General features: G+C 39.0%; 1 protein-coding gene across 1 annotated transcript; it reads right to left on the minus strand.

Annotated features, from left to right (window-relative positions):
* Nucleotides 1-16,955: 16,955 nt before the first annotated feature.
* On the minus strand, nt 16,956-53,548 carry LOC109916065 (ubiquitin-conjugating enzyme E2 variant 1). Its single transcript, XM_048608575.1, has 4 exons — nt 53,471-53,548; nt 26,999-27,172; nt 20,464-20,589; nt 16,956-18,744 (listed from the first exon to the last, which is right to left on the minus strand). The coding sequence occupies exons 1-4, from the start codon at nt 53,546-53,548 to the stop codon at nt 18,598-18,600; spliced, it is 525 nt and encodes a 174-aa protein (XP_048464532.1). The 3' UTR covers nt 16,956-18,597.
* Between the last annotated feature and the right edge of the window lie 5,235 nt (nt 53,549-58,783).

The following is a 58,783-nucleotide window of genomic DNA, read 5'->3' on the forward strand; positions in this document are numbered from 1 at the left end:
GGCCTGCTGTGTTCATCCAGCTCTGCACCTTGTTGTCATGTATTTTTTAGTATTGTGCAGTACCTACTATCTCTCACTAAAAAATACATGCCTGTATAGAATCAGTTTAGTGTATAGAGATTGTTATGCAGTTATATTATGAACTGTCAATGACATTTAAGTACAGAGGAGTTATCTCTGCAGATTTTCTTTCATATTTAACACCAGTCCAATTGAATCATTATTAATATAACACATCATAAATAATTTCAATGAATTCCTTCAAATTTTGTAAAATGTTATATTCCTGTTAAATTTTAAGCATAAATTATATGCTTAACATTACGCAGTGTTTTCAGACCATCATCGTTTTGCTTGGGTTCAAGATAAATCTTCCAGTATTCTATTTTTGTGTCCTAATTATTGTAATAAGCTTCAAAAGCTCATGCTATTCAACAAAAGTATGTGATTTATTAAATTGTTAAGAATGGTCTGCATTCCTCTCCTTGATTCAATTACTGCACCTGCTTTTACCTTTTATGCTCCTCACACTGAAACACTGGCTGCACTGTAAATGACAGCATTTATGACATAATCCCCTTTCCAGTCATCAGGATGTTCCTGAGTAAATAATGCTCACAGTTTATTCCAGACTGTACAAAGGCAGCAGCGACCCCTGCTGTCCAGAACCAACAATACTGAAAACAGTCAACTTGCATTGAATTCAGCTTCAGTGTGAAACACCCAAACACTCCATTCAAGGAGATGAAACGAGTTGCAGGGTGATTAACAGGCGTCACCTATTTTAGCCATACGTCCTGTTGTAGCTGGTTGGTTTAATAAATTGTATGATTTTTCAAAACTTCAACCTCTGAGATATTATCAAGAAATTTATTGGTTTATTTTGGAGAGTTAGCTCTTAAATCCTAATTTCAGCCCAAGGACTGTAACCAAAGTGTAGTGAGAGATACATGTCCTGCAAAAAATTTTAAAACTGAAATGTAGACAAGTGGCAATAAAAAAAAAGCATAGAAGTTTCTAAAACATACATAGGTTAATCAAAGTAGTTAAAAGCAAGCAAAATGCAACACACAAAAAAAAACTCCATTCATCTCTTTGTCCCTTGCTTCTTTCTGTTGGTCAAATAGTTCTTACTATTCTCCGCTACATTGGTTAAATATTCGGGAGTTTTCTACCTTTTAACTTTTAGGTTTGGCTTCTTAGAACTTTTGGGCTGAATTTCACACGAAATTGGCTAAGTGTCAATGGTGGCAAATTTCACAGAGAGTGGATTCTCCTTGAAACCTAGTGAGATCTCTAATGCTATTTCTCCAACTCGTCCCTCTTGCCGCAGGCAGAAATATTCATTACTGCCAGGGATCCCTCCTGGGATTCCTGGTGCCGCCACCACATTTAAAGCGCAGAGATAGCAAGAACTGCAGATGCTGGAGCCAGAGGAACACAGCAGGCCATGCAGCAGCAGAGGAGCAGGAAAGTTGACATTTCGGGTCAGGATCCTTCTTCAGACCCAAAACATCAGCTTTCCTGCTCCTCTGATGCTGCCTGGCCTGTAGTGTTCCTCCAGCTCCACACTGTGTTACATTTAAAGCGTAATTACACACCTGGTCAAATGCTGTTGGTCCAGAGCTTCACTGCACAGGTTTTGTGAATTATCCTAGACATGGCAGACAGGGGGAAATAAGCCTCCAAATGTGTCAAAATGGACCTGAAGGTCCCAAAAGATGTGTTGGTTCCAAAGAGGGATGTACTCCTACCCAGGACTGGCAGGGGAGACCATGGCACCAAACACTACCAGCTTGGTCCGAGAATGCCACCCAGGCCAAACTGTTTCCACAGTCCACAGGAGCACCTAGCAATGCAGGAAGAAGCTCAATGACCATCTCCACATCACAAGGGTAAATACTGCCATCTTCTTTCTGCTACTTCACATTCACTGGGTAGAATCTCAACAACGTGGGCTATGGTGAAATGCTTGACAGAATTGGGTGGGAGGTTCAATGAGGGCAATCTCAGCATTGAGATCACCCCATCTTTTATGCTTTTCTCGAGTGACAAGACGAATTTCTCTCTAAGCAGTGGCAAGTTCCCACCTGACACTTATTATTGCTTGTTAAACGCCTTATAATGAGATACCTAATTTTTCTGAAGAAGGGTCTAGGCCCGAAACGTCAGCCTTCCTGCTCGGCCTGCTGTGTTCATCCAGCTCTACACTTTGTTATCTCAGATTCTCCAGCATCTGCAGTTCCTACTATCTTTCTACCTAATTTGCCACATGACTATTCCAATTGTGATCTTACCAAACTCACCAAACACAGTAGCCATCAAGAAAACTCAACATGAAAACCAGAGTGGGTTCTTGGTGAGTTCAACTCGCCACTTGTTTCAAAGGACTTTCATTGAGCTGTGGGCACCAATATCTCTAGGTAGAGTCCGACCACATGCACCCCATGTTCACAGTCATTGGCATCTGTTATGTGCCAGCCTCTGAGAACCCTCATGGCACATCTCCAATCCTCTTGTAGGACACTTCTGCACTTTAGTGCTGCACCTCGTTGTGCACCAGTAGCTATTATTGTAAAGCTGCAGCAGAAATACTCAGGGGAATATATCCCACTCATGGACTGGACCAGGTTGTAACTCTGGACTCTTCACTCGCTGACACAGCGTTCATTCACTCTGAGCCTGCCTGGATTTTCACAGCATCCCTGCCCTGCATTGTCTTGCCCTTTCTCACTATGTCCTCTTAACTAACGATGTTAGGCTCATATGACATGTCTTGTCATGCTGTTTAGCGAAAGCACAAAACCAGGATGTTTATCAGGAGGTGTCAGTCAACTCAAAGTTGCTCAGGCGATCCTGGCACAGTAAGTCAAAAGTAGCCTCCTATACTGTCCCAGCCCAGCCCAGCCCAGCTTGGGGTGGTCAAGGACACGGTCCTCTCATCATAAAGGGTGAGAAGCTGAAGGATGGGCAGCCCACTACTCGCCTTGACTCTTTCTGCCCTATTGTGGCTGGTTTTCCTCCTGGAATGAGAAACAGGCAGTTATTATGGAATATGAAAGTTGGTGGCACGTCTATTAATGTAGATGCACAAGGGGAGGAGTTCTAAGCAGGTGATTAGGCAGTATAAAGGGCATGCGGGATTAATGGTGTAGGAGGAATTGAGTGGGTGAGAGCGAGTGAGGGATTTAGCAAGAAATTCACTTGGGTATCATGGCGAGAATCATTCCACTAAAATTGACGTGTTTTGCACTTAACCATAAAAGTGTAAGATTCACCACTGGGCCTATTCCCAACGAGGCTCATGCTCTACCCCTACTAATGCCAGCAACATCTTCCCTCACTCACACTGACACCCACCTTAACCCCTCAGACTATCAACCTTGAAATGCCCTTGGCATTGTCTACTCTCTGGCTCTGGCCATCTCACTACCTTTCTCCCAACAGTGCTGTCACTATCAGCTGTGCCAGTAACTTCCATCTCCCTCAATCTTTCCCTGTCATAGAGTCATAGTTATAGAGGCATACAGCACGGAAACAGGCGCTTCAGTCCAACCAGTCCATGCCGAACATGATTGCAAACTGAACTAGTCCCACCTGCCTTCTCCTGGCCCATATCCCTCCAATCCTTTCCTATTCATGTACCTATGTCTTTTGTGTCCAAATGTCTTTTAAACGTTATAATTGTACCCACCACTTACTGAGGAGATTCATTCCACACTTCCGTGCAAAAAATATCCCTCTCATGTCTTTTTTAAATATCTCTCCTCTCACCTTAAAATTGTGTCCCCTCGTCTTGAAATGCCCCATCCTAGGGAAAAGACAACTACCATTGATTCTATCTCTATCTCTCAGTATTTTATAAACTTCTACCAGGTCACCCCTCAACCTCCTATGCTCCAGTGAAAAACAGTCCCAGCCTAAGCAGCCTTTCTTTGTAACTTAAACCTTCCATACCTGTTAACATCCTGGTAAATCACTTCTGAACCCTCTCCAGCTTAATAATATCTTTTCTACTACTGGGTGACCAGAACTGGACAAAGTACTCCAGAAAAGGCCTCACCAATGTCCTGTACAACCTGAACATGACCTTCCAACTCCTATACTCAAAGGAATGAGCAATGAAGGTAAGCGTGCCAAACGCTTTCTTTTCCACCCTGTCTATATGTGACACAAACTTCAAACAATTATGTACCTCCACCCCTAGGTCCCTCTGTTCTACAACACTACCCAAGGTCCTACCATTAATTGCATAAACCCTACTCTTTGTTTGTTGTACCAAAATGCAATACCTCGCGCTTATCCAGATTGAACTCCATCTGCCATTTTTCAGGCAATTGACCCATTGGATCAAGATCCCTCTGTAATCTTAGAAAACCTTCTTCACAGATTAGTTATGATCTTGTTGAGTGGTACAGGAGGCATTAAGTGCCACATGGTCTTCTTCTGCTTCTACTTCAAAAATGCATGTGTCAGCAAGTCTAGGTTAGAGGAAGACTCTCCAAGAAAAGCATATCTCACTGTGCAAGTCAATCAAAAGATTGCAAATAATCAGGCTGAGGAAAGAAAAGGAATAAACTAAAATTCACCTTGGATTGATTCTGGAAAAATTGCATATTTATATAAAGGATCATGTTAAACCTGTTGCAAATATTTAATTTCCTAATTCAAGTGTTTTAGACCTCTTAGTTTTAGGAAGTAGATGCAAGATAAATGGAAACATATGAGTGATGAAATGGCAGACAATTCTGAAGTAAGTATGATTCAGAGCATCACCAGTCATCGCTCTCAACTTTACCTTTTTATTCTTCCCATAACTTGCCTTTCCACCTATTTTTGTGCTGTCTGTAAATTTGGCTACAGTACATTTGCTTCCATCACTCAAACCTTAATATATATTGTAAACAGTTGTTGTCCCAGCACTGATCCCTGTGGAACCTCACTGGATACAGGCTGTCAACCTGGAAGAAAACCCTTTATCTCCACTCGCTGTTTCCAGCCCATTAGTCAATCCTCTATGAATGCCAACATGCTAACTCCAACATAGTGGGCTCCTTTCTTATGCCTTATGCTTTTGTAATGTACCTTGTCAAATGCCTTCTGGAAGTCCAAATGCAACACATCTAGATTCTTTCTAACCACTCTGGTTGAGACTTGCTCGAAAAACTCTTACAAATTAGTCAGACACAATTTCCTTTTAATGCAGCCCAGCTGACCCTGCTTGATTAATTATGATTTTCCATATGTGCTGCTATTGCTTCCTTAATAATTGATTCCAACATTTTCTAACAATAGATGTTAGGCTAATCGGACTATAATTGCTCAATTTTGCTTTCCTCCCTTTTTGAACAGGAGAGTCACATTGGCAGTTCTTCAATTCTCTGGTACTTCTCCAGAATCCAAGGATTTTTGGAAATTTACAATCAATGCATCCACAATCTCTGTAGTTGCTTCTTTTAGGATCCAAGGGCGCAAGCCATCAGGGCCAAGGAACTTAACTGCCTTTAGCCCCATTGGTTTGGTACTTATTCCTCCACTGTATTCTTTATTACTAATGGGATGTTCAAAGATCACCATAAAGACTGACACAAAATATTTGTTTAATTCCTCTGCCATTTCCTTAATCCCCATAAGCGTCTCCCCAGATAATAAAGCTTTAATAAGTAACATTGCTGAAAATGAGGCGAGCAGGAATTGAGGAGTTTAAAAATAATACTGCCTGTGGTCCAGATAAATTATGTATGAGAAATCTCAAACATTTATTTAATTCAAATACTACTGTTCTTGCTAATTTTTTTTTAAAAGGTCTATGGATTAAAACATCCATCATGTTCAATGCATGTAGGATGGTTTTAATTCAAAATCAGAAGATTCAGTCTTTCTCAGAAGTATTGATAATTGAAGACCTATTATAATTGGCTCTGCTTTATTGCATCTGTTTATTAAAATGATGGTTATAATATTGGTAAAAGCAATTAGAATTAACCCAATACAGAAAGACATTGTGGAAGAAACATCTGCATGTAACAAAAATGTTACAATCCTGCAAAATTGTTTAAGGGATGCACAACAAAATAAGACAACACTTGTATAGGCAGTCCCCAAGTTGCGAATGGGGTCTGTTCTTGAGCCTATTTGCAAGTTTGAACACGGCGTAAGACAATATAAAATAACTATTTGTAAGTACAAGGCAACATCTGTATGTTGGATCTTTAAAATTAGTAATAATACAGGATAGCATTACTAAGTCGAATGCTCATAAATCAGGGATCCCTGTATTTGTTGATCTATAAAAAGCCTTTGACTCTGTCGGTCACAAATTGATTTTTAAGCATTGACAAAAATTAGGTGTTTGTTACAAATTTATTGGAAATTCATGGAGTGATGTCATAATAGTTACTGAATGTGGCAACAATTAAGCAAGGCCAATTTTAATTTGTAATGGAATTAAGTAGGGTTATCCTCTATCTCCACTATTATTCCATGTTGTTATTGAAAAGTTATTAAGCCCTCTGGAGGAAAAGGACGCTAATTAAAATCTATTTTCGCAGATTAAGAAACTGTACAGCCCTTGTTTTTGCTGATGATATTGCTGTAGTATATGATTCATATATTTGTACGAGTAAAATTCCTGTCAAAAATAGGCCTGCAAATTAATATTAAAAAGACTGCTGTGTTTTACACGATTACCAAAAACACATCCTTTCATTACAGCTATGAGGAAAAGTGGCATTTTAACGAGTCAGAATTGGACTATGGGCCCAGGTAAATTTGAAAAATATCTTGGGAGCTGTATGGATGCCTGGGTAAGAGTTTAAGAACCTAACTGGAAAAGTAAATTGCAAAATTTGATTGATAATTTGATACTGGAAACAACCAGTTGTTAGAAATTTTGAAATCATATATGATTGTAAAATTCTATTACCATTAAATACTTATCCCAGAACACTCTTACTAAATTGGATAGCATTAAAAAAAATGAGTAATGAATATGCTCCATTGTCATGCTGAACTTACTGATGGCCTCCTCCATACAAGAAATAGGAAAGGTGGTTGGGGACTTGTAAAGCTCAAATCCTGCTGCAATAATTAAGAAATTGGAGATCAGAATAATCAGATGGCATCATTAAAGGTTAATTAATTTACAGTGATGTGAACCTGGTCGATAAGATTTGGCAGTTTAAGAACTTGAAAATCCTATAGAAAGTCTGAAAAGTTACAAAGGAGTTGTAACAACTATCCAAGTGATGAGTACGCTCAGAGCACAATCAAAGATTTGGTCAAGAGATGTTCATAATTCCATTAATTTTAAAATAGTTATGGAAAAGGATACACCTGATCTGAAGGTTAAAATTCTGAATTACAATAAGGCAAATTTTGACGGCATTAGGCAAGAACTTTCAAAAGTTGATTGGGAGAGGCTATTTGCAGGTAAAGGGGTGATTGGAAAGTGGAAGGCCTTCAAAAATGAGATGAGAGTCCAGAGTCCGAATGTTCGTGTTAGTGTGAAGGGCAAAGCTGGCAGGTGTAGGGAATGCTGGATGACAAGAGAAATTGAGGTTCTGCTCAAGAAAAAGAAAGAGACATTTGTCAGGTATAGACAGCTAGGATCGAGTGAATCCCTTGAGGAGTATAAGGGCAGCAGGAGTACATTCAAGAAGGAAATCAGGACAGCTAAAAGGGGACATGAGATAACTTTGGCAAATAGGGTTAAGGAGAATCCAAAGAGATTCTATAAATATATTAAGAGTAACTTGCCAGAGAATAGGGCCCCTTAAATATCAATAACATCATCTATGTGTGGAACCGCAGGAGAGATACTAAACAACTATTTGACCTCAGTATTTGCTGTCGAGAAGGATACGGGAGCTAGAGAAATTGGAGGAATAAACAGTAATATCTTGAAAAGTCTCCATATTACGGAGGAGGAGCTTGATGTTTTAAACCACATAAAAGGTGGATAAATACCTGGAACCTAATCAGGTATACCCCAGAACTTTGTGGGGAAGCTAGGGAAGTAATTGCTGGGTGCCTTACTGAGATATTTTTATCAATAGCCACAGGTGAGGTGCCAGAAGACTGGAGGGTGGTTCGTGTGGTGCCATTATATATGAAGGGTGGTAAGGAAAAGTCAGGAAACTATGGACTGGTGAGCCTGACATCTGTGGTGGGTAAGTTGTTGGAGAGGATTCTGAGGGACATGATCTACATGTATTTGGAAAGGCAAGGACTAAGTAGAGATATGCAACATGGCTTTGTGCGTGGGAAATCGTGTCTCACTAACTTCATTGAGTTGTTTTAAAGTGACAAAGAAGATTGATAAAGGCAGACTGGTGGAAATTGTCTATATGGACTTCAGCAACGCATTTGATGCGGTTCTGCATGGCAGACTGGTTCACATGGAATTCAGGCAGACCTAGCCATTTAGATACAAAATTGGCTTAAGGTAAGAGACAGAGGGTGGTGGAGAACTGTGACCAGCTGTGTGCCAAAAGGATCGGTGCTGTGTCCACTGCTTTCTGTCATTGATATAAATGATTTGGATGTGAATATAGGAGGTATGGTTAGTAACTTTGCAAATAGCACCAAAATTGGCGGTGTAGTGGACAGTGAAGAAAGTTATCTGAGTACAACAGGACTTTGATCAGATGGGTCGAGGAGTTTAATTATGATAAATGTGAGGTGTTGCTTTTTGGTAAAGCAAACTAGGGCAGGACTTATACACTTAATGGTGGGACCCTGAGGAGTGTTGCTGACCAAAGATACGTTGGGGCGATGTTCATAGCTTGAAGGTGAAGTCACAGATAGACAGGGTATTGAAGAAGGCATTTGGTACAGTTGCCTTTATTGGTCATTGCATTGAATAGAGGAGTTGAGATGTGCTGTTATGGCCGTACAGTACATTGGTTAGGCCATTTTTGGAATATTGCATTCAGTTCTGGGCTCCCTACCATAGCAAAGCTGTTGTTAAACTTGAAAGGGTGTAGAAAAGACTTACAAAAATGTTGCTGGGTTTAAGCTATAGGGAAGAGGCTGAAGGGTGACCTGATAAAGGTTTATAAAATCATGAGGGTCATGGATAGAGTGAATAGTCAAGGACATTTTCCCAAAGTAGGGAAGTCCAAAACCAGAGGTCATAGGTTTAAGGTAAGAGGGGAAAGATATAAAAGGGACCGGAGGGATATTTTCATACAGAGGATGATGCGTGAATGCAATGAGCTGCCGCAGGAAGTGGTGGAGGCAGGTACAATTACAACATTTAAAGCACACCTGGATGGGTATATGAATAAGAAAGGTTTAGAGGGACCTGGGCTAAATACTGGCAAATCGGACTAGATTAATTTAGGATATCTGGTCAGCACAGATGAGTTGGACTGAAGGGTCTGTTTCTGTGCTGTACAACTCTATTACTGTATCAGATCAATGAGATTTTAATAAAAGCTGAAGAGAAACATTCCAAGGTCTATTACGTTTACTTTTGTTGATGACCGGTTATCAATAAATGGCTTTAATTCAATTTTCTGAAACATTCATAATTCATTAAAGCATTGCAACTTTGAACGAACACAAACTTAACAAAATATTTATCATCTATTATGAGGAAAGAACAAAATAAAAGCTGCAGGAGTGGATTTGAAAATGAAATACTTCCTTATATATTAGGTAGTTGTTTATGTCAAGAACCCGAGATTTATTATAATAAGATGATAGATGCAGTGAAAGATAAAGTTCTGAAACATGAATGGAAAGCACTGATGAACTGCACTTTAGGACTATGGATTGTAATCTCTGGAAATCTGACCTGATATTTGTGAACAATAAAATATGGTGTGGCTGATGGTATCGTCAGGTTCTAAGATAATGATGTATTATTGGAGAAGGCATGGATGATAAAATGTCAACATCTTGTACCCTTGCTTACTGATTGGCAAAATTAAGGTCAGTAACATTAATTTAATTGAATTTGTGGCAAGTGCATGGGGTAAATAGCTCCATCTAATTATAGCTTGTTGACTTTCTTACGGATCATAAACTATAAAATTACAGGTAACAAGATTATCAGTGCTTCTATCTTGGGACAAGAACTACTTTTATGGATACTAAACTATTGATTTTATGTCTTACTTAGTATAGCATGCTGTTTACTATGGTTTCATTTTAGAATTTAGGTGTTAAGATTATTTAGTATAAAATTTGTTAATAAAGTTGTTTTATTTGTTATAGATTGTTCAGTAAGGAAAAATAATCCATCTGGTTTTAGTTTTTTTTTTATTCGTTGACAGGATGAGGGCGTCGCTGACTAGGCAGCATTTATTGCCCATCCCTAATTGCCCAGAGGACAGTTAAGAGTCAACTACATTGCTGTGGGTCTGGAGTCACATGTAGGCCAGACCAGGTAAGGATGGCAGTTGCCTTCCTTAAAGGGCATTAGTGAATCAAATGGGTTTTTCCTGACAATCGACAATGAATTCAGTCATCATTAGATTCTTAATTCCAGATATTTATTGAATTCAAATTCCACCATCTGCCATGGCAGGATTCGAACCCAGGTCTCCAGAACATTATCTGGGTCTCTGGATTAACAGTCCAGTGATAACACCACTAGGCCAATGCCTCCCACCTATTTTGTATTAAGCAATTTTAATATAAGTCCCAGCTCTTTACAGTAATTTTTTTTTTAAATTTTGGTATCTTCCAACTTTTATTATACCAATGTGATGTCAAGGCCGAATTGGAATTTCATGGATGAACCACATGAATATTCAAAACATATTATTTAGAAAGACTTTGTTTTGCTGCCTCATAATCGGTGACACTCACCATTATTGGATAGGCCATTTTTTATTGGTGTGTCAACTGCATGAGATGAAAAAAACTGCCACGACTTCTTCATCTAACCTAGGGATTAAATTGGTGATTTTAAATATTTTAGCCCTTAAGATTGAGTTAGGTGAGGGCCCCTCATCACAGCTGCCTTCAATGAAATTATCCTTTTCCACTAATGTGGTCTCAATTGGAACTCACTTTCTCATTCCAGTTTCTTTCTCCTTTGCCCTTTTCTAGAATTTTCTCTCCTGTCCTCTTTTTGTCCCTCTCGTTCTTCAATTCCTGGAATTTTACTTCCATTTTTTTTCTTTTGGAATTCTAATTCTAATCTCTGTTGTTCCCGTTTCTCAGTTTCTACCTAGAATCACAGAGATGTACAGCATGGGAACAGACCCTTCGGTCCAACTTGTCCATGCCGACCAGATATCCTAAATTAATCTAGTCCCATTTGTCAGCATTTGGCCCATATCCCTCTAAACCCTTCCTATTCACATACCCATCCAGAAGCCTTTTAAATGCTGTTATTGTACCAGCCTCTACCACCTCTGCTGACAGCTTATTCCATAGACGCACCACCCTCTGTGTGAAAAAGTTGCCCCTCAGGTCTCTTTTATATCGTTCCCCTCTCACCTAAAACCTATGCCCTCAAGTTTTGTACTCACCCTAGAAAGAAGACCTTGGCTATTCACCCTATCCATGCCCCTCATGATTTTATAAACCTCTAATAAGGTCACCTTTCAGCCTCCGACTGAATAGGGCAGTCTATTCAGTCTCTCGCTATATCTCAAACCCTCCAACCCTGGCAACATCCTAGCAAATCTTATCTGAATCTTTTCAAGTTCAGAACATTGTTCCTATAGCACCTCTAAATACTCACCACCAATTTTGCAATTTTTGTTTTCTTGGCATTACCGTTAACTACTTATTTTCCACCTTTGTCACGACAACACCTTCAGTCTTTCCTAAGTTAGCTATGAAACCATTAACTTCAAACAAACATTTTAGCTCTTACATTTTAGTAACCCATTGAAATCTATTTTGCATTTTTCTTTCTCAAGTTATCAAAACTTTGTTTCCTCATTCCAATTTTTTCAATAGTCTTTTAGAATATGTCAGTCTAGTATGCAATGAAAAGAGATGAAAGTTTACCTCTTTTTTTAACATCCAGCCGACCACCCCCAGGTTGGTCACAGCATAGATTTATAATTCTTTTTAAATACACAGCTATATTCCACTTCAACTAAAACATAATTCACCAGGTCAAATGAGGGAGTCACTTGCAAGATTTGCCTCAGTGAAAGATAAAAGGAATTTTATTACTTACTAACCTGCCAAAAAAGTGACATCAAACACACACAAAAACAGGTATTAAATTTAAAAAAGTGTCCAGTACAAAAGTGAAGATCAAGAACAGGCAGCTTTTTTTTATAAAAAATTCCTTGAGTCCTTAACATTTTATGTTTAACCTACAACCACGATCGTTTATCTGATATACTTATCCTCAGCAGTGGCGAAATTTGTAGATATCCTTCAGTTCTTGGTAAATGTGCTTTATCACCTAACATCGTCTTCCAAGAAGCCGAGAAGGACAGGGAGACAGAACAATCTTTTTAGTTCTGCTAATCAAAATCTATATTGATCTCCCTCTGCCCTGAAAGTTGGGACCTGAAGTATATATACTGTGTATGCCTATGTCTAGCTTCGTTGAATGTTTCCAAGCTACGTAATTCACTGGTAACTTTCATCCCAACACGTGAAACCTCCAAACAGGTGTGAATTAAACAGGAGATGCAGCTCTGAATTACAATGACTTTTTATCACAATATTAATTCCAGTTCAAATTAATTATTTATTCTTGCTTTCATCACCTTGGTTCAACCTGGTCAAATGGACACTACTTCCTGAAAATCGTTTTGGTCCATGAAACATTATATTTTAAAACCAGATGATGGAGGTCAAAAATCAAGTAATTTCATAACACCATCATAACATACCCTCCTCTTAATCCAATCTGTGCGTCCCAATCTTAATTTCATTTCCTACACGATAGTTTGAATCTAATTTACTTAACACCCTTTTCTGTTTGTAGATTGTACCTCGGAGTCTAATTGGTCAAGAAGCTTCCCTACTATTTGGCCTGGACACCAAATTCAAATGTCTCCATTAACAAGCCTGGCACAAGTCTGTGCAACTTTGTGGGAGGTGAAGAGCAAAACCCATTAATTCACCACTCTCAGGAAAATCCAATCCATCATCGTCTATTTAGTTCTAAAATTGTTGCCTTACATTTCCAGAATTAAAAATGGTTATCAACCAGATTATATCTCCAATTAGGAATTTAATGCTTCACATCTTTGTTTTCTGCAGAAAAAGATCCAAAATGCGTAGATAAACATAGTATGCTGCACAAGAATATCTAATAATGATCTTCAAACATGGTGGCTTTGTAGAGCTGTCATATTTTGCTGGTACAACAGCCATTACATTTCATGTCAATGATAGAATTTTTTTTTTGAATGGGTATGCCCCTTTGTGATTTGAAAAGGTAGTTGTTCTGTGACCAAAATTACAATGGACCTCACCTCACCCTGTTAATAGGAAGTGTGTAAAATAACTGGTGACCATTCTCCTCTTTCCTAAGTGATCTACTTTCACTATTTGAATCTCACAACATGCAGCAAATATTTGGACATCTTCTAGGGATTACAGGACCTCTCTGACATACCCAAACATCAATTTACCTGTTTAAACCGCCAACTATATAATCCAACAAAATTTAGGTGTGAGTACGATCTTTATTTGTGCACCATCTGTTTGGACGTTTCATATTAGGCCCAGTTATAACCAAGGATGCAGTAAATATCCTCAATCCCACTGCAACCAGCCAGATATGATATTTATATTCATTCCTATAGTATGACAATGGTGGCCTGATATAAATTATGCTAGCTTTAAGGCTATTTTAACACAATTTTCTGTTCCAACACAGAAACACCACAACAAACATTTTTTTTCCCTATTTGCGTGTGCTATGAACTTGTTGCCGAAAGGCCCTGACAGCCATTTGTGAACCAATGAAATTTTGCAGGTTTAGAAAATCTTCCACCTAGTAAAAGCTGTCTACCTTCTTGTGTCACAGCCTCCTTTGCATAAAGGAATTGATGATTTGTTCTTAGAAAACAAGTTGTACAGTTGCCTTATGGTTTAATGGGCTAAAAAGTGGACGACTCCATCAAAGTTTGCTTTCACTGGTTTGTAAGAATCTGCGTGTTAGCGAGTTCACATGATAACCTCTATAAGATGGGAATAGAATTATTATGCTCCCTGTTAGATTCTATCTGGAAATCAGGCAGGAGATGAAATAATACAATAATACAGACTCCACAGTGTAGCATGAAATGCAACAAGTCTCCTCATCATCCCAAGTATCCTTACATATATCTGACATCTCAGCTTCTGAAAAGTGGGCGTTATGCACTAGAGTTCCAATGTCATGCACTCTCTCATCCACTTACTCCTTCCCACTGATGCCACCACTACTATTCTAATATCCAATTCACATGCTGAACAACATGGTCACTGCTGTCAGCATGCTGAAGGAAACATTATCTCAAAAGGACATCTAACAGCACTCAATAGCAAATAGCATACCAAAGATGATGCATAAACTTTGTGTTAAGTGTAACAAAAAGAAATACAAAGCTATACTGACATGCTAAGCACACAGCTTGCTCGTAAATAGCTACATTAATAATCAATAGCTAGACTATTAATTATTAATTTGTTGAGCTTGAGCAAATCAGGAGTATGATAACCATCATACATATTGACAGCTTGAAGTGTAATACATATGTACGACATGCGAGGCATTCAACTAAATAGTATACAGTATGCAAAGGGACATTGCTGTTTTGAAATAATAGAAAAGCTGAATTTTAATAGTTACCTAACATCTGAGGAAAAGAAAGAATTTCTATGTTTCTTGACCATCTTTAAAGCAATACACAGTATTTTTAAAAATTGTGTTAAAACAACTATGCGCTAACGTTAAGATAGAATAAAAGGGAAGTGCAGGCATAAGAGGAGAATCTTTATGGCTGTAATTCTAATTTTACTCTTTTCAGTGAAGCTATTAGACAGAATTCCTGTGCTCTCAATGCTTCTTGTCTCAAAAAAATGGAATCACAAACACAATCACAAAAGATCAGTCAAAACTCCAGAATATGTAATAAAAATAAAATTGGACTTCTTCCGTCACTTTAACAATTGTCCCAATAAAAATACAGCTTAAATTACATGGTATAGCACCTTTGTTATAAAAACAGCACATGCTCCATCATACTGCAAGGTACCTACAAGTTAAAATGAAAAACAATGTACACAGCAGACACTTCCTGTCCAACATCTGATGTATCAAACTCTGTTCTTAATGATAAATTTATATCGTGCCAGTATTATGCAATTTTGTACAAAACTTTGGTTGATTAGATCCAATTGTGTACTCCTCAAATAGCAAATCAGAAACATTAAAAGTATGAAACAATGAAGAAATTTATCCCAAAGCATTTGGTAATTGTAGCAATCTTACTGTTATGCTAACAAATCAGCCCGTTAGACTAGGATTGAACTGGGGTTAGGGAGTCCATGTTAGCTTTTAAAAGGTATTTAATCAACTCCCACTTCTCTCCTTAACCTTTACATCATGCTAGCTTTAAGAAATGACAGAGGCTACTCTCACTACCAGTACTGAAATATTTTAAAAGAATAAAATTGAAATCATTTTTATTTTTGTATTTCATCTTTTATGGCTATAAATGAGATAATACAGGTAGAAGATAAATAATAGAATTTACTTACAGATTTTCAACTTAAAAGAAACCAAAAATGCAGTTATTTAAAGGAGGATCAATACATCTCCCATGTAGGCTGAGATATGGGTCAGATCACAAAGCATTGAGACAGGGTAAAGAGTATGGAGCTGGAGAGCAGAACATTTGAGAGAATGGAGTTTGGAATCTGGAAGCAATAACACAAATAATCTTGATCTACGATGTATCCTCATTTGTATGAGCCAGTAACAAGATGAGCCTAAAATGCCTAAGATGGCTGACAAAAAAAATTAACAGAAAAAATCTGCACTATGTCTAGAAACACCTTCCTTGTATTACCTCACTTTTCATACCATTATACCCCAGCCCCTGGCTTCCCCCACCCCCCAAAATCAAAAAATGTTGACGACATCAGGTCAATTACAGAACAGGAACTGATCCTTTTTTGTACACTGGCGTATATAATGTTCTAAGGCAGGAACTGAGTCTAAGTGTGTGGAGAACAAGATCAAGGAGTTTGATAGCCAACCTTTATCCCTCAGGATTATTTTCAGTTAGGCTTGGCTGCTTGAACGGAGAAATACTCCTAGTTCAGAAAGTAATTTAAGGAGAAAGAATTTATGTTGAATTATGTCAGTGCTCGATAATATGTTCTGACTATTTACCATTCAACTCCAGCAGAAAATACCTGATCAGGCACAACAGTTGACAATTAAACTTTTCTTAGCCTGTCTTGAACTGCAAGGGCATAATACATAACAGTATCAAGAAAACCACCGACCAGGCGAGTCTAGACAAGTTTGATGGTCAGGACACCAGAATGTACAATCTGCTATACCTCAAATATGTACAAAATGTAAATTGGTTACTCAGTCCAGGGTCATTATATTTTTGGCTACTTTCAATGTTTGACGACAATTCAAAAATAATGAATGGTCATTTAGTCTTTAGATATAGTTGCTTATTTTACATCAGTTCCAATATATTTCAAAGCGTAGATACTATTTATACAGGATGCCTGTTTCGCCTGGAAATCAGTCAAAGTCTAGTTTCAGTCTTGTCGATCAGCAGAAACAAGTTGAGGTAAACATTCTACAGGTTATGATTATGGCTACATTATCAAGGGTATTGGGTAGTCATGAAAGCGGATTTGAGGTCACAATCAGATCAGCTATGATCTTATAAAATGGTAGGGCACACTTGAGGGTTTGTGTGGCCTACTTATGCTCCTAATTCATGTGTTTATACAGTTTCATGTGTATGGAACAGAATTACATCAATTACCAAGATAAGAACATATAGATTTCACTGTCACTATTTATTAGTCACTCCCATCCCAGGCAATTAGAACTCATTGCTAGCCCAAAGCCCAAACCTGTCTAACACGAGCACACGTCAATTTCCATTTGTAGAGTTTTGATAGCACAACGTTTTGGTAGCTGGAGTGCACCACAAGGATTCAGTTCATTTACCTAGATATGGGACAGAAAATTCAATCAATACCAAAGGAAATTTATGGATCACCAAGAGCTGCTCGTAATGCTGAATCCAAGGAAAATGAAAAAAGATAATATGCTGTAACCCAATTTTAGAAGTATACTTTGATGTAATATTGCAACATTTGCAATTTCTGCCCTTGACCTTTTTAAGGGAGATTACCAATTAGTACCTAACCAAAAGCAGCTTAGGTTGTGGATTCATGCCCACTGAGTAGCAGATTGTGATTTTACAGAACCATTTTACATTGAACCACTGTAACAGAGTCTTAGCCTATCTGTTGGATTGAAGTCCCAGAGTTACACAAAAATTGTTCGAACGCACTATATTGTCTTGTTCTATAAGAATACTCGTATCTGTGGCTACTGTAGATAAACTTCCAATACATAGAAAACAGCCAAACATATCCAAAAAATAATTTCTAGTACAACTGCCACAAGTGTATTACAAGACACTAGTATTCAGTCCACTGATGTACATGTAAAAGCTTATGACAAATTTATAAAGAGAATGTTTTTTCTAACCTGCATTTTATATGCACTTTTATATTTTAAGTGCGGTCAAAGCTATTGTATTTACAATTTAGCTTAAATATAATCCATGTATTACCCATAATGCACAATTTTAATATTTCATAATCAGGCTGACACAATAAAAGGCTATTAATAGAATACCATTAAGTTATGTTAAATTCTTTAATTTCTGAGACTGTTATATCCATACATCTAATATCTTAAACATTTTTCAACAAAATAGGCTTTTAATGGAAACAATGGTTGTTTAAGAGTTGTGGTGATACCCGCTGCTTTAAAATGTGGCTTTGTACAAACATGAATGTCAAAAAAGTCCTGGACACACCAAATAGTTATACATGTAGCTTGCATCCACATTACAGCAAACTAAGGTTAGTGGTCCAAAATACATCAGCCGTGTTCAGCATTTACTAGAGACAGCACAAAGGAAAAGTTGGCTCTGAAAGCAAGATAAACCCCATTGGCAGATGAAGACCAGAAAACAATACTGCACTGATCATTCCATCCTTTGTGTTTAGACTCTAATAAATAGCCCTGAGCTTTAATACTATTGCGAAGGGACAATAATTTAAAGGCCAAACCTGCAGCAAGTGTCTGTGTGATGTGCATATTCACAGCTTTAGCTAAATGTGCCACACTGGTCTCAACAGTACTAATTTCAATAGATAATTCCTGACAACAAAGATTCTACTGTGTAGACAGTGGTTACGCGCAAGATTATTTGTGTTATCATACAACTTTTGTCCAACAAAAACAATTAGTATTGGAATACATTTACAGTATTAAGATTAATTGCTTTTTAATGGGAATTATTCTTTTTCCAGTACTTTGAGATCTACAAGATGCGTCTAGAAAAAAATACTACAGTGGAGAATGAAGTAAGCTTGAATAGAGAGGGGTTAAATTCCAGATTAATTGCTGTAACTTTGTCCTTCTGGGGGCTGAGCGAGTTTTCCATTTTCTTTACACATCATTTGACGCCGAAGTTCCGTCAGAACAGCTTTGATACTATATGAATTCTGCCATTTAGCTAGGACTGATATGCTTTTTGGATCCACCTAGGAAAGATGCAAATATAAATTACACAACTATCTGCTTCTATACTTTTATTGCTTTTTAATTTAAACACAGGTAATTAAGTGAATTAGGCCATTAGCCTACCACTTTAAACAATTAGATTTCCATACATGTACATTATATATACTATATGAGTATCCTGTAAAGCACACACTTGATCTTCCTTATTATGAGCAAGGATATAGGAATTAAAATTTGCCGTTGGCATTCACAGTATACATTAGGGAATAATTATTTTAAAAGGTACTGCACAAAATACATTTAAACCAGAAAAAAATCCTCATTATTCCTGCTCAACTGGTACATGATGCCACACTAATGGTTAAAGGTGCCAATAAAGTAAGATAAAACGACAAAAGCTAAATAGAATGCTTGGAGCAAAATGAGAAATTAAAACATTTTGCTTGCATTAGGCACATTTGCAGCCTAAACATAGAGCATCTGTTTACTCCCAGTCAATGTTCTACTGCTAAGACTGGCTCCATCTTGTGGCATAAACCTAACTCAATTCAAGCCATTTAGGTTAGGTTAGAGGAATTTCAAGAATGGTCAGCTCTAGAAGCAAAACTGATGTATATTGCTATGGAGACATCAAATGAATTACCACGTTGCTACTTGTCTTTACTCATTCAATTAGGTTTAGTGCAACGGTACAATATGTGGATTAGGTAAAAAGCCAATTGCTCAAATATAAAACAAGAAAAAAATGCAGTTTTCACAGACAACTTTTAAAAACTAAATACTCATGCCATTTTTAAAGTAACTATGTGCACACAGACACACACATACTGGAGAAAGAAGTATCCTTCAATACAGGAAGGCATGAATTCCAGATTAATTGCTGTAACTTCATCTTTCTGTGGACATTCATCTCTTCTCAAAGCACTGACTCCATTTTGGGCAATAGTTGTATTGGCATCAGCTGGCTTCATTCTTGAAGTGTAAAATTAGAACTAAACTATGCAAGAGAACAATAATCTGGAATTCTCTCCTCCAAAAGGTTTTTTCATTTTTATTATTGAGATTGATAAGATTTTTGTTAGGCAAGGACATCAAGCGCCATTGTCAAAGATATGTAAATAGAGTTAAGGGTACAAAACACCATGACCTAACAATGTCAGAATACTTCAAGGGGCTGAATAGCCTACACCTATTGTTATGAATGTATCAAATGCTACGTGACATGAAAACAGGCTGAATGGGCCAAATGGCCACCCTTAGTGCTGCAATGACTTATGGAACACAGCCATGCTCTATCTTAAGGTGAGGGTTTGATGGATTGACAATGAATGCAAAACTTTGGTTAATTTTCCTATTTCTAATACATACTATTTACTCCAGTCGTATCACCCTAATGTATTGGTCCTAGCTGAGAAAAGTGAAAACAGTCCAGATCAAGAATAAAATTTGCATACTTTTGGTCTCCTATGGCTTTGCAAGCGACTAAGCCAGTGAATGAGTACTGTACTTAGTTTTATGATGGTTTGCTTATGCTTCATATAGAAAAAAAAATCAATGAAAATGTCTCAACAAAAATTAAGCCATTTGACAAGTGATGGGTCAAATTTTCTAATCACCTCAAAGAAAGCAATCACTGCACCACTGTGGTATTATAACAATGAGACCTCAGAAAAATTAATCAAACCATTGTGATTATTGCGAATAAGCACAGCGATCAATGGTGGCAATTATAAACTTACCGTTCCATTGGAACTATTTACTCCATTCATATTTATTTTTGTTACAAATCTAACATGTGGAGCTACCTCTGGATATCTAGGACCACAGTCTATTTTAAGGCTGTATATTCGGTTTTCATAAATTGTCTGTAAAAAGAAGAGGGGTCATTTAGCAACATTATTTAATAAACCAAACAGATTCAAATATTTCAAAGCAAATTACTACTGCAAACACTGGAAATCTTAAATAAAGACAAATTGCTGGAAATACTCAGCAGGCCTGGCAGCATCTGTGGAGACAGCAGAAGAGTTAATGTTTTGAGTTGAATATGATGTCTTCAGAACCTGAGGGTAAGGCTGTCGAAGGCAAGAGGGGGAGAAAGGACAAAAGGGATGGCCTGGGATAGGGGAGAGGCCTGGAGAGATTAAAATTCAAAGACACACTGGAACAAAAGACAAAACTAGTGGCAATGGTCATAGCAACATGACAAAGCATTTGTCCAGAATGAGTCTAAGTACCAGAACAATGAGCAACTCTGTTTGGCAACAAAAACATTTAAAAAAAAGACTCAAAAACAGCACATGGCAAACAAAAAAAATCAAAATAGAGGCAGAGTCCATTATCTTAAATTGTTGAACTCATTGTTGAGTCCCGAGGGTTGTAAACGGCCTAATCAGAAGTCAGATGCTGTTTCTTGAGCCTGCATTGAGCAACACTGCAGTGGACTCAGCACAGACATTTAAGCCTGAGAGCCAGTTGGTTACTTAAAATGACAAACAACCGAAAGCTTGGGTCACGTTTTCAGATCGAGTGGAGAGGTCCTGCTCAAATTCTCAAATGCTGACAGTAATTAGATCAGGCAACACCTGTGGAAAGAGAGAGAGAGCGTGATTTCAGGTTAATGATCTCTCATCCACTTTTTCAGTCTAATAAAAGATTATCAACCTGAAATATTAACTATTTCTCTCTCTGTAGATGCTTCTTTGATCTGCTGAATATCACCAGTATATTCTTTTTCATTCTTGGATTACTAGGAAATAATTTGATAATTCCTTAGAGCATTGTGTGAGTCACGTATCCATGGTCAAACATCACTCAAATCTCATGCAGAAATGCAAAATTAATCGAAAAAAACTACAGCGTTGCTGACCTTAACCTCGAATGGACTATAACTCAAAGTGAGGAAATGCTGTTTTGATTATGCGACTTCCTTGTCTGGAGTACAAAGTTTAGTTTTGTTTACCAAACCTCTGGAAACATATTCCCCTTGAAGCTGCAAGTGTTTCTTCACCAAGTATCAGGGCTTAGGCAGCAAATTACAGAGACATAATTCAAATACTTCCTTGAGATTAGAAAGTTGAAGGTAATCTAATTGACACTGTTAAAATGGTTAAAACATATGACAGTTCCTCTATATCCAAATGAGTTAGTGGGGTCACGATCTGAAAAGTAGAGTTAAGCCACTTACTAGTGAAACCAGGAAGCACTTTTTCACAAAGAGCAAGTGGAAAACTGGGACTCATTCCTCAAGTGATTGTGTATCCTGGGTCAACTGATGAATAAATTTGTGCACAATAAAAGCATGAAGAGATACGGAATATAAAGACAGATTTATGGTATATGGGAAAATTATTCTATCGGAGTATGTTTTATAAAAGAACCAAATCCTATATTCAAATTCTGCAGCTCTAACATGTCTTTCAAAATAAACAATGGTACTTGAGGTTATATGTAAACCTTGGTAATGTAAGCTTGCACATTTTCCTGTAACTGTGTGAAACTGAACTGAGCTAGTCAAATCTAGTATATAACTGACAAGATATCTGGATTTGTGAGAATTCTCTTACTTAGAAATGTTATAGGTGAGGGCTAATGCCAGATGCTAGGCAGAATGGTATATAATCAGAAGGCATGGCCAAGGGAGTCCTGAATATTTACTCTGGATTTCATAAGGCCTCACGGCAGCAAGGCAAGCATTTGGTAGGGAAACCTCCTCTGATTACCATCATTTGTCCTGCTGTTGCTTTTGAACCTGCACTTCTTTATGCTAAATACCACTTCGCAGAAACTCTAAGGGTGGCAAGGGCACAGAACATATTCTTGGCAGAGGGCTTTCATGTCCATTACCAAGAGTGACTCAGTGGGTATCACGATTCACTAAAATGGTTAAGTCCTGAAGGATACAGCTACCAGGCAATGAGAGAACCATTCAAGCAAAAAACCCACATGACTTCCTCCTCACTAATCCATCGTAGATGCATCAATGCATTCACACTAAGGGTAAATCCACAGTGCTGTGTCTCACTACCATGGCACTAAACAGAATAGATTGAGAACAGATCTTCTGCACATTCCTGATGCGTCTTGTGCCATCAGCAGCAGAAGTGTACGTAACCACAACCTGTAACCCAGAACAAGAAAACAGCCGGAGATATTGAAAGAGACATTTCAAAAAGTTCAGTAAAAAATACATTCCATGAAAAACAAAAATTAAGATACGCATACAGCTAACTTGAGATGGGGAGTGAGACCTAGGGGTGCAGGTCCGTAGTTTCTTGAAAGTGGAGTCACAGATAAACAGGGTGGTAAAGGTGGCATTTGACACACTTGCCTTCATTTGTCAGAGCAGAGTATAGATGTTGGGACGTCATGTTGTACAGAGCATTGTGAGGCCACTTTTAGAATACTGCATCCAATTCTGGTTGCCCTTCTATAGGAAGAATGCTATTAATGTTGAGAGGGTGCAAAAAAAAGATTTAGAAGGATGTTGCCAGGACTGGAGGGTTTGAGTCATAGGGAGAGGCTGAAGAGCCTGTGGCTTTTCACTCTGGAGCATTGGAGTCTGAGGGTTGACCTTAGAGGTTTATAAGGTCATGGGGGACATGGATAGGGTGAATAGTCAAGGTCTTTTTCCTAGGGTAGGGAGTCCAAAACTAGAGGGCATAGGTTTCAGGTGAGAGGGGAAAGATTTAAAAAGGACGTGAGGTGTAACTTTTTTCACACAGAGAGTGGTGCATGCATGGAATGAACTGTCAGGAAGTGGAGGAGGCTGGTACAATTATGACATTTAAAAGGCATCTGAACGGGTATATGAATAGAAAGGGTTTAGAGGGATATGGGCTAAATGTTGGCAAATGGGACTAGGTCAAATTGGAATGTCTGGCCAGCATGGATGATTTGGACTGAAGAGTCTGTTTCCATGTTGTATGACTCTAACTAAGATGTTGATGGATAAGTCAGCCTTTGAAGTCTCAAAAACATCTCCAAAAAAGGTCAACTTATATGCCAAATGTAAACGTGTAATGCCAACATTATTATGTCATCTTTGTTGTTTGTTCATCAAGCAGTCTGCTTTATATGGGCATCTTAAAAACTCTCACATATCTTCACAACACAGTCTGTATTCGTTGACTGATTTCTTGCAGCTAGTAATTGTAAAGGTAAGTCAACATTAATTTGAAAAACTGACTGACTACTAATGCAAGTACAGCATGTTGTGCCTGAACAGTGAACTCAACTTATATGCTATGTATAAGCAAAAACATGATTTTTGAGGCTGAAGAAATTACATCATCTTATACATCACAATCAAAGGTACTAGGGGAAATTAAGGAAAGTATTAATTTAAAAGAGGTGGCTTATAATGCTGCAAAGCATACCAGTAAGCCTGAGGATTAGAGTGTTTCACTTGGACTGGACTGATAGCAATTAACATTCAAATCCAAGTGCCAGGCATGACCGTCTCCAATCAGACAGTCTCCAATGATCTCACGTTTACATTAAATGGCACTGATATTGCTAACTTAGTAAACAGAAGTCTGACTTAACCAGCCACATAAACACCATGGCTACAACAGCAAAGTGCATTAAGTATTAATTCCTTCCAAGACCAAGATCTGTGCTTCACCTACAAGAAGCATTGCAGCAATTTATCAAGGCTTTGTCAAAAGCACCTTCCAAATGCACAACCTCTATCTTACAGAAGAAGAACATCAGCAAGTACACTGAAACACCATATCCTTCAAGTCACACATCATCCTGACTTGAAAATAGATCACTACTCATAGTTGTTTGGAATTACTGAATTTGAAAACAAAAACAGTGTGACACATGGATAAATTAAGAACAGTTAATGTATCTATGGAATTTTTTCCAAGAGTGCATTAAACGCAAGGTTATGCTATTTTTAAATTTCTGAATATACTAATAATACTAAGGTGAGACATGGTGCTATGACTGAATGGGTGTTTATGCAAGAGTAAGCAGACTGATAATAAGTACTAATTTATGCCATGCTTTGACTCTGCACTTGGTTTGAAGTATGGATATTTCTTTCATTTTTTAATTTGATTTGCTCACGCTGCTACATTGCTTTGATAGATGAGCACATCATAAACAGTTTTAAAACATGCTGCACTATAAACACACTTCAGTGTTAGCAGTCTCACAATGCAATTAACACTCCACTAAACACATAATAAATCTCTGTTAACATGGATTCTCTGAAAGCAACTTGTTTGTCCTTGTGCATGGTTTCAATTTTGGTGGGCCTTTGTCCCGAATCAAACAGGAAGAGGAATTTGCTGAGTTTGAACCTCTCTACTCCCAGTTATTCTTCACAAACCACTGTCTAGCAAGGACATTGAATCCTTGAAATCACACTGAACTGATCGAGAGTGCACGTATTGCGGGATTCCAAATGATGATGTCTCCAATCTTCACATGCAATGCAAGGCTTCAAGGCCAACCTGGGCACACATATCAGTACGTGACAACAGGATCTAAACAGTTATCCTTAATAAGTGTCAATGTATCAATAAAATACATGCCATTTTTAATGATGGATCTAAATTTGTATCTTTTGGACGTAACACTCAACATGATTTACTCCAATGTTTAAAAAAAGCTTGCTGGACTTGTGTAACAGCACAAGCTGCTGGGTTACATATACAATAGGTTCTGTCCTCACATCATGAGACGTGGATATGTAACAGTTGTCCAAGATATGCAAAAGTGATGCCCCTTTATGTCCTATCTTATCTATGACTGTTTCTGCACAACATAAACCGGCCAAATTTTTTCTATTCACTTGTGGAACGTGGACATTGCTAGCTGGCCAGTATTTTTATTGCCTGTCCATAGTTGCCCTCGAGAAGGTGGTGGTGAGTTGCCTTCTTCAACTGCTGCAGTCCACATGCCGATGGCTGACCTACAATACCCTCAGGAAGGAAATTCCAGGATTTTGACCCGGCAACAATGAAGGAAATAGGCAAATAGCTACAAACAGTTTTGGGCAGGTTTCCTATGTGCATGTTGAATGATCCTTTCACATTTGCAAAGACCATATAGGACTTTCATATCAATAATGCAACTTTCATATGCTTATGTGACATTGCTAGCCTATTCACCAATGTACTGCAAAAGAAGTCATAGGTATCCGCACTGTAGCACTCTATCATGGTGATTTAGACCTGCCACCATTGTGTGAATCAGTATTCATTGAAGTTATGAACACAACAGCTTGCACATTTGAATCCAGTTTTAACGACAGCATGTACGCACAAACAGATGTTGTTGTCACAGGTTCTCAAGTAGGACCAGCTCTTCTAAACAGCCTTGTTGTGTTCCATGAGAAGCATGGCATGACACCCAATCTCCTACATCTTGTATACTTCCAAAATGAAAATGATACGTTTGCTATAGTTGAATTCACAGCCACATGCAAAAATGCCCATACATACCTTCATGATCCCTATCTTGTGCTTAAGTTTACATTTGAAATGAAGCAGTCAAATGAATATCCTTTCCTTGATGTCCTAGTTAAGTAATCAGCCAAGGTGTTCACTACGCTGTCTACCAACACCTACTTTCATTGGTCAACATACATGTTGTGATTCCTATTGTTACATGCACCATGCGAGGTAAAGCAATGTGGACGTATCCAGCTGAACCCCAATTTCTCACAGGGCAGTTAAGAGTTAATCACATTGCTGTGGGCCTTGAGTCGCATAGTACAGACCATTTAAGGATGTCAAGAGATTTCCTTCCCCAAACAGCATTAGTGAACCGGATGGTTTTTACAAAAATCAGGATTGGCTATATAGTTGCCATGGGCGGGATTCAAACCCATTAGTCTGGGTTTTAGATTACTAGCTCGCTGATGTGTCCACTATGCACACTCCCCACAACTGCAGCAGTTCAAGCTGGTGGCTCACCATACCCTTGTCAAGTATAATTTGGGATGTGCAAGAAACGCTGGCCTTGCCAGCAATGTCCATATTCTGTGAACAAAAAATAATGGAATAAACGTAAAGGTTCACCAAGACTAAACAGAACATCAAAGCAGCCTCAAGGCGCCGAATAGCTTACTTCTGCATCCAAAGGAATTGCAATCAAAACAATGCTTATTCAGTACTCTCAAGTTCTGCATTTCCAAACACTCACCTAAAGCTGTGAAACTATCCCATTAATCCAAAAATACATACATCCTGTAGGATCAAACACTAAATTAGTATCACTGTAATTATGAATTTTCATTTTTAAAACCATACTTACTCTTGCAGGTCCAATAATCATTCCTGTCCACCTTGTAAGTGTCATATCTTCATCGTCTTCAAGTCCCCAACTTACTGTCCCATCACTTGCTCCCTTCTGGCCGTCTTCTAGCTCTTCCAAAAGGCGGAAATTGCGTGGAACTGTTACAGCTGCAACAAATAAAATAAGCTTAAACTACAACTGTAGGGACATCAAATTATTCCCACATGACTGAGTTGTAATACTTTAAAAAATGAGTCACTATACAACAAAAAAAAATCAGATTGTTACTAGGTCAGTGACACATACAATGCTGCGATTCACAATCTAAGCTAGCTCTGGTTGGTGAAGGAGGGAATTAAAATTAGGGAGGCAAATTTAGGTTTAGATAGCAAAAACAGCATATGCAAAAATCATTCAAGTAATTTTCTTGTTCTTTAAAAGAATGTCAGAGAACGGCTTATAAATGTTTCCTAATTATATAGTGCGTACTGAAGTATTAGAGAATTATAACACCTGATAACTTTAATTAACATGAATTGACTTGATCACAAATGAGTAGCACTGGAGAAAAGATTTGAAATTTCAGCATCTGCTTTATCATTGTTACCTTCAACCTGTCTAAATACCAATTACTGACTCAGAATTCACATGTTAAAATATTAAAGGTTGATAGAAATTAGGCAACTTTACAGCTTTTGTTATTTAAATACAATGCTTGTTTTTAAAAAAAAGCTTGTATTTTTTAAAAAAAGGCTGAGAATTATATTGCACTTTTCACAACCACCTGACATCTTACCAAGTGTTTTACAGCCAATTCACTGCTGTAACAGCCAAGTTGTGCACAACAAACTCCCACAAACAGCAATGTGCTAATGGTAAGATAAACTATTTTTATGATATTGTCTGAAGTATCGGCCATTTACACTTAGTTATTTTTGTCAAATTCATTGTTACTGAAGGATAAAAAGAATACATTTAATACATGCTCTGATCTGTCTGTCTCCAAATTTCACATCTGAATTTTGGCAAAAAAAATCTTTTGTCCAACATAATTAACAAGAGTCAATTTTATTTTGTATACTAAAAATTGTCACGGACTCTGATTTTTAGTTAAACTCCATTCAGAAGTGGTAACAGCACACCTGAAAGTTCCCCTCCAAGCTATTCTCAATCCTGATTTGGAACTATATTGCAGTTTCTTCAAAGTCGCTGCATCAAAGTCCTGGAACTCCCTTCCTAAAAGTTCTGTGCTTGTACCCATGCCACATGAATTGCAATGTTCAAAGAAAGGAATTCTGTACCACTTTTTAAAGAGTTATTAGAGCTTGGAAACAACTGGCTGTTATGCTAGTGCCACCAACATTCCCTTAACAAATAAAGAAAGGCAGACCCTACGGAATCTGCTGGCCAGCCTCTAATTTTTTGTATTAGGTAGGCCAGATTTTGCACAGACACATGACTTTGCACATTTAACATTTGTGATGCCAGTCTTTAAATCATTCTAAAACAAAAGCAACAAGAAGCTGAAGGTGCATAAGTTTATCACTGCGAGATTTCCATGCAACAGTGCAATCCTACTCAATTGCAAAACAAATCAAACACGGCAAAACCAGATGAAATGCAGTACAGGTTTGCAAACTCTAAAAATAGAAGTAATTTACTTCCTGTAATTACCTTATCACACTGAACCTACAGGAAGTAACTTACTTTTGGCAAAGTGCAATATTTTCAATAAAACTAATGCAATAGTTGAGAATACTAATTAACATCTTTCAGGTTAAAGTACAAATAATTTTGAAACAAAAATGCAAACATTTTTCTGCCTTCCATCCTGTATGAGTGCATTCTATTAGAATTAAATCAATCATACAACTTTGTTTCATCTACCTTAAAAGGTAGATGGGGTTAAAAGGCGCTGATTAATGATTTGTGCTTTTTAAAATAGAATCAAACAGTTGCTGAAGCACTTATCTTTAGTTAATACAGTTGCTAAGAGGTTGGAGATAAATGGGAAAAGTGAAACATAGTACTGGAGTGATGCAGTAATTAAGAAAAGATCAAAATTAGTTGCTTCCATCCTATTAGACAAACTTTTTGTTTACCTCAATAACTCCTTTAACATCAATATCTTCCCTATATGCCTTAGATGAGTCCTAAAAACAGGGGCTATACAATGTGCATTGTTACTGTTTTGTAGGATCAGCTGGCACATACACATCTATATCAAACCTCTGCAATAAAGACAAAGTAGTACTGTTGCGGAAGATCTGAAATCAAAGCAAATTGTTAACAGAGTTAACGTTGAGGCTGATTTTCAAAACCTATTGGATATGAAACATTAAACTCTGTTTGCCGCACAGTTGCTGTCAGACAAGCTGAGTTTCTCCAGCACTTTGTTTTTAATGCCAAACCTTTGCATCCGAGCGAGACGTTTGTGTTGAAGATGATTGGGGAGGTGGGGGGTGGGGGCAGGTGGCAGGACCCAACAACAGATCGATAAGGAAAGAAGCGTTAAGAAAAATACAGGTAGCAACATTTTGAACAAATTGATGTACAATATTAGGAAGCTGACAGAGAAGTACTGGAACTGGAATATGAAGATGAAAAAACACGATCATTTTTAGCAGAGGATTTATGGAGATGATGGTAGAACTAAGGTGGTTTTTATGGCGAAGGTATGAGAAATATACTCAGTTTACATTTGAGTAGGATGCTATGTTTGAGTATAGTCTGCTACAAACTTAGAATGTGCCAATGACAGAACCAGCTGCAAGGGCAGAGTTTGTGTCAGTCTAAAAATAAGGGCTTCAATATTTGTTATGTCTATATGAAGGAAATGGAAGTTCTTCTAATACTACATGACAGATGTGTAAGTCTGACAACACAGATTTAATGGAGGGAGAGAAATCATAGAGAGGCGAAGAGACTGACATTATTAGTGTACTTGTGGAAACTAATCGGGAACAAGAACAGAAGTTGCTGGAAAAGCTCAGCAGGTGTAGCAGCATGTGAAGAAAAAAATAATCAGAGTTAACGTTTCGGCTCCAGTAAACCTTCCTCAGAACCGGACCCAAAATGTTAACTCTGATTTGTTTCTTCACAGATGCTGCCAGACCCACTGAGCTTTTCCAGCAACTTCTGTTTCTGTTCCCGATTTACAGCATCCGCAGTTCTTTCGGTTTTTATTGTGGAAACAAATCCCTTGCTTCCAGATGATGCCGTTAAGTTGGCAAATGAATAAGGAAGTTGAGGGGTACAAACTTTTGAGGTGGGGGTGGGGCACTCTAAAGACACTGAAAAACACTGAAGGAACAGGCAATATTATTTCCAAGAGAGGATGGTGAGTGGCTTAGAGAGGAATCTGTAGGCAAAGGCATTCCCATGTCGCTGCTCCTCTTGCCCTTCTAGATGCTGCAGGTTGTGTCCAAAAAATGTTGGCGAAGAAGCTCTGGTGAATTTCTGCAGTGCATCTTGTAGATAGCACACACTGCTGCTCTTGAACATTGGTGGCGGAAGGAGTAGACATTTGAAGGTGTGGTGCCAATCAAGTGAGCTGCTTTTCCCTGGATAGTGTCAAGCATATTTTTTTGAGTGTTACTGGAGTTGCATTCAACCAGGCAAGCCGGGAGTATTTTATCACACTCCTAACGTGTCCTGTAAATGGTGGACAGACCTTGGGGAGTCCGGTGGTGAGTTACTCGGTGCAGTATTCCAAACCTCTGGCTTCCTTTTGTATTTAAATAGTGAGTCCAGTTCAGTTTCTGGCTAATGGTAATACCCAGGATATTAACAGCAGGAGGTTTAGTGATGATAATGCCATGTTATCTCATGGGGAGATGGTCAGAATGTCATTTATTGGAAACAGTCATGGCTTGGCATTTTTGTGGCATGAACGTTACTTGCCACTTGTCAACCCAAGTCTAGATACTTTCTAGATCTTGTTGCATTTGGACACGAACCACTTCAATGTCTGAGGGGTCACGAATTGTTCAACAGTGAGCAATCATCAGCAAACATTGAGATAACAAGGTGTAGAGCTGGATGAACACAGCAGTCCAAGCAGCATCATAGGAGCAGGAAGGCTGACGTTTCGGGCCTAGACCCTTCATCAGAAATGGGGGTGCGGCTTGAGGTGGGAGGAGGGGATAGGTGGGAGGAAGAACAGGTTAGGGAGGCGGGGACGAGCTGGGCTGGTTTTGGGGATGCGGTAGGGGGAGGGGAGATTTTGAAGCTTGTGAAATCCACATTGATACCATTGGGCTGCAGGGTTCCCAAGTGGAATATGAGTTGCTGTTCCTGCAACCTTCGGGTGGCATCATTGCGGCACTGCAGGAGGCCCAGGATGGACAGCATCTGCAGTTCCTACTATCTCATTAGCAAACATTGCCACTTCTAACCTTATGATGGAGAGAAAGTCATTAATGAAGTAATTGAAGATGGTTGGGCCTAAGACACTAGTCTGGGGAATCCCTGTAGAGATGTCCTGGAGCTGAGATGACTGACCTCCAGCAACCACAATCTATATCCCAGGTATGACTGCAAACAACAGAAAGTTTTGCTCCTTATTCTCAATCCTTGATGTCACAATTGGTCAAATGCAGCCACTCACACCTCACCTCTGGAATTTAGCTCTTATTTATTTTTGAACCAAGGCTGTAATAAGGTCAGGAGTTGAGTGACTTGACAGAACCCAACCTGAATAGTCAGCATGTTATAACTGAGAAGGAACTGCTCGAAAGTAATTCTGATGACATCTTCCATCACATTTCTGATGATTGAGAGTAGACTGATGGGTCAACAACTTCTGTTTCAACTCCTCTCATTTTCTTCAGGTAATAGGGTTTACCATGGGTACCCGCATGGGCCCTAGTTATGCCTGTCTCTTTGTGGGGTACATGGAACATTCCTTGTTCCAGTCCATTCCGGCCCCCACCCACAACTCTTTCTCCGATACATTGATGAAATCATCAGTGCTGCTTCCCACCCTTGTCTAGAATTGGAAAACTTCATCAATTTCGCCTCCAATTTCCACCCTGCCCTCACTTTCACCTGGTCTATCCCTGACTCCTCCCTTCCCTTCCTCGACATTTCTGTTTCCATTTCTGGGGATAGACTGGCCACTAATATCCATTACAAACCCACTGACTCCCACAGCTACCTGACTATACATCCTCACACCCCACTTCCTATAAAGACTCCACCCCATTCTCTCAGTTCCTCCGTCTCTGTTGCATTTGTTCAGATGAGGCCAACTTCGACAAGGGAGCCTCTGAAACGTCCACATTCTTCCTCAGCCAAGGATTCCCCAGCTCCGTTGTCAACAGGGCCCTCAATCAGGTCCGACCCATCTCCCGCACTTCTGCCCTCACCCGTTCTCTTCCCTTCCGCAACAGCGATAGGGTTCCCCTTATCCTCACCTACCATCCCACCATCATCCACATCCAGAAGATCATCAGATGCCATTTCTGCCACCTCCAGCAAGATGCCACCACCAGACACATATTCCCCTCCCCTCCCTTGTCCGCCTTCCACAGGGACCGTTCCCTCCGGGACAACCTGGTCCACACTTCCTTCACCCCCAACACCTGCCCACAGCCCTACGGCACCTTCCCCTGTAACCGGCGAAGGTGCAACACCTGCCCATTTACCTCCTCCCTCCCCAGTATCCAAAGGCCCAAACATACCTTCCAGGTGAAGCAACACTTCACCTGCACTTCCAAGAATCTAGTCTACTGCATTCGTTGCTCACAATGTGGTCTCCTCTACATTGGGGAAACGAAGCATAGACTTGGCGACCGCTTCGCAGAACATCTACGTTCTGCTTGCAAAAAGACCCTGAACTACCTGTTGCCTGCCACTTCAATGCATCACCCTGTTCCCTGGCCAATATCTCTGTCTCCAGCTTGCTACAGTGTTCCAGTGAAGCCCAACGCAAGCTGGAGGAACAACACCTCATTTTCCGCTTGGGGACCCTACAGCCCTCTGGACTCAATTTGAGTTCAATAATTTTAGGGCCTAAACTCTCCCATGTCCCAGCCCCCCACCCCACACACCAGGCCCTGTTACCACATAGCCTGCCACTACACACCCCCTGTTGTTAGTCACTAACAGTCCGCATTAACAACTACTCACCCTCCCAGCCTGATTGTTAGCAACTCCTTTGTCTGTCCAACTGTCTTTCTCTCTCTTTGGGTTCTATCCTATCGTTTACTCCCAACCCCACCCACCTCCCTATTTTCTGCATATAACCTGACGTTTTCCTAGCCACTATCAGTTCGGAGGAAGGGTCACCGGACCCGAAACGTTAACTCTGTTTTCTCCTTCACAGATGCTGCCAGACCTGCCGACCTTTTCCAGCAACTTTGTTTTTGTGGGTGATAATTGGCCAGGTTGAATTTGTCCTATGTTTTGGATACAGGACACACCTGGGCAAGTTTCTATATTGTTGTATTAATGCCAGTTGTAGCTGTACCGGAACAACTTGGCTAGGAGCGCAGCAAGTTCTGGAACAGAAGTCTTCAGTACCATTGCCAGAATGATATCAAGGTCTATACCTTTAGCAGTATCGAGTACCTTCAACCATTTCTTGACATCGTATGGAGTGAATTGAATTGCCTGAAGACTGGCTTCTGCGACGCCTGGAACCTCTGAAGGAGCTTAAGATGGATTATCCACTTAATACCCCTGGCTAAAGCTGTTATGAATGCTTCAAGCGTTATCTTTCGTAGTGATGTGGTGGGCTCTCTCATCAGAGGATTGGGATATTTGTTGTAGATGGGCATTGCCTACTACCTGTGTGGCATGAATGTTTCTTGACATATATTAGCCCAAACTGGAATGCTTTCTAGGTTTTGCTGTATATAGGCATAGGCTATTTTAGGGTCTGCTATGTTATGAATGGTGCTGAACACTGCAGTCATCAGCAACATCACTACTTCTGACCCAATGGAGGAGGGAAGGTCATTTCCAAAGCAACTGAAGATGTTTGGGCCTACGACACAACCCCATGAAATGTGATGGCCTGTTTAAAAGGCATTAACCTACATATGTAGCCTTTTTTATGATTAAAAACTCAAACAAGTGTATACTTCTTTTTTTAAACAGAGACTGCACAACATCTTCTAGAAACAGAAACAACGTATAACGCTGACAAAGCAGTTTAAGATGAGTAGACAGACAAACATTACTGCAGTCGACAAGTCTGCAGAGTAAATCAGCAAGTTGTAGAAATATTCTGTTCATTAACCATTAAAGTTCTTAATTTAAACTTTTATTTTTTCTTTCATAATTGTAGTATATCTCTCTCACTATGAGAGAATAGCTCTATGGCTCTAAGATTATAGCAACTTTACCTTTACCTTTAATTAAACATTAAATGTAGCAGCCCTCCATTTCAGCCAGTCATTATTTAATACATTCACAGAAACCTCAAGAAACCTTAAAGTATGAAGCTTTCTACGATTTTAGAAAACAGCCAAAATCTGAGAACATAAAAGTTTAATCTTAAAATTTTGGGATTATACTGAACCTTAGTTGCTTATATATTTTATCAGTCAGCATGGCAATTGATTGTCACCTCTAAACTAAAAGTAGCCCTAAGGTTTTGGAGTAAATTTGTAACTCGGGTTGTGAGTGTTGAGGTTGGTTGGCTCGCCTAGCTGCTTTCGTTATGCAGACGTTTCATTACCACGCTGGGTAACATCCTCAGTGCGGCCTCCAATGAACTATCGGTGTGTTCTCCTGCTTGGTTTTTAAACTCTGGGGTCCGTTGAGACGGATTGCCTCACTTCCGGTTTTCCTTCGTAGTGGAATGTATATGGGGTCGAGTTCAATATGTTTATTAATAGCATGCTTCGTGGAGTGCCAGGCTTCTAGGAATTCTCGTGCCTGTCTCTGCCTAGCTTGTCCCAGTCAAAATGGCGGTTCTCCTTGTCCATGTGGATTGAGATGAGTGAGTACTGGTCGTGAGAAAGACACGACCAGTACTCACTCATCTCAATCCACATGGACAAGGAGAACCACCATTTCGACTGGGAGAACACCAAAATCCTGGTACAAGCTAGGCAGAGACAGGCACGAGAATTCCTAGAAACCTGGCACTCCACGAAGCATGCTATTAATAAACATATTGAACTCGACCCCACATACATTCCACTACGAAGGAAAACCGGAAGTGAGGCAATCCGTCTCAACGGACCCCAGAGTTTAAAAACCAAGTGGGAGAATACACCGGCGCTTCAATGGAGGCTGCACTGAGGATGTTACCCAGCACATAACGAAACATCTGCAAAACAAGAAACCAGCTCGGTGAGCCAACCAACCTAAAAGTAGCCTTGTGATATTAAATAGAAAAAAGGTATTAAAACATTCAAGACATATTCGTACCACCTTTAGTATCAATCAGAAGTGCGTCCAGCTTTGCAGCAATGCTAAATCTAACAGTAAGACCTAGACGTAGCTTTTAACACTCCAGACCTATTGATTTTAGACATGACCTACAGATTCCCCAACATTTTCAAAGTTCTTTTTTTGAAAAGTTTAGTTATCGTCTAGTTTATTGACTCTCCTTTGAATACAGTATATATCAATACCAAAATAATCTCCACAGGTTCATAATTTGCTTGGAATTAGCTGGCTAAATGAGGTCTCTAATACTCACAGTAAATTGAAACCGATTTACATGGACAGTTATTTATGTGGAATGAATATGCCAATAAATTAGTGTTGACACCCTACACCACAAATATTCCCCAACATAAAACATTAACTGTATTCCACTAACTTGCTTTCAAATCTTGATTTGCCGCATGCAGCATTACAAAGAGGAGAGCTATTATAGCAACATTAATTCTGATTTGCACTTTTAGAAGCTGAGACCGAATGTATTGTCACACCATTTTAAACTGAATTTATTACTAATCTGATTTGTTTTAGATCAATGATCAACTCTTAATATGTTCATGCATAGTTCGTGCCACAGAGCATCTCAAGAAAGATGACATTTGTTGAGTAATAAGAAATGCAAAATCAGTTGGCGACTTCAGAATAAGATAGACACCTTGAAAAAAGGTATTGAATTACCAATTTGTGTCTACATGAGCCTAATTATCTATAGAGACTTCTCCTGCCCTTTTCATATTTGTTTAGGAACCTTATCTACTCTCTTGCAACAGAACCTCAAAGCTGTCCTTTACAGACAGAACAGAATGAAATCAATTTAAGGAAGATTTGCAAGTGTCAGGATCATGCAAATAAAATCACATCGGTATGCACCACGGATACATTGTCCAATACGGTTACATTATTGGAGAATACCTGTAACGTTTGCATACCATGTTAGCTTAAATAATTCTGCTATGAAGAAAAAAATCTACTTGCAATTCAGTACACATACTGATCCACAATGACTTTTAGCCTGCTTTTGCATGGCAATTAATAAGCCAATTCAGCATGGGGCTATCTAAAAAGCATGCAAGATCCATGCTCATACAGCAAACAATAGGGTGAATCTTCAATGTGATTTAAGACCTCTTACTGAGAAATGCAGAGTCTAAACAAGGAACTGCCAGCAGAAATATTTAATTCAATGTTTAAAATATTTGCAGAAAGGAAAATAGAGGCAGCAAGTAAGGTTGATGAGACTAGAGACAAAAAGAAAATCTAGCTCGGATTACTGTTTCCAACAATAACTAACATTTAAAATCGAAAAGTAATTAGAAGGAATGAAATACCATACTAATCAAAAGTAAATTTAGGGAGCGAGAACGTTTGATCATAAGAACTAGGAGCAGGAGTAGACCATCCGGCCCCTCAAGCCTGTCCCCGCCATTTAATAAGATCATGGCTGATCTTTTTGAGACTCAGCTCCACTTACCCGCCCACTCACCATAACCCTTAATTCCTTTACTGTTGAAAAATTTATCTAGCCTTGCCTTAAAAACATTCAGCAAGGTAGCTTCAACCGCTTCACTGGGCAGGGAATTCCACAGATTCACAACCCTTTGGGTGAAGAAGTTGCTCCTGACCTCAGTCCTACATCTGCTTCCCTTTATTTTGAGGCAATGCCCTCTAGTCCTGGTTTCACCTGCTAGCGGAAACAACCTCCCTGCCTCCACCTTATCTATTCCCTTCATAATCTTATATGTTTCTATAAGATCTCCCCTCATTCTTCTGAATTCCAATGAGTATAATCCCAGTCTACTCAGTCTCTCCTCATAATCCAACCCTCTCAACTCTGGAATCAACCGAGTGAATCTCCTTTGCACCCTCTCCAGTGCTAGTATATCTCTTCTCAAGTAAGGAGACCAAAACTGCACACAGTACTCCAGGTGTGGCCTCACCAGGACCCTATACAGCGGCAGCATAGCCTCCCTATTTTCAAACTCCATCCCTCTAGCAATGACAAACAAAATTCCATTTGCCTTTTTAATTACCTGCTGCACCTGCAATCCTACTTTTAGCGATTCATGCACAAGGACACCCAAGTCTCTCTGCACAGCAGTGTGCTGCAATTTTTCACCATTTAAAACATAGTCCATTTTGCTGTTATTCCTACCAAAATGGATGACCTCACACTTATCACCATTGTACTCCATCTGCCAGACCTTTGTCCACTCACTTAGACTATCTATATCCCTCTGCAGACTTTCAGTGTCTTCTGCACACTTTGCTCTACCACTCATCTTAGCATCATCTGCAAATTTTGACATACCACACTTAGTCCCCAACTCCAAATCATCTATGTAAATTGTAAACAATTGCGGTCCCAACACTGATCCCTGAGGCACACCACTAGCCACTGACCGCCAACCAGAAAAACACCCATTTACCCCTACTCTTTGCTTTCTACTGGTCAACCAATCCTCTATCCATGCCAATACATTACCTGTAATACCGTGCAACTTTATCTTAGGTAGCAGCCTTTGGTGTGGCACCTTGTCAAATGCCTTCTGGAAATCCAGATATACCACATCCACAGGTTCCCTATTGTCCACCATGCAAGTAATGTCCTCAAAGAATTCCACCAAATTAGTTAAACATGACCTACCCTTCATGAACCCATTCTGGGTATTCCCAATGGGACAATTTATATCCAGATGTCTTGTTATTTCTTCCTTAATGATAGATTCAAGCATTTTCCCCATTACCGAAGTTAAGCTAACTGGCCTATAGTTACCTGCTTTTTGTCTACTTCCTTTTTTAAACAGTGGCGTCACATTGGCTGTTTTCCAATCTGCGGGAACCACCCCAGAGTCCAGTGAATTTTGGTAAATAATTACTAGTGCATTTGCTATTTCCCCCATCACCTCTTTTAGTATCCTGGGATGACATTTCATCAGGGCCAGGAGACTTGTCTACCTTTAGCCCCATTAGCTTGCCCAGCACTGCCTCCTTAGTGATGATGATAGTTTCTAGGTCCTCACCTGCTATAACCTTCTTGCCATTAGTTTTCGGCATGTTATTTGTATCTTCCACAGTGAAGCCACGACACGAAATAACTGTTTAATGTCTCGGCTATTTCCTCATTCCTAGTTATTAAATTGGCCTTCTCATCCTCTAAAGGACCAATGTTTACCTTCGCCACTCTTTTACGATTTACATATTTATAGAAACTTTTGCTGCCTGTTTTTATATTCTGAGCTAGTTTACTCTCATAATCTATCTTACTTTTCTTTGTAACTTTTTTTGTGGCTTTCTGTTGGCCTTTAAAGATTTCCCAGTCTACTAGTTTCCCACTACTCTTTGCTTTTTTGTATGTGTTTTTTTTCAATCTGATACTTTCCTTTATTTCCTTAGACATCCATGGCTGACTCTCTCTTTTCCTACAGTTCTTCCTTATCACTGGAATATACTTCTGCTGAGCACTGTGAAAAATCGTTTTGAAAGTCCTCCACTGTTCCTCAATTGACCCACCATAAAGTTTTTGCTCCCATTCTACCTTAGCTAACTCCTCCCTCATTCCTTCATAGTCTCCTTTGTTTAAGCACAGGACATAGGTACTGGATTTAACCTTCTCACACTCCATCTGTATTTTAAATTCAACCATACTGTGATCGCTCCTTCCGACACGATCCCTAACTGTGAGATCATTAATTATTCCTGTTTCATTAGACAGGACTAGATCTAGGATAGCTTGCTCCCTCATAGGTTCCATTACATATTGCTCAAGGAAATTATCACGGATGCATTCTATGAACCCCTCCTCAAGGCTGCCATGACCGATCTGGTTTGACCAATCGATATGTAGATTAAAATCCATGATAATTGCTGTACCATTTTTACATGCATTAGCTATTTCTATGTTTATTGCCCGCCCCACCACGATGTCATTATTTGGTGGCCTATAGACCACACCTATCAGTGACTTCTTCTTCCTGCTATTCCTCATTTCCACCCAAATGGATTCAACGTTTTGTTCAGTAGAACCTATATCATCTCTCACTACCACCCTGATACCATCCGTAAAAATCAGAGCAACACCACCTCCCTTACCTTCCTGTCTATCCTTCCGAACAGTTTGATACCCCTGGATATTTAACTCCCAGTCATGACCATCCTGTAACCATGTCTCTGTAACGACCACTAAATCATACCCATTTGCCATGATTTCCACCTTGTTTTGAATGCTCCGAGCATTCAGATAGAGTGCCCTTATGCCAGTTTCTGCACCTTCTTTTTGGGTCCTATTACCTCCATTTATAACGGCTCAAGTTCTCTTTCCCTTTAACTTTTTTCCTAATTTTCAATGGAGTTGAAGCTTCCTCGTCACCTGCTAACCTGCTGCTTTGCCTTAAGTTAATTGTTATTGTCCTTCTATGCTCACTTCTCCCTTCCCCCCTACTTACTAGTTTAAAGTCCTATTAACCACCCTATTTACCCTTTTCGCCAGAACACTGGACCCGGCCCTGTTCAGGTGGAGACCATCCCAACGGTATAGATCCCTCCTGTCCCAGAACTGATGCCAGTGCCCCATGAAAAGGAAACCCTCTTTCCCACACCACTCTTTTAGCCACGTGTTTACTTCCCTGATCCTCGCCTCCCTATACCAATTTGCACGTGGCTCGGGCAGCAATCCAGAGATTATGACCCTTGAAGACCTGTTTTTTAATTTTGTTCCTAGCTTTTCATAATTCCGAAACAGGTCTTTTTTCCTAGTCCTGCCTATGTTGTTGGTACCTACGTGGACCACAACAACTGGATCCTCCCCTTCCCTCTCTAGTATCCTCTCAAGCCGGTCAGAGATGTCTCGCACCCTGGCTCCAGGCAGGCAACACACCATGCGGAATTTTCTATCCTGCTTGCAAAGGATATTGTCTATCCCCCGGATGATGGAATCCCCTACAACTACAATCTGTCTTTTTGCTCCCCCCTCTTGAATGGCCTCCTGGACCATGGTGCCTTGGTCAGTTGACTCATCCTTCCTGCAGCCCTGTTCCTCATTCACGCAGGGAGCAAGTGCCTCATACATGTGGGACAATGTCAAATGCTGCGGCTCCTGTGTTCCTGTCTGCAGGGTCCCTCTACCAGCCTCACTCGATCTACCATGATCTACCGTGCTATCAAAAATTAATTTACACTAGAATGGGCAAGTCTAATATTTTGTCATGTTTTGAAATGAAGTACTAGAGTCGTGTAGCATAGCTTGTGAAGGAATAGCTCAAATTGGATAATAGCCAATGTTTTATATTTAACTGTGCATGAGCGGTTGTTAGAGGTTGTTGTTAGAGGTTGCTGTCAAATTTAATCTGTATCAAAAATATGCAAACATCCAGGCTACTGCTAAAAGAGATTTCAATACTGCAATACCCTTTACTGCCTGAAAGTTAGAAAACGTGATTCTTTTATATAGCAGTAAATTTAAGACTTTAAAAAAACACTTTTCATAAACTGTATAATGAGAGGTAGCACTGCTCAGTTTTATAGTCTGCTAAAGTATGCCAACTTTTGCCTCAAAAAGAGAGCCAACTCAAATTCAACTTGGGAACCTAATGCAATGCTTCACTTTCAGCTTCTGAAACTTAAAGGCAATTATATACACATCATGACATCACTTGCAGTCAATGGAAAACACTGACTGAATGTTTTTAAACAGAACCATTAATAGCCAAGTATGCAGCCCAATTAATCAGGAGTGAGGGAATCTACTGATCATTGCCTTGCTGTGTTCCATTCTGTTGCCTCAAAACATTTAAGTCGTAATTCTTCAACTGACATGATCTGAAGTCTGAGAATGAATGCAAGAAAACATAACAACAGCTAGATCATCACTCAAGGTAGCAAAAGAGAGTGCTTAGAGAAAGTAGAGAAAGTGAGTGAAAGTGTGTCTGTGTGGGTTTCATCCAGGTGCTCCGGTTTCCTCCACAGTCCAAAGTTGTGTGGGTTAGGTGAATTGGCCATACTGAATTGCCTGTAGTGTCCCGAAATGTGCAGCCTAGGTGGGCTAACCATGATAAATGTGGGGATATGGTGGGAGCTAGGATGCCCTTCAAAGGATCGGTGTAGATGCAATGAGCCGAATGACCTCTTTCCACTCTGTAGGGATTCTATGATTCTAAAAAGCAAGAATGGTTGTTTAGGTAATATAGTGGAGTACAGAAAATAGAAGGGCAAATTGGAAAATAACAGAGGTGGGGAATGCTAGATTTCCATTAAGCCTATAATGCTCAGTGGATTCAAAAGTTTATTTTTCACCAGCACAGTTAGTTCTCATTCAATTAAACATGATGACAGCAGTCACTTTCTTGCTTTTACTGGCATGTGGCAGCAACTTGCTGTGGGTAATGAGAAGTTCCTATCTACAACAGAGAGGAAATTGGCACTTAACCTTAAATATTAGGTTTCAGGCTGTAGTTTTGAGGAGTTTGGGATTGCAGATCGAGCAATAAGCAAGGAGGTCCTTACACACTGAGCCTCAACCTGTTTGGGTAATAAAAAGCATTCCAAACATAGGGTGTGTATTTATCCAACAAACAGAACCTGTCTTTTTTTTTTTTTTACCTAGTGCATTTTATGCTAGGAGAACAGCAGACAAGGCAGTGACAGGCAGTCAGCATCAGTGACAGAAGCAGGCAACTTGAGGACCCACACAGACAGGCAGACAGATGGGTAATGGACCCAAATGGGGCTCAGGACATAAAACTAAGACTTGTCTAGTCTATAACTTAAGTAGCAGCATGGGTAAAATAAAAACAAAGAATCTATATTCTATTTAGTTAAGGTATTTGTGAGGTGCTCAGGTCCATAATTTGTGCATACTGCACTGTGTGAGAAATCCGAGATGCTCCTGAAAGTTTGGCTGATCACATGTGCAGGAAGTGCCACTGGCTGAAGCAACATGACTGCAGGTTTTGGAGCTCAAGCAGCAGCTGGGAACACTACAGTGCTGAGGGTCATGCAGATAGCAGGTCTCAGGATATGGTCACCCCACAGCATAAGGAAAATCAGGCTGAAAGGGAATAGATGACCGCCAGTCAAAAGGGGGACCAGGCACAAAATAAAGGAATCCCCCAAGTGTATCTCACTTGCAAACTGTTTTTCGGCCTTGGAACACCATGAGTGATGGTTACTCTTTGGAGACCAGCCACAGCCAAGGCCACAGCACTACGGATGGAACAGCTGCTCAGGTTGGGTACAGAAGAAGTGTGGAAGAGCAACAGTGGTATGGATTCAGTTAGAGAAAGCAGTGGGCAAGCACTTTGGTGGCTGTAAACATAACTCCAGGACAGAACGTTCCATACAATGACTCTAGGGTCAAGGATGTCATAGAAAAGGTGCAGGGCATTTTGAAATTGAAGGGTCAACAGTTAGAGGTTGTGGACTATATTGGGATCAATGTCATAGGAAGAAAATTAGGTCCTGTAAGCAGACTTTAGGGAGTTACAAAGGAAATTGAAAAGCAAGAATTCAAAAGTAGCAATCTCCAGATTACTCCTGGTGCCATGCAAATAGAATAGAAACATACTGCAGACGAATGCATCGCTGGAAGGATGGCGTAAGAAGGAAACTTTAGATTCCTGAGGCATTGAGAGCTTTTCTGGGGGCAGATGTGACATGTACATGTTGGACAAGTTACATCTGAACAGAACTGGACAGGGCCAACATCCTAGTATGGAGATTTACTAATGCTGCGGGGGCAGTTTAAACTTGATTGGCAGGGGATGGGATCCTAAAGTGTTGCTCAGAGGGAGAGAAGCTGAGATGTAATTAGAAGCTGAAACCTGAATAAGTGAGCCTGGAAGGCAGACAAAGCATAGCCTAGACAAGAAAGAAGTGAGTTTGCAAGGCTAAATGGGAATCTATTTTAATGAAAGGAGCCTGAAGAATAAGATAGATGAGGTAAGGACACAGATAGGCATGTGGGAGTATAATACCATAACTACAACTGAGACTTGCCTGAAAGACAGGCAGAATTGATGGTTCAATATCTTTTGTTAAAAGGCAGTCTAATGTGAATGGTTGGGAAGTTATTAGAAAGAACTGATTGATAAATCTGCACTTGGAGAGGCATGGATTAATCAGGTATAATCAGCTGAGATTTGTTATGGTAAGACCATGATTGACAAATTTGAACAAATTTTTTTGAGGATGTAACCAGCAGTGTTGATGAGGGTAATGCATTTGACATTATCTATGTGGACTTCAGAAAACACTTTGATAAGGTTTAGCAAACTGATCAAGAAAGTAATAGCCCATGTGATCCAAGGCAAAGTAGCACATTGGATCCAAAATTTGCTGAGGCAAAGATTGATGGTCGAGGGTTGTTTTGTGACTGCAAGTCTGTTTCCAGTGGGGTTCTTCAGGTTTGATCCTGGGATTCTTGTTGTTTATCACATATATTAATGATCTGAATTTAAATGTAGGGATATTATCAGTGAATTCACAGACGACACAACGTTCGTAGGGTATAAATAGTGAGGAGGATAGCTCCTTAGGAAGAAAGGGATATCAACAAATTGGTCAACTGGGCAGAGCAACGGCAAATGCAATTCACCCCAGAAATTTGAAAGATAATGTACTTGAATAGTGCTTGCAAGGCAAGAGGTTACATTGTCAACAGCTGGACCCATGAAAGTACTGAAATTCAGAGGGACCTTGGTGTGCACATTCACAAATCCCTGAAGGTAGCAAAGCCAGTCATTAAAAAAAGGCATATCAGACACTTTATTAGTTGAGACAGTACAAGAGGAGTTTATGCTACAATTGTAAAAAATGCTGGCAAGGCCACAACAGAAGTACTGTATGCAGTTCTGGTCAGTACATTATAGGAAGGATGTGACAGTTCTGCACATGTTCCAAAGGAAATTTAAGGATGCTGCCTAGGTTGGAGGAAAGATTGGATTGGCCAGGATTGTTTTCCTTGGATTAGCAAAGGATGCATAAGATTACGAGAGCACAGTTAGGATGGATAGCAAGGCACTTTTATATTAGTAGAGTGGTCAATGACCAGGGGACATAACCCTCTAGCTCTTACCGTAAATCTAAGGGGAGAGTTGAGGTGAGAAATTTTCAAATGGAGGAGGAACCTGCAACACTACACCTGAAAGTGTGGTTTTAGACAGAAATTCCTGTAACATTTAAGCAGTATTCAGATATTCATTTGTATTGACACAGCTGTAGGTCAAAAGCTGGAAAGTGAAACTAATACAGTCAGATCATTATGCACCAGCACAGGTACGATGGGCCGTACAGCTCCCTTCTGTGTCGTAAACATCCATGAGTCTGTGAGAATAGAAATTACAAGCTGTCTGAATATCTCTTGGATATAGGTTTTAGTCTCAGCCATAATTTTCAAAAATCCAAGTTTATTTTGTTTCAACATTTAATAAATCACCAATGATTCTTTATCCACTTATGCATTTATTCAATAGTCCTATTACTTAAAATACCTAGAAAGTCAATAGAAAATTCTAATGAAATTTATCACCAAGACCAGTGCCTGACCATATCACTTAGCTAGTTAGCAATAAATATTTTAAATGATACAGCTTAATGCAGATCAACTGAGTGTTTTTTTCTTAAAGGTGCATCTTCGACACTTGGGCAAATATAACTGAATATCAGTCCTGGGTTAATCATCCCCAAACCAGCAAATCCAAATAGGTTGAAAATTATAAAGACAAACTGTGCAACAAAGGGTTTAATTTGTATTACCTAATGAGGTTTAAAAATGCTTGTATCACATCGTAAGCAGCATGAAAATTCCTATTATAAGATTGACTGTCTCACTTTTTACGTTTGTTTCTGGTCTCACTATCAGTTTCATAGCCAAGTTGGTTGACTAAGAATTCAACTACAAGTGTGTGCCAATTCAAGTGTCTTATCAAGAAAGAAATATCAGATGCAATCAAATATTATCATTCAGTTGTATATTTTCTTGTTAATAAAACATTTATTTCCAATAAAAACTGCTATAGAAGTATTTTTCTTTAGCTATACATGGTATTCAAGGACAAACGTGATTCTGCAAAAAAATGTTTCAGACATCGCTGTGACCACATCCTTGCTGATTTCAAAATGGCTTCCTCAGTTTTAAACTTCCCTGCTAAGTTTGCACTTGCTCTGGGAGTACCCACCTGCCAATGGGTGTGGAGGTGAAGTGGGATTTCTCTCAGGTTTATTACCATTGATCAACTGCTGAGAAATTGACAAACTCTCTTTGCGAAATCACTTAAAAATGCTTCAGATGGCCCAATCCACTCAAGATTTAATGAAGTGTCTGGATGGGTACATGAAAAGAAAGGGTTTAGAGATATATGGGTCAAATGCTTGCAAATGGGACTAGATTAATTTAGGATATCTGGTTGTCATGGATGAATTGGACTGAAGGGTCTGTTTCCGCATTGTACAAGTTTTTGACTCTGACTCTATGTGGTAAACAACTTTTTAACCACAGCAGTAGACCACAAAAAGTGCTGAGACAAATAACCAGAGGTTTTGCCTTTTTTAGGTGTTGACTGAGGGATAAATGTTGCCTGCACTCTTTCATTTCCATTTGAGGCACAAACAAACCTTCAGTCAAAAGACAGTACCTCCACAGCACAACACTGAAGTATCTGCCTTGATTCTACACTCTAGACTTCAGACCAGGCTTTGAACACATGGCCTTCTAACTTGCAATTGTAACTTGTACATTAACAATGAGTCAAATCTGACATCATAAACAGTGATCTCTACTGTAAACACTAGTAATGAAATAGAATAACGTACCACAAAGATTTGACTTGTAAGAACATCGAGCATTTTATCTATGTTGGAATCCAGTGCATGGATACATTAAACTTTGAAGTTTTCAAATTAAGACAGCTGAATGACCGAGCTCATCCTTCAGCAGGATATATAAATTTAGCTACTATGCAACTTGGATATGGAATGCATACTGCTGGTTCAGGACCACAAGGAGCTAATTTTAACTCATCAGCCAGAACAACTAACAGGGAGTATGTTACAAAGCTAAAACAGAGTTCAGCTGATCTTATCCGTCTTTATAACATGACACAAGCCATTTATCCTTTTACTGAATATAAGTACAGGAGTATACCTGTCAGGCACAAGTTTGTTCTGTCGTTCAGTCAGAGTATGACAGTCCTGCATCTCAATCTCATCTAGCTATTTAGGTTCTGTAATGCCCTGGCTCCTAACAACAATTAGAGTCATTTTCTAAAAGCAAAAACCCCTTTGCCATTTTATTTTACTCCTCCTTTGCTAGACTGCCAGTTTCCTCAGACCAGCACAGATATCATTCCAAACACAAAACAATGAAAAGCATATTTACATTACACTTTAAAAGAAGCTGACACAGAGCAGAAGGGAAAGCAAACACGAACATCAGCAGAAGTCTTGCACATTCGCTGGAGTAGAGGAACCTGAGAAAGCTAAGAGAAATCGCTAAATAGAAACCATTTACCTAAAAAGAAACAAAATGACTAGAAATGATAGTAAAATTAAAAAAAACTGTGGATGCTTGAATTCTGAAACAAAAACACAAATTGCTGGAGAAACTCAGCAGGTGTAGCAGCATCTGTGGAGGGAAAGTAGAATCAATGTTTCAGGTCCACTGACCCTTCTGTAAAACTGATGGTAGCTAGGAAATGGTGGTATATATACCAACGACAGGGGTGGGGGAGGAAAAATGAGGGAAAAAGAAAGAGAAAGGGAGGGAGAGAAAAAGAGGAGTACATGATAGGTGGAGACAGAGAGCAGCGAGAGAGAGAATGACAGTTAGGCAGACAAAGGGACAGATGATAGAATAGCAGGGAGAAAGAAAAGGTAGATTAGTAGATGAAAATGGGTTGGTTGTGCTAACTAGAGTTCAATAATTTTACGGCCTGAACACCTTCCATGTCCTTTACCCACCCACGTAACATAGGCCTTGTCATGACCTGGGCAGCTTCCAAACCACAACCACCAGGGTGTAGTGTGTGGAATTTACAGATAGTGAGACAGTTCAACGTCAATGAAAAATGTCTCTGAATCTGGTTACTCTGGCTCTGAAACACTGAAATATTCTGCTACATAATGAGAGGTAAGAATTTCTAAATTGTTTTGTACAGTGCAGTGATGTCAGGGAGCCTGATTTTGAGGATTTAAAGGTTGAAAAGCAAGTCCCACAGACATTAGTCCAGTACTACACACTCGTTATCTGCAAGGACTTTCAGAAAGATTGCAGAGCAGACAGCCACAATGCAAACAAGGGCTCTGTAAATCAGAGTTGACCCAATATGAGGGAAATCTGGGGAAAGAGCAGAATAGAAACTTGGTAACAATAGGTGATTCTATAATTAGGGAGTTAGATTAACTTGTGTCCCGAAGGGTGCCTTTCCCAGTACCAGGTAAAGGATATCTCAAGGCAATGGCAGAAGAATTTGAAGTGGCGGGGTGAAAATCCTTTACATAAGATACTAACATCAGAATTTGGACCACCTGAGCCAGAAAATGAGGGGTACATGATAGGTGGAGACAGAGAGCAGAGAGAGAGAATGACAGTTAGGCAGACAAAGGGACAGATGATAGAATAGCAGGGAGAAAGAAAAGGTAGATTAGTAGATGAAAATGGGTTGGTTGTACATTTAGTGCGTTCCACAAACAATGTAGGCTTTGTAGCGCTTTACAGAAAATGAAGTACTTTCAAAGTGCAATAGCGCAATAGTTCAAGAGCGAACTATACGGTAAATGGAAAAGCCCTGGGGAAAATTGATACACAGTGAGATCTGGGTGTTCAGGTCCATTGTACCCTGAAGGTGGCAACGCAGGTGGTTAGAGTGGTCAAGAAGGCATACGGCATGCTTTCATTCATCGGACGGGGTATTGAGTACAAGAGTTGGCAGGTCACGTTACAGTTGTATAGGACTTTGGTTCGACTACATTTGGAATACTGCATACAGTTCTGGTCGCCACATTACCAAAAGGATGTGGATGCTTTGGAGAGGGTGTAGAGGAGGTTCACCAGAATGTTGCCTGGTATGGAGGGTGCTAGCTATGAAGAGAGGTTGAGTAGATTAGGATTATTTACATTAGAAAGATGGAGGTTGAGAGGGGGACCTGATTGAGGTCTACAAAATCATGAGAGGTATAGACAGGGTGGATAGCAAGAAGCATTTTCCCCAGAGTGGGGGACTCAATTAATAGGGGTCACGATTTCAGGGTGAGAGGGGAAAAGTTTAAGGGAGATATGTGTGGAAAGTTCTTTACGCAGAGGGTGGTGGGTGCCTGGAACACGTTGCCAGCGGAGGTGGTAGAGGCGAGCACAATAGCGTCATTTAAGATGTATCTAGATAAATACATGAATGGGCAGGGAGCAGAGGGATACAGATCCTTGGAAAATAGGCGACAGGTTTAGATAGAGGATCTGGATCGGCCCCATTGGCTTGGAGGGCCGAGGGGCCTGTTCCTGTGCTGTAATTTTCTTTGTTCTTTGTTAATTACTATTGTAACACAAAATGCAGCAGCCAATTTGCACACAGCGAGTTTCTAAAAAGTGGCAATGTGACAATGTGACAATGATCAGTTTTTTGCAATGAGATCGAGAGATAAAAATTGACCAGGACACCTTGAAAATAATGGCATGAAATGTTTTAGATCCACCCAAAGGTCAAGCAAGGCCTGAAAAATGGTACCTTTAAATAGTGGTAGAAAACAGTTTAAAAATTGGTTAAGAAGTGGCAGGGATTTTAAATAATTTCTTTATTTCAGTATTGACCAGGGACACAAATCAGATTGGCATGCTGTTGGATGAGATTAGAAATAAAATAACTACACACAAAGTAGGGGAAATAGTTGTTAGGATTTCGAATGCACTGCCTGGGAGAGCAGTAGAGGCAGATTCCATGGAAGGTTTCAAAAACAGCTGGATATATATTTAAAAGTGACGAATTTAGAAGGCTACGGAGAGATAGAGCTCCAGAATGGAACTAGCTGGCTGCCTGTTTCAGAAGCCGGTACACATGATGGGTTGAATAGGCTCTTTCTGTAGTATGAAAGTCTATGATTCTATATCGGAAATAAGTTAATCATTTCAGTATAAATGCCTAATTTGGATGGACACTTTAAAAGAATACAGAATAGTGATAGGGACAATATTACACGTTTAATAATTTATTTGAAAAATTTGCAGTCCCAGAAGACTAACTAACGTAATATCTACATACAAAGGAAGTAGATGATGATGGAATGTAATGAAAGTGAAGAAAATAGACAAACATTCACAAAGTAAAATTGTTTTAATGAACAGCATGAATTTTAGAAGGGAATGTCTTTGAAGAGGCAACAGAGTAGGCAAGACTAATGCAGTAGATGTAATTTGTCTAGATTTTTTAAAACACTTATGCAAAGTACAACATAATAGACAAATTTAAGTCAGAGCATAAGGAGTTGGGGGCAAGCATCAGCTTGAATGGGTAACCAGCTAGCACCAAGATGAAAGGCAGAATTTGGTAAAGGGTATCCATTTAGAACGGCACAGGTGAAAACTGGAGCTCCACAAGGTTCAGTGTTGAGACCACTATTGTTAGAATTTATCAAAATAGACTAGTGTTAATATTTTGATTAAAAAGGGACCTTTATTTTGGAAATTATAATCCAAATACAGTATAGGAACAAGGAATTTCAGAGTGCAAATGTACACATCACTATAAGTTGTCAAACAGTTTATCAAGGTCATTAAAAGACAAACTAAGCACTAGGACTTATTTCTAGATTAGAAATGAGAAATGAAACTGGTTTTAAACTTTGGTGCTATCACACTGTACAATTCTGTTCTTATAGTGTAAAAAGGATACAGTGGCGCTGAAGATGATGCAGGTTTACAGAAATAGATCAGAAAGGAGAGGTTAGACAAAGAATTTATTTTTAATGGGAAGAGTTGGCATAGGTCAGATGGGTGACATAACAGAGGTATTTAACCACAGTCAAAATATAAACAATAAAAATGAAAGAATTGGCTTCACTGTAACTTTAATGAAATGCTTAACTATACATATATTAACTACTAATTAACTGTTCCAACATAGTAACATTCCGTAAACACACCCTTAGCAAAGGCAAATTCAGTAAAATAGATTGTCTCACATGCAATTCTAGCAGGAGGAGAACCCTAGGTTTTAGCTGTAAGAGAAGGGAATAACAGCTGGATGTAGAAGCTTCAAGACACCAGCAACTGGTTCTGTGGGAGCTTGACCCCATGCATTCAGGCAGCTTTTATTGTTCGAATTTTTAAAAAAAAACCTCAAAGGCCTAACAAGCTGTTTACTATTTTGGCTTTAAGCATACTGCTCGTAGCCTCGGTCTCAACCTTTCTTCATAAAAAAAGGAAAAAAAATGGACAAAATAGACCTCAGAGCCATAGTATCATCACACATCCACCCTTAAAAATATGAACCAATGTACAAAGATGGCTTCATTTTTAAAAACCTTTAGCCTTACTCTATTAGTACACTACAATACATATATTAAACTGACTCTAAGCTTGCAAAAATTCACTACTACAATCAATTTCAGTCTGTTTTGTCCTGTCACTAAACGCTTCCGTCTTCCTTCAAAGTTGCGACAACGCATCAGCAACTGCATTCTCTCATCCTGCCATGTACACAATTTTCAAACTGAATGGCTCCAATGTCAAGCTCCATCTAAACAGCCTTGAATTTTTATCCTTAAATTTTTCCAAAAACTTTAAGGGGTTATGATCAGTTTATATAAGTGCCTCAAACACATCACTGGCAATATAAATGTTGAAATGTTGCAATGCCAACACTAATCTCAAGGTCTCCTTCTCAACTGTGGAATATTTCTGTTGATGATTATTCAATTTTCTGGAAAAGTACCCAATAGGTCTTTCTATCTTCTCGTCATCTTCTGGCAAGAATACAGCATTGACACCTAATTCACTTGCATCGATAGCCACCTTGGAAGGCTTTGCATGATTAAGTGTGGCTAAAACCGGGGCAGTGATTAACACAGCTTTCAGGCTGTCAAATGTCTTCTGTCATTCCTCTGCCCAATGAAACTTTTTGCACTTCAAGTCAGCCAGTGGAGCAATCACACTGCTAAAATTCGGTACAAACTTCCGATAAAAACCACTCAGTCCCCAGAATCATAGTATTTCCCTCGTCATCGATGGTATGGAAAACTCCCCAATAGCCTTTGTTTTCACATCCCATGGGGCCATTTGTTGATGTCCAATAACTTGGCCCAGAAATGTGACTTGGGCTTTTGCAAACTCACTCTTAGCCAGGCCAGATTTATCACCAAGCCTGCCTCCCGAAGTCGATCGAACAATTCTGATAGATGTTCAAAACGTGTGGCTAAAAATCATCAAATCGTTGATATATACTATACAATTGGGTAATCCAGAAATGACTTTTTTGTTAGTCTTTGAAATGTGGCTGGCACATTTGTCATACCAAATGGCATGACTTTATACTGGTACAGTCCATTCAGTGTCATGAAAGCCAAAATTTCCTTTGCTCTTCCAGTATTCTCTGAGTAAGTCCAATTTTGAGGCATAAATTGCTCGTCCCACCTTCTCAATACAGTCTTCCAAACGTGGATTAGGATATGAATCAGATTTTGTAGCTGCATCGACTTTCTGATAGTCCACACATAACCGTTGCATACTGTCTGGTTTTAGCACCATTACTACAGGTGAGCTCCACTGGCTACAACTCATTTCAATTATATTGTCTCTGATCATGCATTCAATCTCTTTTTGAACCTGTGCCAACTTTAGAGGGTTAAGTCTATAAGGATACTGCTTAATTAGAACAGTGTTTCCTATAACTACATCATGCATAATTAGGTTTGTACTTCCCACAAATCTCCCCATACGAATGTAATAACTCTTTCAGATCATTTTGATTTTTTTCTGGAAGGTAACGCAATAATTTATACCAATCTTTGAGAACTTCCTCATTGTCCAATTTTATTAGAAAATTTCCACTTTAGAATCATCTGAACTTAGTACTTCATTGTGTTGCAACCTGTAACACATTCTCTTTTTGCTTTCTTTCCCTATCAAAATACCTTTTCAGCATATTCGTATGACATACATTTCCTTCTATCTGGCATTACTATCAAATGATTCAACTCACTCTATTTCCTGTCGATTTGATAAGGCCCACTAAATCTTGCCTCAAAAAATTCACCTACCACTGGGAGTCGCACTAACATTATTTCCATGAGTAAATTTATTAATTTTTGATTGCTTGTCTGCTTCCTGGTTCATCACATGCTCTGCTACTTTCAAATGCAATCTAGCCAACTCACCCACTCAATTTAATCTTTCCCTAAAATTTGACATATTGTCCAAATATATGGTCTCTGAACGGACTTACCAATTTCTCCTTAATTTCAGTGGTCCTCTCACCTCATTCCCAAAAACGAATTCAAATGGATTGAATTTAGTTGATACATTAGGTGCATCCCTAATCGCAAAAAGTCCAAATGGAATTCCTTTACCACAATCCTCAAGCCCTCAACATGGTCTTTAAAGTTTGATTTACAAACCAACTCAATCATCTGCCATTTCCACTGCTAATCTTGCAGTCTTAACTGTCTACTCTTCTGCATGAGTTCTCACTACTTCACAAAGTGAATTTTTGAACTCCTCCAAAATAATAATCTAAGGGCATCATATATTTGATCTATTTACAATGCCCTTATCCACCCATCAAAATTACTTTGTTTGATTCTTTCAGACTCTATGTACATTTGACCAGTTCCCTCCATAGATTCCTAGAATGTTGTCTGAAGGCCTCTGGTACTAGCTTATATGCACTTAAGATAGCATTTTTCACTTCATCATACTCCCCAGATACCTCCTCTGACAGTGATGCAAATACCTCACTAGTTCTATCTACCAACTTGCATGAAATCAATAATACCCACATGGTCACCAACATTTCATTTCTTTTGCCACTTTCTCAAATGAAATGAAAAAGGCATCTACATCCTTCTTGTCAAACTTAGGCAACATTTGGACATGTTTAAACAGATCCCTACCAGGCGTTTGGCTATGATGGAATTGCTCTCCATCACCAGGTCATCACTACTCCTATCTTTCACTTCTACCTCCGTCATTTTAAGTTAACTTTGAGTTTTCAGTTTCCAACTTCCGAAGTTCATAAACTCTCTCTTTCACTTTCAATTATAATTCAAACTGTTTGATTTCCTTTGCATGTTCAAGCCTGCAATTGCTATTGGATTTTAACCATTTCCAATGATTCTGAAGGCATAGCCAGCAATTGTAAATGTCGAGCCATTGATGCAATTACCTCACGTGAATCCAAAGGAACCCTAACTTCAGCTTGTCTGCCAATTCCAACAGCTTTGCCTTGTTCACTTTCTGTAAAACTCTCAAAATGATTTCTTCCAATTCCACGAAACTCTTAGTGACTGGAAGAGCCATTATTACATAAGGCACACCCTATTTAAACAAACCAAATGCCACACCAGAAAAGAGAACACCACTCACTGCCTTTGAGTCCAATAATCCCAAACCCAACTTGGAATTACAGACATTTTGATCTGACAAGAATCCCCAGTTTGGTATGGGCCAGGCCAAACCCGCTCAAAATATATGTTATGATGATAGCTAAGGCACTAACTTTTTCTAATTTCAAAGGTAAATGTAAGCACTGTGCTCCAGATGCAATTCAATTAAGCAAAACACACTTTATTTTGACACAACAGTTAAAACACAAAGTAAAAAGAATCAACTTAACTGTAACTATTGAAATGCTTAACAAAATAATATATATACCAACTATCACTAATTAACTGTTCCAAAACAGTAACATCCCATAAACACACCCTTGGCAAAGGTAAATTCAGTAAAATAGATTGCCTCACTTGCAATTCTAGCAGCAGGAACAGAATAGCTGTTACAGAGAGGGGAATAAGAGCTTCCACATTTAGCTTCAAGACCCCAGGAACTGTTGAAAGCTAAAACTAAAAATCATGGTTCTGTGGAAGCTTTATCTCACCCATTCAAACTACTTCTATTGTCCCAACTTTATAAAAATACCCAAGGCCTGAAAAGCTGTTTATTGACTTAGAGCAGACCACTCGATAACTCTGTCTCAACCTTTCTTCAAAAAACAAAAGAACAGAATGCACCTCTTAGAGCCATAGTGTTGTCACACAACCCTGAGCTTTTTCTAAATTATTGAAGGACAGAACTCCGCTCACTTTTTGGCCCTGCTGTCCTGGAATTATATTCTAGGATCACGGTCTTTAAATTTAGTTGCATTCAAACCACAAACTTGTCAAATTTGCAAATGCCAAGACTGGGACAGGAACCAAATGAATCCAAAGGGTGCACCAGGAACTTAAATTAATTAGGTACAAATATACACAATACCATGACAAACAAATATTGTTTATATAAAGAAAGAACACAAAATAATCAACTTTCAGACTCTCATGAATGGGAGCAAAATACACGAGTTGAAGCTGAGAAAATTCTGGACCTTTCGATTAACACAGCAATCAAATAATATGCTGATATTTTGAAAACCAAAAATTTTAAGGAGAATGAAGTTCTAATCTGGTTAGACCTTATTCAAAATAAGGTCTTAAAAACGAGGCTTCCAGAACTTACAGCAGACCCATCAGCATCTATACGAAGAAAACTGAATAAAGAAATTCTACAATGGAATCTATTATTTCACAATACCAGACAATGGCAAACCTATGTTTTTCAGCAAGTTTTGAATTTTGTCTCATATTTAGGATGTTTTTTTTTCTTTTCATATATCTTGAATTCTACAGTATCAGAGAATTATTAAAACAGAAAAGGCAGCACCCTGAGATACAAAACTGATCTCCAGTTTTAATAGATTGAGGTGTGTGCAAGACTTGTAAAACGAATCTTTTCTGACTTGAAAGGAAGAAACCGAGGGAGAACTGTAAAGATATAAAAGTAAGCAAATGCAATGGAATTCTGCAGCACAGGAGCTGTCTATGGAGGAAATGCATTTATGCCAGCTAAAGAACAATCCACTAATCCAACACTCTGCCTGTTCTCTGAGTACTAAGTTTTTCTCCCCTCAAATATTCAGCCACTCTTCTTTTTTAAAAAAAATACTGAATACAAGCTGTTTCCAGTAAGAAATTCCATGTCCCATCTAGGATCTGAGCAAAATGAATCTCTCCTAATCTTTCCCCTTTAGGAATTCATTAATATTCATCTAGTTAAAGAGAACAGAAACAGTTTTAACAATTTTCCTCATGGAGGTCCCCTATAATTCTGAGCACATCCATCAGACTTCCTTAGCTTTCCCTGCTTTAACGATGGGAAATACCACTTTGTTAACTTAAGTGGCTTACCCCAATATTCATCTTCATAGGCCTCATTATCATTTCCCGCCTTTGCATCCTTCCTTAAGTACCCTAAACCAGATGCAATAGTTTGACTGCAACCCAAGCAATTTTTGCATAGGTTAGCATGACCTCTTTGCATTGATACTCTTTCATAAATAGGGACACATAAAATTAAAAGTTCTAACAATTCAAAGTTCAAACAAGTGTTAACTTAACCTTCTGCTTTTAAAAATCTGTCTACGTATCAAATGCCTACTGATTTAAAGTTTTATAATTTAATGTGCAATTACTTCTCTCATTCTATGTTACAGAATGCACCACCTGCAATTCCCTACATTTAATTTCATCTAGCACCTCTCTGCCCAACATGTTTTCTTCCAAAGCTGCTCAGTCATCTCTGGATAACTAGCTTCCTTACTTCTGCCAAAAATGTTGACACTGTATCCCCAAAAAGACTTAATGCTGACTCCAGGACGATATATTTAAGCCCCCACATGTTCTTTTCATCATCACTATTTTCAATCTTCTGATTAGCTTACTATTCATGTTTTCACATCCCCTTTAACATCATTTCTAGGTGGGAGCTACAACTTTCTGGAAATATATATGCAGGTTCACTGCAATCTATCAATATTATTAATTATTGCTACACATCTATTCTTCATAAAGGAATAATTCACTACATTTATAATTATGATGTCTGGAGAGGGTAGTAAGGTTATCGATTTGTTGGGGTTAAGTTTTCAAAATTGACTAGATTCTGGAAAGGTTTCATCATCAGACTGAAAACAGCAAATACAACACTTCTAGGGACGAAGGGATGGAGGTACAAAACAGAAAACTATAGGCCAGTTAGCTTGATGTCTGTCATTGAAGTGCGAGAATAAATTATTAAAAAGGTTATAGCTAGACACCTAGAAAAACGAGGTAATTGAAAAGAGTTAGCCTGATTTTGTGAAAGGAAAATAACATATAATGAATTTTGAATATAGAACTGTACAAGGCCTTTCAGCTCACCAGGTCTACACCAACCACGATACCATTCTAAACTAATCCTGTTTGCCTACACATTATCCATATCGCTCTATTGCCTGCCTGCCTGCTCATTTTTCTAAGTGCTTTTTAAACGTTGCCATTGTATCTGCTTCTACCACCTCTCCTGGCAGCAGATTCTCTGCACCTACCACCCTCTATATAAAATACCAGCCTTGCACATTCTTTTAAACTTTATCCCTCTTGCGTTAAATCTTATGCCCATTTCCATCCTGTCAAAAATACTTTATCTTCCCTATCCATGTCTCTCAAATTTATATACTTCTATTAGGTTGCCTCTCAGCCTGTAATGGTCTAGCAAAAACAGCCCACTTTCATTCAAACTCTCCTTACAGCTAAAGCACATTGATCCAGGCAACATCCTGATAAAATGTAGGAACAAATTAATGTAGATGCTGGAATCTGTACTGCAAACAACAAATGCTGGATGCTATCTGACCTCTGACCTCTTTTGCACCCTCTCCAAAGCCTCCATATCCTTCCTATAGTGTGACGAAGAGAACTTCACACAACACCCCAAATGTAGTCTAACTAGATTACTAAAATGGTGGACTGAGAATAGTGTGGATCTTGCAGCTGCTCCTGAAATGGCAGGCTTATTCATACATTTACTTCTAGATTTCTCACAGTTATTACATTTCAGTAGTATCAGATTATTTTTGCTTCACTTTTGATTCTTTTATAGTCAAAAAAATTCTATTTTTTAAAAACAGTTGTGTTAGCAGAATTTTTGGAAAGACCTACACATATCTTACTTCTAGATTTCTTAGTTATTACATTTCAGTAGCATAAGATTTTTATTTTAATTCATTTTTGGTTCTTTTATAGTCAAACTTGCAAAAATAACCTAAAAAATGCACGTGATTTTTCTCAAACGGAGTTCTGTTAACGGACGTTTTGGAGAGGACTACACATGGACGGCTCTCTGAAATTATACATGTAGAAGTATTTGTCTTTTAAACATCGCTAAATAAATCTTTTTTAAATTGCAGAGTGTTTTCTTTAAAACACCACTAAGGTTTTTTTTAAATCATAGGGGAAGAGTTTATTTTTAAACAGAGTTGTGTTTATGGAGCTTTTGGAGAGGCCTACACATAGATGGCTCTAGAGTTTTTCTTTAATTTATCAGAAGATTGAAAGCTGTCTGCTGGACCTCTTCAGGAGGAGTCATTTTTTAAATTGCATTGTTCAGCTAAGTAATTGGTATTTTTTAAGATTTATATATTTTTTATTTCTTATTCTTTGCATGCTTAATATTAATTCTTTGGGCAGGGAAAGATTGTTTATTTTGTATATAAGGTGCTATTGTAAGCTGCTTCTTTTTAGGCTTAATGTCATTGTGGGCATATAAGAGACACAGTGTTAGATAGCTAGTAGACTTAGAGAAGTGATTACATAGCAGAATCAGTCAGATAGATGGGTGGCTGTCAGGAAAGGTAAGAAGGTAGCTCAGAAGATTCCTGTGGCTACTCCCCTCTCGAACAGATATTCGGTTTTGGGCACTGTTGAAAAGGATTGCCTCTCAGAGGAAAATAGAAGAGGCAGTCACATCTTGGCCACTAAGAATGAATCTTATGCTAGATAGGGTTTGAAAAATGGAAAAGAATAATTGTCAGGGGCACAGAGAAGAGATTCTGTCGCAGTGAGCATGAATCTTGGATAGCACAGTGCTTTCCTGGTGCCAGGATTAAGGACATCTCAAAATGTTTGAAGCATATTGTTAAGGGGAGAGTGAGAAACCAGAGTTATTGTACACATTGGTGGGAATGACTTAGTAAAGAAAAAGATTAAGGTTTTACAGAGTGAACATGAGGTTAGGTAGAAGATTAAAAAAACAGAACCTCCAAAGTGGTAATCTCTAGCTTACTCTTGGTGCCAAGCTCAAATGAGGGCAAGAATAAAAGGTTGAAGGAGATAAATCAATGGCTGAAGAGTTGG

Source organism: Rhincodon typus, chromosome 19, assembly GCF_021869965.1.
Source record: "Rhincodon typus isolate 14 chromosome 19, sRhiTyp1.1, whole genome shotgun sequence".
NCBI classification, from domain to species: domain Eukaryota; kingdom Metazoa; phylum Chordata; class Chondrichthyes; order Orectolobiformes; family Rhincodontidae; genus Rhincodon; species Rhincodon typus.

Coding starts and splice junctions, on each gene's coding strand:
- LOC109916065 (XM_048608575.1), bottom strand. CDS start 53,548: ATGACGGAGGTAGAAGTGAAAGATAGGAGTAGTGATGACCTGGTGATG. Junction 27,173..53,470: donor CCATCATAGCCAAACGCCTG/GTAGGGATCTGT, acceptor CTACAGTTGTAG/TTTAAGCTTATTTTATTTGT. Junction 18,745..20,463: donor TAAATAGTTCCAATGGAACG/GTAAGTTTATAA, acceptor CATCTTTCCTAG/GTGGATCCAAAAAGCATATC.